At 46.4% G+C, this 64,337-nt stretch overlaps 1 protein-coding gene across 1 annotated transcript; it reads left to right on the forward strand.

Moving 5' to 3' along the window:
- Nucleotides 1–8,712: 8,712 nt before the first annotated feature.
- Nucleotides 8,713–54,829, forward strand: LDLR (low density lipoprotein receptor). The gene is given in 20 exon segments (XM_066273634.1): nucleotides 8,713–8,812; nucleotides 8,815–8,835; nucleotides 8,838–8,894; nucleotides 20,653–20,775; nucleotides 21,598–21,720; nucleotides 25,763–26,146; nucleotides 28,824–28,946; nucleotides 31,780–31,902; nucleotides 33,462–33,581; nucleotides 34,350–34,475; nucleotides 39,034–39,205; nucleotides 39,307–39,531; nucleotides 41,211–41,329; nucleotides 41,631–41,770; nucleotides 42,829–42,970; nucleotides 43,060–43,212; nucleotides 47,588–47,689; nucleotides 50,254–50,328; nucleotides 52,366–52,523; nucleotides 53,226–54,829. Coding segments are annotated over 20 exon segments (2,610 nt in total). The 5' UTR covers nucleotides 8,713–8,724; the 3' UTR covers nucleotides 53,262–54,829.
- The last annotated feature ends 9,508 nt before the right edge of the window (nucleotides 54,830–64,337 follow it).

Here is a 64,337-nt window from a genome sequence, read left to right on the forward strand (position 1 = left end):
TAACCATATATATAGGGTTTGGTACTATCTGTTGTTTCAGGTATCCACCAGGGGCACTGTCCACATCTCTAGCCAGAATGGGATATTAGTTACCATCAATAAACCTACATCGACATGTCATTATCACCAGAGTCCATTGTTTACATTAGGGTTCACTCTGTGCTGTACATTCTATAGGTTTGGGGCAAATGTATAATGACCCTAACCCACTGGGAGCTGATGTTCCTCCAGGGGAAACGACAGGAAGGAAACAAATTAGTAAGATGATTTTGGATAACCAAATTCATGATAACACGAAGAGGATCATGGATGTGAGAGGTGCCTATTTTTGTTACTTTTTAATTGAGATATAACTTAGCACAATAAAGTGTACAAGCTTCAGGTATTTCGCTCTAGAGATGTTTTATTTATTTAATTTTAGTGAGAGACAGACAGAAACAGACAGACAGGAAGGGAGAGAGATGATGAGAAACATCTACTCGTAGTTGCATCATTTTAGTTGTTCATTGATTGCTTCTCATATGTGCCTTGACTGGGGCTGCAGCCAGTGACCCTTTGCTCAAGCCAGCAACCTTTGGGCTCAAGCCAGCAACCATGAGGTCATACCTATGATCCTATGCTCAAGCCAGCAACCTCGCTCAAGCCAGTGACCTGTTTCGATCCTAGGTCCTCAGCATCCCAGGCGGATGCTCTGTCTGATTTTGATAACTGACCATTTGGGCAATTTATTGTCTTCTCTCCCAGCACTTTAAATTCCCAGTCTTATGTTTTAAATACACCAAAAAATAGTGAGCCCATAAATCCCAAGACCCTCAACCCACAATCTCAGTACAAGCAGAACCCCAGGCCTGTGCACTTTTTCTATCTGTAGCCTCGTTGTGTGGCCCCAGATGTGCTGTGTAATCTCCTAGTCCTGTAAGTAATAAACCTGTATTTGTTCAGTTTCCTAATGGTTATTTCTGAAGTGTTGTGGGCCGTTAATGGCAAAAAGCCATTATAGATTCCAGGTTTAGCAAAAGGCTAAGTTCTCCCCCCTCCATCTCCATATTTGGCTTTGATGCTGAGTATTTGCACCCACTTGCTTCCTTGGGTTGCTGGAAGCAATATACATGCCCTTCCTCTGACTCTTTGTTTGTTTCAGATGTTTGTAAATTTCACTAATGTATCCTGTTTTTGCCTTGGGAGAGTTCCTGTCTTAGCCTTTGATGTGCAACTTTGTATCAGGGTCCTTGATTTGCATAGGTCTATATAATAAAGCGAACTGGGGCTATATAGGCACTCAGATACTGCCAGGCAGTTTGAAGAGTCCTCCCAGTCCCCTCGTTTTTGTTTTGACAAAGTGTGGTTCCTTAATTCGGCACCGTTATTAGGAGCTGCCCTGGTCCGTGGCACTGAAGGGCATTTTGTAATCACAATAAACACAGGGGCTGGGCCAGCCAGAATATTAGATATTGATGGGTTGAGATCAGCACAAAATAAATGAGAATTCAAGTCCTTTGCTCATTGTTTAACTGAGCTGTTTTGTTGTTGAATTTTGCAGTTTTTTGAAAATATATTCTGAATATTAATCCCTATTATAAGAATATGGATATAGGATGTGCAAATATTTCCCTATTCCATGTGTTGCCTTTTCACTCTGTCAATAGTGTTCTTTGATATACAATTGTTTTTAATTTTTATGAAGTCAAACTTACCTATTTTTTTCTTTTATTGCCTATGCTTTTGGTGTCAGATCCTAGAAATCATTTCCAAAGCCAGTGTCATGAAGCTCTACTCCTATGTTTTCTTCTAAGAATTTTATAGTTTGAACTCTTACCTTTAGGTCTTTGATCCAGTTTCAGTTAATTTTTATGTATGGTGAAAGTAAGGGTCCAACTTCATTCCTTTGTATGTGGATATCTTTTTCTAACACCATTTGCTGAAAAGACTGTCCATTTTCCTTTCAATGACATTGGTACCCTTGTGAAAAATAACACTGCTCACTAAAATTAGGGGATATTTAAAAATGAATAAGAAGTGGTAAAAAAAAAAAGAAGCATTTGATTTTTTTTCTTATTAAACAAGAACATCAGGGCCCTGGCCGGTTGGCTCAGTGGTAGAGTGTCGGCCTGGCATGCAGGAGTCCTGGGTTCGATTCCCGGCCAGGGCACACAGGAGAAGTGCCCATCTGCTTCTCCACCCCTCCCCCTCTCCTTCCTCTCTGTCTCTCTCTTCCCCTCCTGCAGCCAAGCCTCCATTGGAGCAAAGTTGGCCCGGGTGCTGAGGATGGCTCTGTGGCCTCTGCCTCAGGCGCTAGAATGGCTCTGGTTGCAACATAGCGACACCCCAGATGGGCAGAGCATCGTCCCCTGGTGGGTATGCCAGGTGGATCCCGGTCGGGCACATGCGGGAGTCTGTCTGACTGCCTCCCCGTTTCCAACTTCAGAAAAATACACACACAAAAAAAAACCCCAAAAAACAAGAACATCAGAAAATCAAACAAGTCAAAGAAAGTTGTCCAATTATGCAAATGAGATGCAAACTCAATTATCATGATTGAGTAGCAAGTGACATATTGGTGGGGATGAACAGAAGCATGTCAAACTGGACAAGAGTGCCACACATTGACTGTTCAGTAGGGTGTATGGTCACCCAAGACTGCCAAAACATACTGACAGGAATGGGGCATGGACAGGATCAGATTGTCCAGCAGCTCTTGTGGGATCCTCTGCCACTCTTGCTCCAGGGCAACTTCCAGCTCAAGAAGTGTTGTGGGCCTGACCAGGCGGTGGTGCAGTGGATAGAGCATCGGACTGGGACATGGAGGACAGAGGTTCAAGACCCCAAGGTCGCCAGCTTGAGCACGGGCTCATCTGGTTTGAGAAAGGCTCACCAGCTTGAGCCCAAGGTTGCTGGCTCAAGCAAGGGGTCACTCGGTCTGCTGTAGCCCCCCGGTCAAGGCACATATGAGAAATCAATCAATTAACAACTAAGGAACCGCAACGAAAAATTGATGTTTCTCATCTCTCTCCCTTTCTGTCTGCCTGTCCCTCTCTGTCCCTCTCACTCTCTCTGTCTCTACCAAAAAAAAAAAAAAAAAAAAAGTGCTGTGGGAGGCATTGGATGGTTTGCCAGATGTCTTCCCAGTACATCCCAAGCATGTTCGATGGGATTAGGTCTGGAGAATGTGTAGGCCAGTCTATGTGTTCGATTCCTGCCTCCTGAAGCATGTTGTTGATGAGATGCGCACAGTGAGGCCTTATCGTCATGAAAAGAAAGTTGTTTCCAACTCTCCAGCATAGGGTGCAGGACTTCATCTCAATATCTGATAGCAGTCAGCAATCCGTTTCTGATGATGTGGAGGTCAGTACGATCACCAAATGCTGATGCCAGTCCACATCATGATTCCACCACCATGGAAGGAGTCCCTTTCTCGCATGAAGTGTGGCTTCTCCCATGTTCCTTGTTCACACCAGATCAGGACATGATGATTGTCAGGCTGCAGACTGAACCGTGACTCATCTGAGGACAGTTGACCACTCATCATGGGTCCAATGATGATGCTCATCAGCACACCTTCTATGGGTTCTATGGTGTTCAGCAGATAACAGAATGTATACCATTGGTCACTGGGCATGCAGTTCAACAAGATGGAACCGATTTTGTATGGTCTGGGTGCATATCCATGGTCTAGTGGCAGCAAGAAACTGTCCTCACAGCTCCATTGCATTGCTGTGCCTGTTCCTTCTTGCCAATAAGGTCAATTAGTGGTCATCTCTTGCTGTTGTGGCAGATGGGCAACCCTACCCTCTTCTTCATATTGTGCTAGTCTTTCTCTCTCTTTTTTGTGTGACAGAGGGAGACAGAGAGAAAGACAGACAGACAGGAAGGGAGAGAGATGAGAGGCATCAATTCTTCGTTGCAGCACCTTAGTTGTTCATTGATTGCTTTCTCATATGTGCCTTGATGGGGGAGGGGGGCTATAGCAGACCAAGTGACCCCTTGTTCAAGCCAGCAACCTTGGTCTCAAGCTGGTGAGCCTTGCTCAAACCAGATGAGCCCGCGCTCAAGCTGGCAACCTTCGGTTTTCGAACCTGGATCCTCTGCATCCCAGTCCGACACTCTATCTACTGCACCACTGCCTGGTCAGGCTGTGCCAGTCTCTTGAAAGTGATTCCACAGTCTGCTAGTCACGCTTTGGGATGTTCCAAGTGCTGTTGCCACTGTCGTCTATGTTTGACCAACTTCAAGATGTTCTATAGCTCTCTAAGCTTCGCATTCAGGCAAATAGTGTTGCAGGAGCATTGCAAGGGCTGGAAAATTGCAGGATGTGCACTTTCAAGATCAGGGAACGTGCAGATACTCCAGTACTTTCAGCCTTTTGTATAGTGCATTTTTACCAATGAAATAAGAGTTGGTTTTGTATCTCATTTGCATAATCAAACAACTTTCTTTGACTTGTCGTTTGCTTTTCTGATGTTCTCGTTTAAAAAAGAAAATCAAAATTTTTTTATCACTTTATAATTATTTTTAAATATCCCTTAATTTTTGTGAGCAGTATATTTGACCTCCCTGACCTGTGGTTGTGCAGTGGATAAAGTGTTGACCTGGACCACTGAGGTCACTAGTTTGAAACCCTGGGCTTGCCTGGTCAAGGCACATATGGGAGTTGATGCTTCCTGCCCTCCTTCTTCTCTCTCACTTTCTCTTATTTATATAAATGAATAAAATCATAAAAATATATACTTCAAAAAATATATATTTGACTAGCCTAAACTGTGGTGGTGCAGTGGGTAAAACATCAAACTGGAATGCTGAAGTCACTGGTTTAAAACCCTGGGCTTGCCTGGTCAAGGCACATATGAGAAGCAACTACTACTATGAGTTGATGCTTCCTGCTCCCAGCCCCTCTTCTCTCTCTCTCTCTCTCCTCTCTCTAAAATCAATAAATAAAATCCTTTTTAAAAATTCAAAGAAGCCTGACCTGTGGTGGCACAGTGGATAAAGCATCGACCTGGAAATGCTGAGGTTGCTGGTTTGAAACCCTGGGCTTGCCTGGTCAAGGCACATATGGGAGTTGATGCTTCCAGCTCCTCCCCCCTCCTCTCTTTCTCCCTCTCTATCTCTCTCTCTCCCTCTCTCTCTCCTCTCTAAAAATGAATAAATAAAATAAAATAAAAAAAAATTAAAAATTCAAAGAAAATTACTTGACCATATATACAAGAGTTTATTTCTGAGCACTCTATTGTATTCCATTGATTTATGCCTGTCTTTATGCCAGTACCACATTGTTTTGGTTACCCTAGCTCTGTTGCAAATTTTGAAATCAGAAAGTATGAGACCTCCAACTTTAAGATCATTTTGGCTTTTCAGGGTCTGTTCAGATTCCATATAAATTTTAGGCTGGATTTTTCTATTTCTGCAAATGACATCATTGGAATTTTGAGAGTGCGTGGAATCTGTAGATGGCTTCAGGTACTACTGACATCTTAATATTATGTCTCCCAATCCATGAACTCAGAATGTCTTTCCATTTATTTGTATCTTCTTTAATTTCTTTCAGCAATATATTTTAGATTTTAGGGTACAAGTCTTTCACTTTTTTTCTTTCTGATGCTATTGTAATTGAAACCTTTTTATATTTCTCTTTTCTAGATTGTTCCTTGCTAGTATATGAAATGCAGCCATTTTTGTATGTGTGCTGTTCATACTACAGTTTCACTCAATTCATAATTAGTTATAGCAGTTGTGTGTATGTGTATGTGTATACTTTTAGGGTATTCTACATATAAAAGTTTTACTTCTTTTCTACCTCTTCCTTTCCAATTTTGATGCCCTTTATTTCTTTTTCTTATCTAATTATGCTATCTAGAACTTCCAATACTTTGTTGTTGAATTGACGCAATAAAAGTGGACATCCTTGTCTTTCTCCTGATCTTAAAGAAAGGTGTTTTTACTTTTGAACCACGGGAATGTTTTCAACCTTTTGAACTAAATGCAAATATACTTTTCATACTAGAAGTGGCTTCTGCATTCTCAGGCACAGTGTCCCACATTTATGGACACTTTCTGCCCTATTCTCCTTTCTAAATTCCTTGAGGACACGTATCTTGATCAGTTTTGAATCTCCTCCAACCACTGAAACAGGGTTGTCCTGTGTTTACAATACAGGCTTGTTTTTGAGTCCGGTGTTCTATTTGAAAAGAAGGCAACACAGGACAAAATTTGAATTCTGAATTATCAAAATTCCAAGGAGAGTGGAATTCAGAAACTGTACATTTCTGATGTTGCAACCATGCGCCTGATACTTTCTCTTATTTTGATTTATTTAACCCTTACTATAGGCAGGTGCTGGAGTTATAAGCCATGGTCTCTGCCCTCATGTGGCTAATGGGTGTTAAATGGAGATAATTGATGGCAACCAAATTAAGGCAGGTCCCTAACTGCACCTACTGGAAAGGCACCTGTGGTTGGTTACTCATCCTTCCTCTGCTGACTACTGCACCAAAGGCCAGACAGCATCTGCCCTGGCTCACCTCTGCCAAAGGCCTGACTTCCTTGAGTGGAGACCTACTGTTGTCTGAGCCACCTGGTGAATCAGGGAAGTGAAAACCAGGACAAGGCAGGCTATCCATTAAAATGAGGAAACAGCCTGACCTGTGGTGGCGCAGTGGATAAATCATTGACCTAGAACGCTGAGGTCACCCTTTCGAAACCCTGCACTTGTCTGGTCAAGGCACATATGGGAGTTGATGTTTCCTGCTCCTCCCCCTTTTCTTTCTCTCTCTCTCTCTCTCTCTCTCTCTCTCTCTCTCTATCTCCTCTCTAAAATGAATAAATAAAAAAAAAATAAAAATGAGTAAACAGCCTCGCCTGGTTTGTCTTACATGACTTTGAAAGAACAAGAACTTTAAAATGAGGATTCCATGAGATTACTTTTCAGTGCCTAGGAGAAAGAAAATCTTCCCTGAAGAGAAGAAAAAGATGCAGTTGCAACACAAAGACAGCCAAAAAAAGAAAAAGCAAAAGCAAACCCATATATATTTATTATGCCAAGTGTGGCTCCAATCATTGTACACACACACACACACACACACACACACACACACACACTTACCTGATCCTCACAACAACCCTCTGGGCTAGTTGCAGAAGAACAAAGAAGACTCCAAGAGGTAGAAGTAGAGAAATTAATTCCCGTGACCCTGTCCTCAGGGCAATATATGTCCCTGTGTGGCATTAGAAACACAAGGGGCCTTGGGATTTCCGCAGGCAGGTCAAAGGGAGACTTGGGGAGAGCTGTCCTGGAAAGTTTGCTTAGGCCTTCGCACACCAGGAACATTCTTTTCAAAGCTTTTGTGGCTCTTTTCCTTACGTCTACATAGAACTAATTCTGGAGATTAAGTAAGATAAGTTCCTTTCCAGAAGAAAGCCTCTTCCTGGTCACTCTTCCCAGGCCTGTTGAGAAGAAAGGGCCTCCTGCCATTCGCTGGTTAAAAGAAAGCTGGGCTCACAATAGAAACACTGCATGTTATGTCTTGTACTTTTTCTGAAGGGAACTCAAACCTATGATTCTAACTGACTGAAAAAAAAGGTAGCATATGGTACAAGGAATGGAATTTAATGGTAGCATATTCATAAATGTTGCAACAACCTCTAGAAGTTGCCTATCTTTGTAAATTTGCCCAGGTAATTGCTAATTATCTCATTTGACTCTGACCCTGAACCTGCCAAGTAAGGGAAGAAGGGCATTATTTCCTTCCCTTCCCAGGTTGTGGAAGCTAATTTACTCACCCAAGGTCTGATTCCAGAGTTGGGGCACTAACTGCCACTCTGCTTAGAAATCTTTCTCTGTACTAATCACTGTTTTTCTTTCTGAGGGTTCAATTGTACCCTTTCTGCCTTCTCTCATGGGTTTCCCCATCAGCCCGAGAGCTTAGTGTGCCTGGCCAAGCTCAGTTTGTAAACCCCAAAGGACTCCGCGCATTCTTGGGGGAACCCTCCAAGACTGCCAGATTTGTGTGAGCCTGTTTGGGAAGGGACCCTGCCTTGTTTTGATTTTTCTTTGGGGAGAGGAAGCGGCCTGTTCCTTCATCTCCTTCTCCTAAAAGGATAAGTCAACATTTAAGTCCAGACTCCAGGTTTTGGGTCAATTGATTTAAGAGATGTTTTTGCTCATAATTCATCCAAGTGATGGATCTTATAAAACAAAATCAGTTTTTGGTTGTACTTCTGTAAGGATTTTATTTAAATGCCTCATTGATTACCGTTTATACTGCAATTTGGAAGGACCATCTAAAAACTAGAGGCCTAAACTCAGTTAAAATTTATATACAATTCCTAGAAAGGAGAAGACAAGTAGAGAAAGGAGGGGGGATATTTTCCAACATTTAGTTTTTCCTTTTGAGGCAGACAGGAGATTGTCATAGCCAATTAGACGTTTTGGAAGGACAAACAAAGAGAAACGTAGCAAAGAGAAATTGAAGGAAATTTAATGAAAATCTTTCAAGGAGACGCACTTCCAGTCTGGGGAGGCGCAGCTCGCTACAGGCTACCTAAATTCGACACAGCAAGGAGCCTGCCGGCAGCGGCATTGGAAAGCGCTAGAATCCCAGTCAGGGATTCACGGGTTAAGGGGCCCAAGTCACATCAGCCGTTTGAAACTCCTCCTCTCGTAGCGAGGTTAAGATGTTTGAAAATCACCCCACTGCAAACTCCTCCCCTTATGAGAAACCTCACATTGAAATGCTGCAAATGCCTGGGGCCCCGCGTGCAGTCGCCGTCCGGCTGCGCGAAGACCGGGATTCCAGCTGGGACACTGGGGACAGGAGACAGCAGCCTGGGCCGGGGCGTTGCTGAGAGTATGAGGCTGTGCTGGTCTATCGCCCTGCTCCTCGCCGCGGCCAGGGCTGCAGGTAAGGCTGGCTCCAGGCGCCCGTGCGGGGTGGGGGTGAGCCCCTTGGTTATTTGGGGGGGGGGGGGATGAAAAATCACTCCACCCTTGGGAGACGTGGGGAAATTGGCACAAAGTCCTTCCAAACAGCTGGAGAGAACGCTAAGGGACTCGAGGGTTTGGGGAAGTAAGAGGAAACGAGATGAGGCTTTCCCCACAGCTACCGTCGATGGGGGAGTCCCGTTGACTCCCTTAGACCCAGGCACGGAATCCCCAACACTGGGGAGCGGGGAACCCCCTACTGCAGTTATTCTAGGGGCAAGGGTGACCCAAACCTCGGCTGTTAACCCTAGAGGTCCCTGTGGGTGCTTCCCCGCGCCTGTCCACCGACAGGAGTTACGCAGGCGGCCCAGTCTGCTTTGGGTTGCCGAATGGCTCAGCTGGCTCTCGGAGCCGAGCCGAGTGCGTCCTTCGCGATCACAGATTACGCGCTTCTGCCCAAGGCCAACACCTCCCACCCCGCCCGCGGCCCGTCCCCGAGCTCCCATTGGGCGCTATTCGAACAGGCGAGCCTCGAGCCTCTCCCCTTGTCCAATGGGAAGCGGCGACGGCGGAGGCGCGCGGCGCGGGACGGGGCTGGCGCAGGATTCGCGCCGTACCTTGTTCTGTGAGGCGGCGGGAGGAGATCGCATCCCTGAAATAGGTCCTGTGCTCCTATCACAAAGGAAACCGCGCTCCCTGGACCCTTTCAGCCCCCTCCGCGACCATGGACAAGGCGCCTGCGCAGAGCTTGGTTTCCTCTGCAAAGGCCTCAGTGATCTCCGCAATCAGTGCCCAGGTGGTCCTCCCACTTTGTCTTCGAGGCCGCCTCACTTCGCTCGTCTCGGACGTGTCACAGACGCGACCCCGGGCCACCTTCAGGACCTCGGTTCCTTCTGAGTCTGAAATGTTGACTGAGAAACGGCTGTCACTCCGTGATCGGACGGGAAAGACGATTCCTGGCAGGGCAGGGGCTGGGAGCGTCCAACACCTGACGGACTCCTCCGAGCTGCCTTGTGTGTTTAGAGGCTCTGACTGGGTTTACTTGAACTGCCTATCTGAAGGTTTTTCACTTTAGAGGGTTTCAAATTTAGATTTGAGCAAGAGGCTAGTTGGTGTACGATCCTGAGTTGCTTTAAATGAGCCACCAAAGGCATATAGTTTTGCCCTGGATAATACATAAATATGGTCCTTTTCCTACCTAGAACCAGCTCAACCCATAAAAGGTTTGGGGTTGCCTGATTAACAGGATTGCAAGGAGCTTTTTTTAAAAATGAGGGAAGGGTTTGGCTTTGCTTGGAGATCTTTGAACTCGTGGAATCCCTACCTGTGACACGCATAGGTTTCCGCTGGGAGGGGAGGAAGGGTGGCAGGTTGCAGCCACATAGCAGAGGATTAGTGTAATAATAGTTCAGCCACCAGTTGTGAAGTGGGGGGAATGTCTCTTGGTCAAGAGACACTTGACTAACCTGTAGTTCACACACTGATCAACTCCTTTCCCAGGAGGAAATGATAGCAAAGTCTTGAGCAAGATATGTAGTTTACTTTAGTTTTCTCTCCCACTGAATGACTAGGGATCTGATGTGTCCCCTGTTCTCAAGGAAGCTCTGAGCCCTGATGTGTTCCCCAGACTTCTGAGAGCTGGTTGCTACTGGTTGCTCCAGCTTGCTCCTTGGCTATATTCAAAGCATTTCAGGAGGGATGGCAGAATTTCTTGTCCGTTATCTTTGGGAAATGAAATTAGTTGGAAACTGAACTGCAGGCCTTCTAGCCAGATCAAAATTCCTGAAGAGTTAGTTGCCTGACGATGGAGCAGATACCTTGTCCATGAGGACAGGATATCTAAGACTGACAAATGAAACAGGCAATTCTATAGAATATCACAGAATCTATTTACTTGTGGGAAGATTGGGTCAAAGTGGAAGAAACCACCCAGCAGTTTGGTGCCAATTAGTCTTCAATAAACACTCCTGTTACTGTACCTTTTAAAATATAATTCAGGGACTATACATCCTGGTGGTCCATAATATCCAGTTTGATATATATTTATCTAGGTGGTCATCCTGATCATTACTAATAGAAGTATTTATGGTTAGATTTTAAGGAACACAGGTACTCATTAACTAGGATTTGATGTGCTTACTGAGGACTGAGTTTGGTCAAAGGTCACAGCATGAAAGGACACAAAAATGGAGAAGATTTTTTTGTTCACATCTACATCTATATAACAGTTGTGTGTGGACTATCAAATATGCCTTGGGCATACCCAAACACAGAGAAAATAGAATATACTTTTAAGAGTTGTACCTGATTTAGCAACTTCTTCCAGGGCAACACTGTTAAAAGATAGGGAGAGCTTTTTGAGACAGCAAAACTTAAAGGGGAATTATATGCCTCATTCTTTCTTTCCAGAGTAGTCCTCTTATCTGTAGGGTTCCTCCCCTGTAAGATTCAATTCTAGATGCTTTTGTTGTTGGGTGCTTTGATGGTCCCTTCACATTCCGTGTTAAGTACATTAATAACATCCACACTTTGCCCAGCTGTCAAACAAGTGGCTGTTTGTTGTTAAGACATTGTGGAAGTAACCAGCAGTGAACATTGACAGAGACAGACTTCTCCCTAAAGTTGCTGGCAACAAAATCTACCATTGAGATCACTCCTGGGGAAAATACCTTAGCATCCAAGACTGGAAAAGAGCACTGGTAAATCAATTGTTCATCCATTTTCAGCTGAGTCTGTTAGCTCTAGCCATTTTTCTCCAGGAAACGATTCTATCTATAGTTTTGATTTCCTTTACCACAACTATATTCAGTATGTCAATGTAAGTAATGTCCAACCTGCAGAGAGTTTTTCTGAGTTTATTTGAGCCAAATTGACAATTGTTGAGAAACCAGATGACAGTGGACTGAGAAAAAGCTCTGGAAAATCCAGTTCTGCCGCTTATTTTATACATTAGAATCAAAGTAGGAGGCATAAGGCGGGTTACATGAAATCCACTGGTGGTAGATTAAGGGGATGGGAGAAAGTAAAACAGGGAAATCTCTGAGACTGGATAAAGAATAAACTAGAGAGACACTTTCTTTTACATTGGTGAGTACAGGATAGTTAACATTTACAAAGCATATAGAGCCTAGCCTGTGGATAGAGCACCGACCTGCAACACTGAGGTTACTGCTTTGAAATCCTGGGCTTGCCCGGCTAAAGCACATGATAAGCAACCGATGAGGAGCTACAGTGAAGCAACCACTTCTCATTCTCCCACCCTCCTCTCTCTGTAAAATCAATAAATAAAATCTTTAAAAAAAAAGAAGATAAAGAAAAAAAATTTTTTTAAGTATATAGAGCCTGACCAGGTGGGGGTATAGTGGCTAGAGCATCGGACTGGGATGCGGAGGACCCAGGTTCGAGACCCCGAGGTTGCCAGCTTGAGCGCAGGCTCATTTGGTTTGAGCAAAGCTCACCAGCTTGAACCCAAGGTCACTGGCTCAAGCAAGGGGTTACTCGGTCTGCTGAAGGCCTGCGGTCAAGGCACATATGAGAAAGTAATCAATGAATAACTAAGGTGTCGCAACGAAAAACTGATGATTGACACTTCTCATCTCTCTCCATTCCTGTCTGTCTGTCTCTATCTATCCCTCTCTCTGTCTCTGTAAAAAAAAAAAAAAAAAAGAGAGAGAGAAAAGCATATAGAGATTGTATTTAAGGAACAAGATAAAAATGGGTTCTGCCCTGGCCAGGTAGGGTAACTCAGTTGGTTAGGCATCATCCTGATATGCCAAGGTTGTGGGTTTTTTCCCAGTCAGGGCACATATAAAAATCAACCAATAAAGGCATAAGTAAGTGGAACAATAAATGGAGGTTTCTCTCTCCCTTCCTCTCTATAAAATCAATAAATAAAATTAAAAAAAATTTTTAATGAAGGGTTCTGTGGTCTCGGTGTTCTGATGTAGATGTTGTGCCCCGAGGGGTCTGGAAAGAACTTTACTCTGACTTTTCAAAAGTATGTTATCTTAGGAGCAAACAGACAATAGACAGGCTTACTTAAGGTAGAGATTGACCTTTGTCAAGGTAGCTATAGGCCTGGGACATTACTACCTGCCACAACTTGCGTTTAGTTAGGAATTTTTATGTTCAGACCATTCTATGTGGTTACTTTCAGCCTCTGAGTTTGTAAGGCCACCATGCTGGCCTTTCCTGAGCTTGTCAAGTTTAGTATGTGGCCCCTTTTTTATCCACAAGTATAGTAGCATGGGATAGCAAACATCGAAAGCATTTACTACCTCAGTCAAGTGCTGGAGAAAAAGCAGAAATGTGTATTCTCCTTTCCTGTTTTGATAACTTTGTTCCTGATTTGTCACTCATAACAGGAGAGATTTAAGAGCTAGAATTTAGAGATTTTGGGGGAGGGGGTGCAGTGCTTAGGCATCCAACAAGAGGAGATATGGAAGCTGTGCTCTCTTTTGCATTTGCTGAATTTACATGAAACTGACATGGGGAACCTAAACCTTGCTTCTACAATAGGGAGAAAACAAGAAAGATGTGTGATTTCTTTGGGCTGTGGTGTTTAAATAGAACTAGTTCTGTCTCCTTGATCTGGATGGTCCTGCCTGCTGAAGGGACACCATTCTGATGTGTTGCTACTTCCTGCTCCCTGTTTCTGATTGCCATCCCCAACAACAAGACCCTGGGCTTACCGTATTTCTCAGCCAACTGCTGTTTGGCTGAACCTATAACAATATGCCTGACCTGTGGTGGCGCAGTGGATAAAGCGTTGGCCTGGAATGCTTAGGTCTTCAGTTCAAAACCCTGGGCTTGCCTGGTCAAGGTACATATGGGAGGTGATGCTTCCTGCTCCCCTCCGCCTATCTAAAATAAATAAAGCTTTAAAAAATAAAACAACAACAAAAAAATAAAATCCATCCACTTTTCAAATGTCTGAAAGTGATGGCCAGGTGTTGGATGACCTGGTCTGATAGAAATAGGTAATGGTGGGGTCTTCCAGTCGGTGAGGTTTTCAGCCATCTCTGACTAGCAAATATTTGGAGAATTGTTGCCAGGTGAAGGCTTGATGTATAGGAAAGCATTTATTTTTTAACTATATCCCTCTTTAAAGGTCTTATGATATTATTATTTCCAGTGGAAACTTTTGTTTGTAAGATGGGTCCTGTGCAAAGGTTGGGCAGCAAGAGCATTAGTGGTGTGGACAAAAAAGTAGTTTTAGCCTGACCAGGCGGTGGCGCAGTGGATAGAGTGTCGGACTGGGATGCGGAGGACCCATGTTTGAGACTCCGAGGTCGCTGGCTTGAGCAAGGGGTTACTCTGTCTGCTGAAGGCCCGCAGTCAAGGCACATATGAGAAAGCAATCAATGAACAACTAAGGCAGGGGTCCCCAAACTTTTTACACAGGGGGCCAGTTCACTGTCCCTCAGACCGTTGGAGGGCCAGACTATAAAAAAAACTATGACCAAATCTCTATGCACACTGCACATATCTTATTTTAAAGTAAAAAAACAAAATGAGAACAAATACAACATTTAAAATAAAGAACAAGTAAATTTAAATCAACAAACTGACCAGTATTTCAATGGGAACTATGCTCCTCTCACCAACCACCAATGAAAGAGGTGCCCCTTCCGGAAGTGCGGTGGGGGCCGGATAAATGGCCTCAGGGGGCCGCATGCGGCCCGCGGGCCGTAGTTTGGGGACCCCTGAACTAAGGTGTTGCAATGCGCAACAAAAAACTAATGATTGATGCTTCTCATCTATCTGTTCCTGTCTATCTCTCTCTCTGACTCTGTCTCTGTAAAAAAAAAAAAAGGAAAAAAAAGTAGTTTTACAGAAAGTAACTTAACAGGATTTCTGATCATAAATTCCTAACTGGGTAGGTCATGATGGGTAGTCACATTTCAGGCATGTAACTTCCTTAGTAAAAGGTTTGTCTTTGCCTTCAGCAAGTCCTGTTCATTGTTTCTGTGGATCTAGATTAAGACACCTTTGAAATAATCATAACAACCCTCAAGAGAGTACATAATATTGTTAACTGGCCTATAATTCAATCCCCACCTTGCTTTCTCCCACCTTCATGTAATTTTTCTCAAATGCATATTGTAAGGTGACCAACTTTTTTACAATGAAAAGGAGGACAAAAAGAAACATTTTAGCCTGACCTGTGGTGGCGCAGTGGATAAAGCGTCGACCTGGAAATGCTGAGGTCGCTGGTTCAAAACCCTGGGCTTGCCTGGTCAAGGCACATATGGGAGTTGATGCTTCCAGCTCCTCCCCCCTTCTCTCTCTGTCTCTCCTCTCTCTCTCTCTCTCTCTCTCTCTCTCTCTGTCTCTCCCTCGCCTCTCTAAAATGAATTAAAAAATTATTTTAAAAAATTTTAAAAAAAGAAAAAAGAAAAAAAAAGAAACATTTTATTCATTGCAACAACTATAATATGATAAATGCATAATAAAAACATTTGCAATATTTTATATTATAATTATGCTTACACGCCTATTAATTTTTAATAATAATTGTAAGAAAAATACTCATTTAGTAAAACTAAATATCAAACAAAGCCACTAATTTGCCTGACCAGGTGGTAGCGCAGTGGATAGAGCGTTGGACTGGGATGCGGAGGACCCAGGTTCGAGACCCTGAGGTCGCCAGCTTGAGCGCAGGCTCATCTGATTTGAGCAAGGCTTACCAACTTGAGCCCTAGGTCGCTGGCTCGAGCAAGGGGTTACTCGGTCTGCTGTAGCCTCATGGTCAAGGCACACATGAGAAAGCAATCAATGAACAACTAAGGTGTTGCAATGAAAAAAACTAATGATTGATGCTTCTCATCTCTCTCCATTCCTGTCTGTCTGTCCCTATCTATCCCTCTCTCTGTCTCTGTAAAAAACAAACAAAAAACCCCCACTAATTTGGAGTGATATTCGTGTGTATATCATTTTCTAATTAAAAAACATCTGTTTTATGCAACTATTTAATCAAAATGCGTTATTAATAGATATAGTTTGAGGTTAGATTTCCACTTTAAAACTTGAATTTCGGGAAAATACTTGTAAATAAAATTATACGTATTTGGAAATTATTAAGTAGATAAAGAATTAATAAAACATGAATTGTGCTTACATGTCTATGATTGAATATTCACTGAGAAAGAAATAATCGTGGGTCTACAATGTTGTATGTGCCATGTCGTGTTTCAGTAAGAAGTACACAAAGCCATTTGTGCGCTTGGTATATCACGTGCTCTCTCAAGTCTCCAGTGCGGAGCGCATGTGTCTCATGATCGCATCTCCCTGCACTATACCAATCCTTGACGAATCGTCCTGTCAAATACAAATACATCACATCACACACAATTTATCGACTCTGCATCGATCGAATACGGACATTTACAGATTAGTCTTCCAATATCAAAAAGGAGGACATGTAGGAGGACACATTTCAAGGGAGGTCAGAACTTACAAAAGAAGGACTATCCTCCCTAAAGGAGGACAATTAATCACATTAATATAAGAAACTGCAAGACTGTCAATGCTGCAGAGCATTTGAGATCTTGCTTCATGGTAGTTGTCAGTTTGGCTCAAATAAACTCTTATAAAAATTCTCTACAGGTTTGGACGTTCTTGACGTCTACAGCGGTAACCAAAGCTTTGGCCATAATGGGAGGAGGGGGGTGATGGCAGAAGCTTCTCCAAGATCCTCATTACTATTGCCCTTTGCATGAACTTCCTTTTTAGTTTTTTTTTCTGAAAATCCTCAAATTCCAATTGCTTTTTGCCCACCCAGCGTACCAACAGCAGGGAGTAGTGTCATTTCCCCCTTTCAGCATGATTATGAATGCAATTCAGCTGTGAGTCACTGGGGTGTATTGTAGAGGCATCTCCAAAGTGGACATACTGTTCCAATCTGTGGTTAGGCCATACAATTATCAGAGCGTGAAGGCAGATTCCAAAGCTCAGTGTACTCCCTTCCTCTCACCTCTTCTCTTCTACTCTTGTCTTTGTCACTTGTGTCTTTAATTCACACTTACCAAGCTCTGTTGATTCTTCAAAACATTCCTTATTTTTCTCTCTCTCACTTTATCACCTCTATCTTCCTTTGGGGCTTCCTCTTATTTCTCCTAATATCTCACCTGACTGGTTTTCTAATCTTTGGCGGGAGCATTGGAATTGAACTTTGAAGACCCAGAGTTTTGTTTTTTACTTAAAGTATAATTGACATACTATTAAATGGACAGATATTAAGTGAACAACAGTTCAGTGAGTTTTTATCTCCCATCCAACAGTTCAGTGAGTTTTTGTAAACGTCTGTTTTCATGTACTGTAATCACTTCCCATTTGGACATAGACTAGTTCTAGCCTCCCAGAGTTTTGTGCTGCTTTCTCTGATTTAATTACCACCCCCACACACCAGAGGCAACCACTAATCTGAGTTCAATGATAGCAGGGGTCGGGAAACTTTTTGGCTGAGAGAGCTATGAACGCCACATATTTTAAAATGTAATTCCGTGAGAGCCATACAATAACCCATGTACATTATGCATTATCCAATAAAAATTTGTTGTTGTCCTGGAGGACAGCTGTGATTGGCTCCAGCCACCCGCAACCATGAACATGAGTGGTAGAAAATGAATGGATTGTAATACATGAGAATGTTTTATATTTTTAACGTTATTATTATTATTATTATTATTTGTGGCAGAGACAGAGAGAGTCAGAGAGAGGGACAGACAGATAGGAAGGGAGAGAAGTGAGAAATATCAATTCTTCGTTGCGGTTCCTTAATTGTCCATTGATTGATTTCTTATATGTGCCTTGACCGGGGGGCTATAGCAGACCGAGTGACCCCTTGATTGAGCCAGTGACCCTGGGCTCAAGCTGGTGAGCCTTGCTCAAACTGGATGAGCCCGCGCTCAAACTGGTGACCTTGGGGTCTCGAACCCAGGTCCTCTGCATCCCAGTCCAACACTCTATCCACTGCGCCACCACCTGGTCAGGCTATTTATTTATTTATTTATTTTTATTAAAGATTTGTCTGCAAGCCAGATGCTGCCATCATAAGAGCCACCACATCTGGCTCGCGAGCCATAGGTTCCCGACCCCTGTATTATAGATTAGTTATGCCTGAACTAGAACTTCATATAAATGTAATCAGAGTAATACCCTTGAATAAAATAAGTCAGACACATGTAATGTTCAGCAATTTATCTGTGTTTATATATATATATTTTTAATAATTTTTAAAAAAATTTATATTTTATTTATTCATTTTAGAGAGGAGAGAGAGAGAGAGAGAGAGACAGGGGGGAGGAGCTGGAAGCATCAACTCCCATATGTACCTTGACCAGGCAAGCCCAGGGTTTCGAACTGGCAACCTCAGCATTTCCAGGTTGATGCTTTATCCACTGCGCCACCACAGGTCAGGCCTGTGTTTATATATTTATCAGCTATTTGTCCCTTTTTATTGCAGAGTCTTGTCCCATTGGATGAACTCATTACCTACCTGTTTTTAATCTGAATTTCAAGTATTTACTCTTTTCAATTTTTTTTCTGTAAGTTCTCCCAGGGATGGAATTACTTTCCAGAGATGTGATTTCTGCTTCAAGAATGATGCATGCATAAATTACCTTTGTGCAAAATAACCTAATGGCAACATTTTGCACAAACCAGTAAATGATATTTTTGGTCATGGCTAATGCTCAAAATCAGCTGATAAAAGGAAAGGCCTTCTTAATCTTCTTATGCAGATAATAAATCATATAAGAAACATAGCCTTTGTATAGCCAGTAACCAAGGCCACCATCACAGCTTCCTGGCCAATGCAGGTTCGCATTTGATCCAGACAGATCATAGAGAAACAATTGAACCAAAAGCTGGTGGTCCATTGTCCTTTATTCTAGCTCACACCTGGCAAGCGAGTAAAAACATACTGGGCGCCAAAACCCACTCATTCAGGGCTCACAAAGCTACTGACTCATCCGAGTTTTCCTAGAATCAAAGGCTTCTACCTCACCAGTCTTACTGACCTTTGTTCCTCCTCTCCTTCTCCTCCACGAACTGGCTTCTCCTTCCCCATTCCCTCATTTTGACTGCCTCCTCCACGTGGCTTCCCTGTCCTGCTATACCATGGGCTCTTCCTTTTACAAGAAGGTGATCACTCTCCCTCATAACAACTGATCTCTCTTCAAATGGCCTCCTAGCTCCTCATTTTAGAACCTTTTGGTGAAAAAGCCCTCCCCTAACACACATTAGCATAACCACGCTCCTTTCCCAGCAAGAAGGCAATTAATATTATCACCTAGGCAGTGCCCATCCATGTGGGCTGCACCATCTTTAACAAAGTGAGCAAAATGTATCTTTTCTGCCTTCAATCAGCCTTCAATCAAAACTTATGTTTTACAGGCCCTGGCCAGTTGGCTCAGTGGTAGAGCGTTGGCCTGGCGTGCAGGAGTCCTGGGTTCGATTCTCTGCCAGGGCACACAGGAGAAGCGCCCATCTGCTTCTCCATCCCTCCCCCTCTCCTTCCTCTCTGTCTCTCTCTTCCCCTCCCGGAGCCAGGGCTCCATTGGAGCAGGGTTGGCCCGGGTGCTGGGGATGGCTCTATGGCCTCTGCCTCAGGCGCTAGAATGGCTCTGGTTGCAGCAGAGCAACACCCCGGATGGGCAGAGCATCGCCCCCTGGTGGGCATGCCGGGTGGATCCTGGTCGGGCGCATGCGGGAGTCTGTCTGCCTCCCCATTTCCAACTTCAGAAAAATACAAAAAAAAAAAACCCCAAAAAACTTATGTTTTACATACTATTTGCTTACAGAACATTGACTCATGAGGAAAATCTTGCTAGCCACTTTTATATTTTTGTCTTATTTCCTTATTTATTCAATATAAAGCATGCTGAGATAAGCCAGATCATAATTTTTATTAGCCTTATTGTTTTAGTTTACATGGGAAATGAAAGTTTAAACTTCAAGCTTAAAAGATTATTACCAGTTAATCACCAACCAATACAAATTGGTTTTGATTCCAGTTTACACACAGCAATGCATTCTAAATTAAAGCATAATATTCAAAATGAAATGCAGTCAATGTAATTTTGATCTCTTCCAAGGTGCAAAATCATGTACTTTAGTAAATTTCCCAAACACTTAGTTGTCATTTTTATCTAAAACTCTGACTTTTTGTAGGAAAAGTTTTCTCTTATTACATCTAAGGCTACTGTTTCTGTTCCATTTCTTTTGATTTGACATTCAGGTATTTTATTATCTTTGCTGCTGGGTCTCTGCTCTCTGGCCTCCACATTAATAATTAACCATAATTTTTCTATTTCCACTCTACCTACTAGAGAAAGCTCCTCCAGTTTTAATGTTTTGCAGTGTCAATTTTTCTCATTACTGTTTCCAACACAGGTTTATAATATGCTAAATAATTTTCTTCGTTACTGTGCATGAAAGTTCTAATATTTTATTCCCAGATTCCAATAGATTCATACTTTAGACTCAACAACGAATATGTCAAAGCCTTACACATTGTTGACAAGTCTCACTTCGGATGTGATTTTTGCATCCTTCGCTATACTTTTGGTTCATGAAAGTTAATTTGTTGTGCAGGTTTCATTTCTGGGGACCGGACTGCTATGATAGGGCTGCATTTCTGATCCAGTCTTCAGTTGGCAGGAAACAGACATAGGTACTGCGGTCAGTTTCTGATCCTGGCATTGAACCTTTCTTCCCCTTTCCTTCTCTCTCAGCGGAAGACAAATGTGAGAGAAACGAGTTCCAGTGCCAAGATGGGAAATGTATCTCCTACAAATGGGTTTGTGATGGGAGTGCCGAGTGCCAGGATGGCTCCGATGAGTCCCAGGAAACGTGCAGTGAGTCCACTTTGGGCATGCAGCATCCCAACCCTTTCTGATGATAGTGGGCGACAGATGAGGTGGATTTTGGCTATCAGATTGATATGTTCAAACACGAATTGGGAGATGGGGAGTGAAAATATTACTAGAACTTTCCTTGAACAGGTCTTTTTAAAAAAGGGAGGTGAGCCTGACCAGGAGGTGGCACAATGAAAAGAGCATCAGCCTGGGATGCTCGGGACTCAGGTTTGAAACCCCGAGGTCCGCCAGCTTGAGCGTGGGATCATAGTCATGACCCCATGGTCACTGGCTTGAGCCCAAAGGTCACTGACTTGATTCCAAGGTCACTAACTTGAACAAGGGGTCAATGGCTCAGCTGGAGCCACCTCCCCTGGTCAAGGCACATATGAGAAAGCAATCAATGAACAACTAAAGTGCCACAACTATGAAGGTGATGCTTCTGATCTCTCTCCCTTCCTGTCTGTCTGTCCCTCTCTCTCTCTCTCAAAATAAATAAATAAATAATAGAAAAGGGAAGTAAAATTCACACAACACAAGATTAACTATTTTATTTTTTCATTCATTTATTTATTGATTGATTTTAGAAAATTAATCATTTTAAAGTGACTAGTTCACTTTAATACATTCACAATGTTGTGCAATCAACCTCTATCTCGTTCCAAAAGCTAGCACCTGATTCTTAACAACCTCCATAAAATTTTGACCTTGAAGGTGGGATTGGCACTCTCTAAAATGTCTAGGATCTTCCTTGCACAGCTAGGACTGGGGGGGCAGATTGGCCTTCCCTTCAAGTAAGATTCAATCCTGTTTCTCCTACAGTGTCTGTCACTTGCAAGTTGGAGGACTTCAGCTGTGGGGGTCGTGTCAACCGTTGTATTCCTCAGTTCTGGAGATGTGATGGCCAGTTAGACTGTGAGAATGGCTCGGACGAACAGGGCTGTCGTAAGTGTGACCCCTCTCTGGCAACCCAAGTGGGTTCCCAGCTTTTATCAGAGTTTGTTCCCCAGGAAGCCCACACAAAGGGTGGATCAGCTGCTCTTCCTTCAGCTCTACCTCCTGGGAGGCTCATACAAAGCCCCCTCCTACCCATTGAAACCCATTTTGACTAAAAGGCATCATAGGAAGTAGTAACAGTGCCCCTCTTAGGGTTATCATCACACTCAGTGAAGCTGTCCTTGCTAAGTGTCCACCACATGCCACATGCTTCTGTCAGTGAGCCACTGTGACCACTGTCAGCCACCCCAGGAAGCTAAGCACACAACAGGTACTCAGCTCAAACAGTAGGTACAAGACTCACTCATCCAGCTCTGGCTGGTGGCTCAGTGGACAGAATGTTGGCCTGGCATGTGGATGTCCCAGGTTCAATTTCCGGTCAGGGCACACAGGAGAAGCAACCATCTGCTTCCCCCTCTTCTCTCTCCCCCTTCTTTTCCTTTCCCCTCCTGCAAGCCAGTGGCTTGATTCATTCGAGTGTGGCCCCAGGTGCTGAGGATAGCTTGGTTGGTGCAAACGCATCAACCTCAACACTAAAAATAGCTCAGCTGATCTGAGCATCAGTCCCAGACAGGGATTGCCAGGTGAATCCTGGTTGGGGTGCAGGAGACTGTTTCACTGTCTCCCTTCCTCTTACTTAAAAAAAAATAAAGAAGAAGAAGAAAGACAGCCTGACCAGATGGTGGCACAGTGGATAGAGCATTGGCCTGGGACACAGAGGACCCAGGTTTGAAATCCCAAGGTCGCTGTCTTGTGCCCAAAGGTCACTAGCTTGAAGCCCAAAGTCACTGGTTTGAGCAAGGGATCACTTGCTCTGCTATAGCCCCCCGGTCAAGGCACATATGAGAAAGCAATCAATGAACAACTAAGGTGCTGCAATGAAGAACTGATGCTTCTCATCGCTCTCCCTTCCTGGCTGTCTGTCCCTCTCTCTGTCTCTCTGTCTCTGTCACAAAAACAAACAAAACAAAAAAAACACATCTAACCTTCATTAGTAGTCATCTGATGAAATGATTTCTTGGGGACCATTTTAAAATGAAATGAATTGGTGTTCTTTTCCACGCACTCTTTTTCTTTTCCCTTCTAATTTCACTGAGATATAATTGACATATAGCGTTGTGTAAGTGTAGGCTGTGGGGGCGGTGGTGGCCGCAGCTGTGACTTGGAAGGCAGATGTGGCAAGGATGATGGATGCCCCTCCTGCTTTTAAGTCATTCTTGCTGAGCGAAAGTGAGAAGATCACCATTAACAAGGAACCATGGCACCCAATGCTTGTTTGTTCACCATCAACAAAGAAGATCACACACTGGTTTGATCCCCAGTCAGGGCACATACAAGAACAGATAGCTGTTTCTGTCTCTTTCTCTCTCCCTTCCTCTCTCTCTCAAATCAATAAAAAAAATTTAAATTAAAAAAAAGAACAACAAAGATAAGTCCTGGCTGGATACCTTGGTTTGTTGGAGCATCATCCCAAAGCACAAAGGTTGCCAGTTCGATCCCCAGTTAGGGCACATACAGAAACAGATCGCTGTTCTTTCTTTCTCTCTCTCCCTTGCTCTCCCCCTAAAATCAATACATTTAAAAAAAGAAGAAGAAGAAAATGATGATACGCTGGAAACATTATTTAATCATAGCTGTTGAAGGTCCCACAGGTGCTATTTGCTGGCTACAAACTCCTTACCACTTGGAGCATAAAATCATCATTGATGTGCAGACTACACCAATACAGCCCCCAAGAGGCCTCAGCTAGCCCTCCTGCTGGCTTCCAGATAGCCATCAAAGACAAGAAGGAGCTGAATAACAGTCTGCAAGGAGTCTTGCTTGGCCAGTTCCTGTGCTGTACCAGACTCTTTTTCAAGCACCAAGTGGAGTATAGCAGCTTCTCCCAGCCATGGGCCTCCTTGGAGATATCCTGGAGAGCCCCTCACCCCCAATATCGATGTGTCCTGTACATAGATTCTGTACCATCTTCCTCATACAGTGTGGCAGGAAAAGACCCGGATGTGGACTAAAGCAAAGGTGACTTCACCGCAAATAGATTGGCAGATTCAGTGGAGGTGGATTACCCATCTCGAGGCCACTCTTGGGGCCATATTTCAGAGTGCATTGGCCCAGAGACCCAAATTTTTATGTGAGAGGGTGGCAGGGACAAACTTCTTTTGGACCAACAACTGGGAACCTGGGGGGCCCTGAAGAGGCAGTCTTGAGCAGGAGGCTGCAAACCCGTGCACTTCCTGGAGTCTCTGCTGTGGAAGTGTTAGCTGCCAGGCCTTCCTGTCTTACTCTATGTAGCAACACCAGACGGGACCCCCAAACAGCTTTCTCTTATATAGTAGAGACTAATAAAAACATTCACCAATTAAAACAACATCAACAAACATTGTGAAAATTTAAAGAGTACAACGTGATAATTTGATACACATACATGTTCGGCCCTCGGTAAGAGCTGGCTTCACCTCCACAGACTCGACCAATCACACACAGACTGAAAATATTGGGGGGGAAGAAATTCCAAAATGTTCCAAAAAGCAGAACTTGAATTTGCTGTATGTTGAGAACTATCCTGAATTTAGGCAAATGTGTAGGCATAACCTGCTGTGGCTTATATATAAATACACTGCTCACAAAAATTTTAGGGGTATTTCAAAATGAATATGAACTGATAAAATATCCCCTAATTTTTGTAAGTAGAGTAGATACAGGACTTGGCTGAACATTCTTAGATTTTGGTAGCTGCAGGGTTTCTAGATCATGAAGTGATTAACACAGTAGGGTCACTTAACACTTCTATCAACTCACTGTAGTTACCACTGTGGGGGAGGTGCTGGTCTCTTTCAATAATAACAGAAATAACAGCAAATGAATTAGCGCTTCCTGTGTACCAGCCCAGCCTGAGGGCTTTACTCACAGGTCTCCATAATAACAACTTGATTCACAGGGGGGACCAGGATGCAGCTGGTGAGTAGGAAGTTCCCAGTCTAGGACCCCTAACCACTTTCTCCCACTTCTCCACGGTCCACTTAACTGGGGTCTGACCTCACTTCTCAGTGTTCCCATCTGTGGAATGGGCTAGCGTTGAGAGGCAGAGGCTCCCGGGGTAAGGCTAAGGGCTGCGATCACTGCCATACACATGCAGGTCCCCATTAGATTCAGAAGGCGGTAAAGAAACACTGGAGCCAGGCCCTGGCCTGTTGGCTCAGCGGTAGAGCGTCGGCCTGGCGTGCGGGGGACCCGGGTTCGATTCCCGGCCAGGGCACATAGGAGAAGCGCCCATTTGCTTCTCCACCCCCCCCCCTCCTCTCTGTCTCTCTCTTCCCCTCCCGCAGCCAAGGCTCCATTGGAGCAAAGATGGCCCGGGCGCTGGGGATGGCTCCTTGGCCTCTGCCCCAGGCACTAGAGTGGCTCTGGTCTCAGCAGAGCCACGCCCCTGGTGGGCATGCCGGGTGGATCCCGGTCGGGCGCGGTCAGGCGCATGCGGGAGTCTGTCTGACTGTCTCTCCCCATTTCCAGCTTCAGAAAAATACAAAAAAGAAACAGTGGAGCCAAAAAGTGGTGGGCCATTCCTTTATTCAAGTCTCGCACAGGCCTGTGAGCAAACACACAGGGAAAAAACACTTCCCTTTCACTCAGGGCTCCCAAAGCCACTGTCACATTCTCCAGTTTCTCCTAGAATCAAAGGCCCACAAGTCTCAGCAGAGCTCACAAAAGCCCCTCACCTCTGTTCCCCATCTCCTTCAAACTTTCTGCACAAACTGGCTTCTTCAGCACCTTGCATTCTCTCTGCTCTCACTCTGCAAACGTGGCTTCTCTCTCCCTCTCCTCCAGCAAACATTAGCAAGACAGTGGCCCTTCCCAAGCAGAAAGGTAATTTGCAATTTCACCAACCACATACCTGGCGCTGCCGAGCACAATTTTTTTAACACTAAAAGTAAGCAAACTCATTTGCCCAACACCTAGTAACTGAGTTTTCATCTCCCATCCGTTCCCGCAGCCCCCAAGACCTGTTCCCAGAACGAGTTCCGCTGCCAGGACGGGAAGTGCATCTCCTCAGAGTTCGTCTGTGATTTGGACCACGACTGCTTGGACGGCTCCGACGAGGCATCCTGTCCCACGCCCACGTGCGGCCCCCTCAACTTCCAGTGCAACAGCCTCACTTGCATCCCTGAGCTGTGGGCCTGCGACAGTGACCCTGACTGCGATGATGGCTCAGACGAGTGGCCGCAGAACTGCAGAGGCCGCAACACATCCGCCAAGCACGGGAACCACCCCTGCTCTGCCCTCGAGTTCCACTGCCCCAGCGGCGAATGTATCCACTCCAGCTGGCGCTGCGATGGCAGTCCTGACTGCAAGGACAAGTCTGACGAGGAGGACTGCAGTAAGGGCGCTACGGGCTGACCTCTCACCAGTCTCTGTGCTACCTCAGATGTGGGACTGGTGGTGGCGGTGTTTTTTTGTGTGTGTGGTTAAATGATTTCAAATCACTTGCCTGTTTAATTCGTATCTTTTTAAAGAGGGGAGTAAGCCACAGCTGCAGTATTATTTTGGTTCAGAAAGAATCCTGGTGTCCAGGCCTGGCTGGTGATGTGAAGCTGTGTGACCCTTGGTCAGGGACTCAACCTCCCTGCTGCATGGTGTTCTCCCCTGTAGAATGGGGCAATAAATAGCATTGGCATTAGAGTCCATTGCCACCCACTGGAACATTCTGCAATGGTGGAGCTGCCCAGCCTAGTAGCCACTAGCTAACGTGGGTAGTGTGACTGAAAAACAAAATTTTTGTTTCATTTTAATTAATCTAGAATTAACTAGCTACCCATAGTTAGTGGCTCCTGTGTTGGAGACTGCAGATAAAGCAGACGACCCTGGCTCTGATCCTGGGTCAGTGCTTCTAAAACCCACAAGCCATTATTTTGAGTCTGGCAATGGAAAACCACTGTGAATCCAGATGGCTTTTTCCTCTCTGTGTCAGTTTTCAGAGAGTTGTAATGGCTGTGTAAATGTAATTAGGCTTTTTGAAATGTCATGTTTTCAAAACAATGCATGGCTTTGTATGTGATCTGTTCTAAAACTTAACACAAACTCATTTAATTCCCATATTGTGAGCAGGCTCCCCCACTCTTTACCAATGGGGAAACTGAGTCACAGAAAGGCAGCATAATCTTCTGAAGACATAGACCTGAGAAAACCAAAAATCCCATCCTATTATTTTAACTCTCTTCAGAGTTCTGCTTTGCTAAAGTTATCTTTGGTTGTTGCTTTTGTTGTTCTTTAATGCAGAGATAAACATTTGGGTTAAAAATACGATCATTCCCCTTTTTACATAGGTCACAGCAGAGCAATTATCACTTGAACAATACAGCACTCCAAAATTTGGGGGATATATATATATATATATATATATAAATTTTTTCCCCCCCATGAAGTTGGAAACAGGAAGGCAGTCAGACAGACTCCCGCATGCGCCCTACTGGGATCCACCCAGCATGCCCACCAGGGGGCGATGCTCTGCCCATCTGGGGCGTCGCTCTGTTGCGACCAGAGCCATTCTAGCGCCTGAGGCAGAGGCCATGGAGCCATCCTCAGCACCCGGGCCAACTTTGCTCCAATGGAGCCTTGGCTGTGGGAGGGGAAGAGAGAGGCTGTGAGGAAGGAGAAGGGAAGGGGTGGAGAAGCAGATGGGCGCTTCTCCTGTGTGCCCTGGCTGGGAATTGAACCCAGGACTCCTGTTCGCCAGGCCGATGCTCTACCACTGAGCCAATCGGCCAGGGCCTGGATATATTTTTTTAATGGTGGAAAGGGGCCTGACCAGGAGGTGGCGCAGTGGATAGAGCATTGAACTGGGATGCAGAGGACCCAAGTTTGAGGTTGCCAGCTTGAGCACGGGCTCATCTGGTTTGAGCAAAAGCCCACCAGCTTGAACCCAAGGTCGCTGGCTCCAGCAAGGGTTTACTTGGTCTACTGGAGGCCCACGGTCAGGGCACATATTAAGAAAGCAATCAATGAACAACTAAGATGTTGCAACACGCAATGAAAAACTAATGATTGATGCTTCTCATCTCTCTCCATTCCTGTCTGTCTGTCCCTGTCTATCCCTCTCTCTGACTCACTCTCTGTCTCTGTAAAAAATAATAATAATAAAAAAAAAAAAAAAATTTTAAAAAAAGGTGGAAAAGGGATCATTTTGCTCACAGAATTCTGACTGCCATTCTGAAATCAAAATTTTAAATTGTGTACATTTTTATTGTGAAATACATCCCATAGAAAGGACAAAAAATGATATAGCTCAGTGACTTAACATAAAGCAAATCCTGGTGAGGTCAAGGTCTGACTATGGCCAGCAGTCTCTACTCCGGTCACCATGTGTGTCCTCTGAGTTTTAGTTGTACTGTCTTTTATCAAATGGCATCCTGTCATCAACATTTTTCATGTTTGTAGTCTTAGTCATTTGAACGACTGAATTATAATTGGTGGTTTTTTTACCTAATTATCATGATTCACTTGGCCTGCCTCTGTCTAGATTGGGACCATATCATTGCTTTTCTACTGAAGATAGCTCATTGAGTGTGTAGTTGTTTAATGAATTATGCGATCTAAAAAATGCATATGAGGCCCAACTGGAAAGAAGTCTAGGAAACCCTTAATAGTTGTGGTGGGATATTTGGATTCAGGGTTTCTTCCTCTTTTCAATTTCCCACACTTTGCTACTTTAGTAATAATTTTCCATGATTCTTCTTTATTAAGGAAAAAATTATTCTGCCATAAAAGAAAGAAAATCTTCTAAAATTTACATTTTCCCCATGATGGGAAGGAAGGCCACCTCTTTCCTCTTTTTCCTGCTTGAAGAAGCAGATAAAATGGATGAGCCACTGTCTCCTACTGGTGGAGGAAGCTGGGTGTGTTTCTTCATGTCTAAAACTCTTCCATCCACATGCTGTCCCCAAGGCCCAGGGCAGCCAGTTCCTGTTAGGCTGTCAGGAAATTGCTTCTTCAAAGGTGGGGATTCTGCCATCTTCACCTCTCCCTGAGAAAAATCAAACGCGTCCTGTCTTTTCTAGCTGTGGCCACATGCCAGCCTGATGAGTTCCAGTGCCGGGATGGTACCTGCATCCACGGCAGCCAGCAGTGTGACAGGGAGCACGACTGTAAGGATATGAGTGACGAGCTTGACTGCGTCAATGGTGAGCTCCGTGCTGAGAGCCCTAGACGGTGGTGGGGTGATGGGGTACAAGCAGGATGGATCCCATATGAGGACAGAATCTCCCAGGTTAGCCTCATACCAGCTATGTGTCCTTGGGCAAGTTACTTGGCTGCTCTGATCTGAAAAAAAAAGCATAATGAAAGCACCTACTTCAGGACTATGAGACTGAATGAAGTCAAAGTATACAGAGCCTATATCTTTGGGCTCAGAGTTACATGCACCATAAATTCCATGTAAAAGACTTTCCTGAATTTACAACACCGCAATTCCACTCCTGGGAATGACCCCAGGAGACATTTGTACCCATGCCCTAGGGAATGGGGCTCAGGAATATGCAGAGCAGTGCTGTGCTAATAAACTGCTGGAAACAGCCTGAGTGTGCATAAGCAATAGAACTACTATAATTCAAAATGTCTTATTGTGGTAAAATGCACATAAGGACACTACTTTTTACTTTTTTTTTTTACATTTTTATTAAGGTATTTAGAGACTGAAACCATCTAGTGAACAAAAAGTTAAATTCTTATATTGCACTATCTTTTTAAAATGGTAAAATATGTATAACATAAAATTTATCATCTTAACCATTTTTTTTTTTTAAAGCAACGTGTCTTCTTTTTTTTATTTTTTTTATTCATTTTAGAGAGGAGAGGGAGAGACAGAGGGAAAGAGAAAGAGGAGAGACAGAGAGAGAGAAGGGGGGGAGGAGCTGGAAGCATCAACTCCCATATGTGCCTTGACCAGGCAAGCCCAGGGTTTTGAACCAGTGACCTCAGCATTTCCAGGTCGATGCTTTATCCACTGCACCACCACAGGTCAGGCCATTAACCATTTTTTTAACAATAATTCTTTTTTTATTTTTACTTTTATTAATTTTTAGAGAGGAGAGAGAGTGAGAGAGAGAGAGAGACAGAGACAGAGAGACAGAGAAGGGGGAGGGAGGAGCGGAAAGCATCAACTCCCATATGTGCCTTGACCAGGCAAGCCCAGTGTTTTGAACTGGCGACCTCAGCATTCCAGGTCCACGCTTTATCCACTGCGCCACCACAGGTCAGGCCTCATCTTAACCATTTTTAAGTATCCAGTTCCACAGCATCAGCACACTCACATTGTTGTGCGGCCATCACGGGCATCCATCGCCGGAACTTTGTCTTCCCAAACTGAAACTCTGTCCCCATTAAGCACTCACTCCCCACCCACCCCCAGCCCCTGGCACCCGCCATTCTACTTTCTGTCTCTGAATGACCCCTCTGGGGCATAAGTGAAATCGTTTAGTGTTTGTCCTTTAGTGACTGGCTAATTTCATGTGTATAATGTTCTCCATACTCATCCACATTGTATGTAGCATGTGTCAGACTTCCTTCCATTTTAAAGCTGAATAATATTCCATCGTATGGATGGGCCACATTGGGTTTATTCAGCCATCTGTCAATGGATACTCGGATTGCTTTTATCTTTGGCTGTTGTAATTAATGCTGCTGTAAACACCGGAGTGAGAAAATAATAAAATGGTGATGAAGTCACACAGTGGAGTATCATACAGCTCAGAAAATGAGGCTGTAGCCCTCAGCAGCAGCACAGGTGAACCTCACAACTTCAAGGGTAAGAGCAAGAAGCAAGTTGCAGGAAATTAGCAGATATAGTTCTGTTACAAGACTCAATAATAAGCAAAATTCAATAATATATTATTAATTCATATATGTTTGATGGAACTAATAATGTTAAAAAATAAGAGAATGGTAAACCCAAAGTTCAGGATTATTGTTATCTCTGGGGGTGTAGCAGAGAGTAGCAGGATGGGACAGATAAGGGTGATTTGTAATCTAGGTCAGGGGCCTGGAAACCTTTAGCATAAAAGACCAGATAGTAAATACTTTTGGCTGTGTGGGCCATAGTCCCTGTTGTATCTATTCTACTCTGCTATTGTTGCAAAGAGAAAGCCACAGATAGGATATAAATAAATGGGCTGGGCCCAGTGCCAATAAAACTTTTAATATTTAAATATTTTAATATTTAAACAGACAGTGAACCAGCTTGGCCATGGTTCATAGTTTGCCCAATCTTGGTGACATTCTAATTTTTTTTTTAAGATTTTATTTATTGATTTTATTTTATTATTTTATTTTTTTTAATTTATTCATTTTTAGAGAGGAGAGGGAGAGACAGAGAGGAGAGACAGAGAGAGAGAAGGGGGGGAGGAGCTGGAAGCATCAACTCCCATATGTGCCTTGACCAGGCAAGCCCAGGGTTTCGAACCAGCGACCTCAGCATTTCCAGGTCGATGCTTTATCCACTGCGCCACAACAAGTCAGGCTTATTTATTGATTTTAGAGAGAAGAGAGAGAGAAAAGTAAGGGCAAGGAGCGGGGAGCATCTACTTGTAATAATTGCTTCTCGTATATGTCCTGACCGGGCACCCCCAGGTTTGTTCAGACTGGCGACCTCAGCATTCCAGGTGTACGCTTTATCCTCTGCACCACCACCGGTCAGGTGGCATTCTAATTCTTAAACTGGGTTCATAAGGAGTTCGATAATTATTATGTTTTATTAGTGAATACATTTGCATATTATCTTTTTTATTGATTGATTTTATAGAGACAGAGAGAAGCATTCATTTGTTGTTTCACTTAGTTATGCATTCATTGGTTACCTCTTGTATGTGCCCTGACCTGGTATTGAGCCCACAACCTTGGTGTTTTGGGATGACACTCTTAACCAACTCAGCTAATCGGCCAAAATTATATTATTAAAAAGTAGACTAAACAGGGTCCTGCAACTCAAAAGCACCTGACCCTCTTCTTTGTCGCTCATAGTGACTCTGTGCGCGGGGCCCAGCAAGTTCAAGTGCCACAGTGGCGAATGCATCACTTTGGACAAGGTGTGCAACTCAGTTCGGGACTGCCGGGACTGGTCGGATGAGCCCCTCAAGGAGTGCGGTGAGCTGAGGGCGCAGCGGCTCTTGGGACTCGTGGGGAGCTGGAACTGGGACCCAGATATGGGTGCTGTGGGGTACAAGGCTCCAGCCTACCCAGTCCCCTAAATGCTTTGGCTCTGGAACAAGACAGATGTGGGGATCTTGGGAATCAGTGGCTTTGCTTTCGCATTTCAGTTTTCACATCTGTAGGATGGGACTGAAGTTACACATCCTTGAGCTGCTGGAGATTGGCTGATGTGATGCTTGTAAAGTTTCAGCGATGTTCTGTGACCCATAGCTATGCAAACGTTTGGACTCTTCCATATGGTCTCTGTCGCAGTTAGACCAACTAGGCCATCATAGCAGGAGAGCAGCCATGTGAATGCGTATGTATGCACGTCAATGTGTGTGGATATGCTCCAGGAAAACTTTATTGCGCACGCTGAAATTTGCATTTCATGGACCTTTTATGTGGTGTGAAATAGTTTTATTTTGATTCTTATTTTTCTTCTTAACTACTTAAAACTTAAAAATCAGTCCTAACTATTGGGCTGCCTAAGAACAGGTGGTGGGCTGGCTTTAGCCCATGCTTGGCGTAGAGAGCTAGAGCATGGATTCTGGCCAAATATCATGGGTTCAAGTCCAGCAGTCATTTAACTTGTCCATGCCTCAGCTTCCCCAGCTATCTTTAGGGTTGTTGAGAGGATTAAATGAGTTAATGTATATATGTAACTGTGGTATGTGGTTTTTGGTTTTTATAACTCAAAAAAGTTTTGTTTTGTTTTTCTGAGAGAAACAGAGTCAGAGAGAGGGACAGAGGGACAGACAGACAGGAATGGAGAGAGATGAGAAGCATCAATTCTTTGTTGCAGTCCCTTAGTTGTTCATTGATTACTTTCTCACATGTACCTTGACTGGGGGGGGCTACAGCAGATCGAGTAACCCCTGCTCGAGCCAGCAATCTTGGGCTCAAACTGTTGATCCTTGCTCAAACCAGATGAGCTTGCGTTCAAGCTGGCGACCTCGGGGTCTCGAACCTGGCTCCTCCACATCCCAGTCCGACGCTCTATCTACTGTGCCACCGCCTGGTCAGGCTCAAAAAAGTTTTTAATTGTGGTTGAAAGTAACAAGATTTATCATAACCATTTTTAAGTGTACAGCTCACTAGTCTTAAGTACACTCACATTGCTGTGCGGCCATCCCCACCGTCCACCTCCAGGACTTTCTCATCTTCCCAAACTGAACCTCTGCCCTATTAAACACTCACTGCCCCTCCTGCTCCCTGGGCACCCACCAGTGTACTCTTTGTCTCTATGAACTTGACTCCTCTAGGACTTCATCTAGGTGGGATCATACAGTGTTTGTCCTTTTGTGTTGCCTTATTTCACTCAGCATAATGTCCTCCAAGTTCGTCTATGGCATTGCACGTGACAATGGTTATTTTAAGTCTTCTGGGGGTCATGGATACTTCACTGGCCTCACATTCATTGTGGTGGTTATAAGATAGTGAAATAGAGAGGGTGGCTGGAAGGAGCAGCTGGAGGCCTGAATGTGACCAGTCTGTGCCCCCACCTGGCACAGGGACCAACGAGTGCCTGGACAACAAGGGTGGCTGCTCTCATGTCTGCAACGACCTCAAGATTGGCTACGAGTGCTTGTGTCCTGAAGGCTTCCGGCTGGTGGACCAGCTAAGATGCGAAGGTGATTCCCAAGCAGAATGGGCTCCCGGCCTCCTCAGCCCTTTCCTTTGATGTGGTGGCCAAACCCCTTTGTGCCTTGGTTTCCCCATCTGTTACATGGGCAGCCCCCCCCCCCACAGGCTGTTAGAAGGATGTAATAAGATGCCATAGGCACACAGAGGCGGATTAAGGTCGGTTGAGGCCCCAGGCACAGATGAAAATATTGGGCCCCTTTAAAAAAGAGAGACAGGGAAAATAAAAATGCATGTTAACCATATTTTAAAATAAATAAAAAATATTATGTACTATTAATGTTAAAATTGCACATATGAAACCAAACTTGGTGTCATTAGAAAAAAGTGTAAAGTTGGGGTTTTGCAGGGCCCTGCAGAAGTTGGGGCCCAGGGTGAGCGCTCGGAGCGCCCGCCTTTAAATCCGCCTCTGCAGGCACAGGGAGTCGAGCACAGGCTTAGCCCACGAGGAGCACTTGGTATTTGCTTTTTGGGATTAATAATTAAAAAATCTCAACTGATGCAACTTTGTCCTGTTAATCTTACTCCAGGCGTGAATGCTGAGGTCAGGGTCATTGCTGGAGACGATTCTTAGCAGTTTTCATGATTTTATTTCTGAACTTCATAGTCACTGAGACACCAGCCCTGGAGATATTCCACAGAGGAGATGGCTATCCCCCTTTGCAATTATGGGGCTTAGCTTTGGATCAGAGCCCATCACTCTACCTGTGGCCTGTGGGGAAGATGCCCCAACCTTCTTTCTCTGTCCTGACTTGTAGATATCGACGAGTGTCAGGACCCCGACACCTGCAGCCAGCTCTGTGTGAACCTTGCGGGCAGCTACAAGTGCGAGTGTGAAGAGGGCTACCAGCTGGACCCCCTCACCAAGGCCTGCAAGGCTGTGGGTGAGTGCGCGGAGGCGGGGAGGGAGGGCACTGGCTTAGCCATTTCGAAAGCAAACCAGTGAGTTTCATCATCTGAACTTTTCAGTCTAAAATGACCTATAGACAGGGGTTTTGCTCCCGAAAAACCCTGGCAGGTTAAGGAGCAATGCAGTTAGGAATTAGGCTTGCTAGAAGGCTGCCCTCATGAATCCGGCTTCTCAGCAAACACAGGTCAACTCCACAGAGGATGGTTTGCAGCCCCTAGACCCTGCTGTGGACTTCAGGGGACAAGAGATAGAAAGCCATGGACCCAGACAGCCCACACCTCCAGCTCTTCTTAATAGCTAAATGTGCTTGCACCCTATAAAAAGCAAGTGCAGCCTGACCAGGCGGTGGCGCAGTGGATAGAGCGTCGGACTGGGATGCCAAGGGATGCCAAGGACGCAGGTTCGAGACCCCGAGGTCGCCAGCTTGAGTGTGGGCTCATTTGGTTTGAGCAAAAGCTCACCAGCATGGACCCAAGGTCGCTGGCTCAAGCAAGGGGTTACTCAGTCTGCTGAAGGCCCGTGGTCAAGGCACATATGATAAAGCAATCAATGAACAACTAAGGTGTGGCAATGTGCAATGAAAAACTAACGTTTGATACTTCTCATTTCTCTGTCCCTGTCTAACCCTCTCTCTGACTCTTTCTGTTTAAAAAAAAAAAAAAAAAAAGCAAGTGCAGGCCCTGGCCAGTTGGCTCAGTGGTAGAGCGTCGGCCTGGCGTGCAGAAGTCCCGGGTTCGATTCCCGGCCAGGGCACACAGGAGAAGCGCCCATCTGCTTCTCCACCCCTCCCACTCTCCTTCCTCTCTGACTCTCTCTTCCCCTCCTGCAGCCAAGGCTCCACTGGAGCAAAGATGGCCCGGGCACTGGGGATGGCTCCTCGGCCTCTGCCCCAGGCGCTAGAGTGGCTCTGATCGTGGCAGAGCATCGCCCCCTGGTGGGCAGAGCTTCGCCCCCTGGTGGGCATGCCGGGTGGATCCCTGTCGGGCGCATGCGGGAGTCTGTCTGACTGTCTCTCCCCGTTTCTAGCTTTGGAAGAATACAAAAAAAAAAAAAAAAAAAAAAAGAAGAAGCAAGTGCATTTAAAAGAGATCAAAGTGGCCTTGGCCAAGTAGCTCAGTTGATTAGAATGTTGTCCTGACATGATGAGTTTACAGGTTTGATCCCTGGTCAGGGCACATACAAGAATCAACCAATGACAGCATGAATGAGTCGAACAATAAAAATCGATGTTTCTCTCTCTCTCTCTCTCTCCCACCCTTCTTTTCTCTCTATTAATTTTTATCTCTAAAAATAAATAATTAATTAAAAATCAAATTAAAAAGTAAATTATAGAGACCAAAATGTAATAGCTCATAATGAAACAAAATAGTCAATATAGTCAAGTATTTTTTTCTAACTGATATTTAGGTCAGAACTGCAAGCATGCACTGATTTTTAGAGTCCCTAAATCAAGGGATCCCATGTTTTAGAGGCATAATTGCTCTGGCAGATGTCACCTGGATGGTCGCCCAAACAGTCTTTGTTTTGCATAATGTTCTGCTCTTACAGTGTGATTCCTGCGAAGGTCAATTTTGCGCATATATATATATATATATATACACACACACACACACACACACACACTAGAAAGCCCGGCGGTCATACAAAATGACCGCTGTTCTAGATATTATAATTTGTAATTAAAATGATTTGTGCAAAGGTGTCTGCTAATTCAAACTGAATTACCCAGGGTAGGTGGTGAGGACGCCCCTTTGCTTAATTGCTTAAAGTAGAGTGCAATGAAGGAAACCACTGTACATTTCTTAAGAGCCACCGCTAGCTCAATAAATAAAGATGATTTAAATAATAAAATGTTAATTCACATGTCAAAGATCTCTTTGTACACAACATTTCTTGTGTAGATTTTTCCATCATTTTTAAGCTCGCCTTGCAGAGGACCATCAATTTTTTTAAATTTTACGTCCGTTCTTTCACAAACTCTTGAACAGGCAACATAAAGTTGACCGTGTCCAAATGCAGGCTCAGGTAAGAAAATGCCAACACGCTTAAGCGTTTGGCCCTGAGACTTATTGATGGTCATAGCAAAGGCAAGTTTTACAGGAAATTGTCTACGTCTCATTTGAAACGGCAACCCTGTTTGAGATGGAGCCAAATCAATTCTTGGAATGACATGTATTTCACCTTTAGAGGAGCCAAAGACTTAGCTATTATGACATTATTTTTCAATTGGAGAACATCTAGTCTTGTACCATTGCAAAGACCGCTTCTGGTGTTAAGATTTCTTAACAGCATAATAATTGCCCCAGTCTTTTTTTTTTTTTTTTTTTTTTTTTTTAAAGGTTTTATTTATCCATTTTTATTAGAGAGAGAGAGATTGGAAAGAGACAGAGAGAACAGGGGGAGGAGCAGGAAGCATCAACTCCCATATGTGCCTTGACCAGGCAAGCCCAGGGTTTTGAACCAGCAACCTCAGCATTCCAGGTTGAGGCTTTATCCACTGCGCCACCACAGGTCAGGCAATTGCCCCAGTCTTTAACCTCAATTTGTGAGGTGGCATGCCAGAAAGGCGGGACTATTTGAATGCCGTGGCAACTTCACCCCATTGGCTAGTACAGTTACGCAAGCAACCAATAAGCTATCGGTGACAAACAGACACTTAAGCTGCATATAATAAAGATATATATATATATACATATACATATATATATATATATATATATACACACACACACACACACACACACACTTTTTTTAAAAAAATTTTTTTCCAAAGCTGGAAACGGGGAGGCAGTCAGACAGACTCCCGCATGAGCCCGACCGGGATCCACTCGGCACGCCCACCAGGGGGCGATGCTCTGCCCATCTGGGGCGTTGCTCTGTTGTGACCAGAGCCATTCAGCACCTGAGGCAGAGGCCACAGAGCCATCCTCAGTGCCCAGGCTAACTTTGCTCCAATGGAGCCTCGGCTGTGGGAGGGGAAGAGAGAGACAGAGAGGAAGGGGGGGAGGGGTGGAGAAGCAGATGGGTGCTTCTCCTGTGTGCCCTGGCCGGGAGTCGAACCTGGGACTCCTGCACGCCAGGTTGATGCTCTACCACTGAGCTAACCGGCCAGGGCTGCAGAAATATTTTATAGCTTCTGTTTCCCCAAGAGTCTCTTAAGCTTTAATTCCTTCTTCTCTGTCGTCATCCCTTTAGACACCCTCTTCTCCTCCCTCTGACATATCCCCATGCCATGTCCTGTTTCTGGAGAGAATTGGGGGCCCATTTTCTGAAATCTTCCAGGATTTGATATTTTCCTTTCTTCCAATCTGTAGGGGTCAGTATCTGTACAGATGCCATCCTATTGGTGGGGATGGTGTCATGGGAAGGGATAGTATGAGTGAGGTCAGTCGTAGAAGTGGTCAGTTTGTTGATGCATATTGATGTCATGGTTACAACACAGAGTCAGAGACCCAGGTTCAAATCCTGGCTCTGTCACTCACTAGCTGTGTGATCTTGGGCAAGTTGCTTTCCCTCTCTGAGCCTCAATCTGTTTATCTGTAAAAAGGGTTGACAACAGCTTTGTAGAAGTATAAGGATCAATGAGGGAAAACTTAGTAGGCAAAACACTAAAAGAATCCCCCCCCAAAAAAGAGAGAATTCCCCACTCTAAGGAATCACTCTGGCCTGACCTGTGGTGGCGCAGTGGATAAAGCGTCGACCTGGAAATTATGAGGTCGCCGGTTCGAAACCCTGGGCTTGCCTGGCCGAGGCACATATGGGAGTTGATGCTTCCAGCTCCTCCCCCCTTCTCTCTCTCTATCTCTCTCTCCTCTCTAAAATGAATAAAATAAAATAAAAAATTAAAAAAAAAAAAGAAAAAGAAAATATGTCTTTAAAAAAAAAAAAAAAAAAAAAAAAAAAAGGAATCACTCTGTACACATGAACCATTATCTTTTCTTCATCTTTCTGTTCTAAAATGTAGAATGCTGGAGCCTAGGAGTTTTCTAATGTAGCTTTTATTATTATGCACCTATGGTGAGGTCACAGATCCCATATACACCTGGGAGGCCACATTGCACCTCCCAGGGCTCACGGGGAAGCACAAGGGTAGGTCAGGAAGCAGAGGGAATGTTTGTTGTGGTTTCCTTGGGAAGGAACAGGTGAGGCAGGGAAGCAGGCTTAGGATCAGCTAGTTTGAATAATTTCGATGGGCTCTGAGGTGTAGGGACTGTCCCTGGTTTTCTGGTTCCTGGCCCTGGGGTAGCCTGGATGCAGCGAGGAGGTGAAGGAGGCAGTGGGTGTGGGCTGGTTAGTTGGCATTTGAGGCGAATGGGTAACTGCCTGGAACCAGCCCGGCCTGGGAGGGGCCGTCTGTCCGAGACCTGCAAGGCCCAGAGTCAGAGCATCAGAAGCATGTGGTTAACACACTAGGGAGGCACGCGCCACCCCACATCTTGGGTGTCTCCTCAGGTTCAGCTAGACCCCGCAGGGTGACAAACGGGTCAGGGGGATCCCTTCTGCGGCTCTGAGCACTCTTCGTGGCTCCACAGGCACCGTTGCCTACCTCTTCTTCACCAACCGCCACGAGGTAAGGAAGATGACGCTGGACCGCAGCGAATACACCAGCCTCATCCCGAATCTGAAGAACGTGGTCGCCCTGGACATGGACGTGGCCAGCAACAGAGTCTATTGGTCCGACTTGTCCCTAAGGAAGATCTACAGGTGGGCTTCAGTGCGCGCCCAGCCCGGCCCTGAGTGAAACAGGGCCCTCTGGCACTGACTCCCTCCTCCTCCTTCCCCCTCTTTCCTTCCTCCCTCCTCAGCACCCAGATGGACAGATTGCCCATTTTCTCCTACGACACCATCATTGGCGAGGACCTCCAGGCCCCAGATGGGCTGGCCGTGGACTGGATTCACAGCAACATATACTGGACGGACTCCATCTTGGGCACCATCTCTGTGGCCGATACCAAGGGTGTGAAGAGAAAGACCCTCTTCAAGGAGAAAGGCTCCAAGCCAAGGGCCATTGTGGTGGACCCCGTTCATGGGTGGGTATTCCAAAAGCAGAGGGGTACAGGGAGAGCGAGGAATCGTTTCGGACTTGCTGGGGGAAAGGCTTGTGCCTGAAAGAGACTAGACTGAGTGGGGTGGGGCCCAGAGTGGGGGTACTTTCCCTGGATGCCCTTTGGGGCTATGAGGCTCCATCCCTCTGACCGCTGCTGCGTCACCTGAGATGGACACAGATCCCAAAAAGTTCTGCCCTATGGGACAGAATCCAAAATCAGAAATTAAAATACTGATTTAAATTGGTATTAGAAATTGATACTTATTAGAAAGTAGAAAATAAAATTCAGATTAGTCTTTTGTGCCAGGATAGGATTGGAGAAAAATAAAAATACACAGGTCGAACGTTAATTACAGACAGGTTTTTTAAGGACGTAAAAGGAGTAAAGGTCACAGTTCCGTGGAGGCCCCAGGCAGGTGTCCACGGGAACCGTGGCTGACTTGGCCACTGCAGGGCCCAGAGTAAAATAGGAAAGCATGGCCCCTGTCTGTACTTGTCAGACCACATCTGCCACCACAGCATGTCACGTGTGGAATTTCACAATTCCAGAAGGACGTTGACAACCCTGGATGGGCAGCTATAGTCAAAGGAAAAGGGAGCATTGGGCTGTGAACGTGACTCAGATGGGACAGACCATGTGGTGAAGGTGGGCCGGGCAGGCTGGGATCCCCCAGATGTGTCACAATTTATTTAAATGCCATTCAGCACATGAAAATTTAGAATTTTATTGCCCCTTTTCCTCCTACTGCTCACAAAGTAGCACTGCTTTATTGCAGTAATCTGGAACCAAACTTTCAATAGCTTTAGGGTATGCCTATATATATATTTGTAGCCTGACCAGGCGGTGGCGCAGTGGATAGAGCATTGGACTGGGATGCAGAGGACCCAGATTCAAGACCCTGAGGTCGCCAGCTTGAGCGTGGGCTCATCTGGTTTGAGCAAAAAGTTCACTAGCTTGGACCCAAGGTCGCTGGCTTGAGCAAGGGCTTACTTGGTCTGCTGAAGGCCCACGGTCAAGGCACATATGAGAAAGCAATCAATGAACAACTAAGGTGTCGCAACGCGCAATGAAAAACTAATGATTGATTCTTCTCATCTCTCTCCGTTCCTGTCTGTCTGTCCCTGTCTATCCCTCTCTCTGACTCTCTCTCTGTCTCTGTTAAAAATAAATAAATAAATAAATAAATCTAATATATTTGTAAAGCTGCCCTGAGCAGATAACTTGGTTAGAACATAGTCCCGAAACACAGATGTTGCCGGTTCAATCCCCAGTCAGGGCACATTCAGGAACAGATCAATGTTCCTGTCTCCTGTCTTTCCCTTCCTCTCTCTAAAATAAAAATTTTTAAAAAGTAAAAAATTTCAAAAAAATTTTTTTAATTTATAAAGCCCCTCAGAAAGTAGTGTTTAGATGCAAATTGATGGGTTCTAGTCTCAATATTGGAATCAAAACCTCCCTTTGTTCTTGAAGGTTCTAAAATCCTGCCAAGTCTGGCCCGGTGCCAGCGCTGGGTTGGGTAGGCAAGGTTGGAGAGTAGAAGGACCCAAGCTGAGGTCTCACTGGGACTGGCCTGGCTGCCTCGGGGGAAAGTGTTCTCCAGCGTCGTCTGAGAGCCGCCCTTGCCGACGTCTGAATATCTGTTCTCACCACTCTCTCTGCAGCTTCATGTACTGGACGGACTGGGGAACTCCCGCCAAGATCAAGAAGGGGGGTCTGAACGGCATGGACGTTCACTCACTGGTGACAGAGGACATCCAGTGGCCCAATGGCATCACCCTGGGTATGCTCCAGGGGCTGTGGTGCCTGGGGGTCAAGCACAGTCTAAAAGTGAGAGGAGCCTGGCCAGGCCAGCCCTGAACACAGCCGTGCGGCAACCTGAAGCTTCTATGTCCTGTTAAACCCGCCCCTCCCCACCCCCAGCGGCGGGTTCAGGCTCACACGTGGGGAGAGGGTCAGAGCTGCTTTTCTGGGCACAGCTTTGCTGGGTCCTTTGGGGGCTCCTTCCTGCAGCAGAGTGCTCAGGCCCAAAGGCCCCTCTGGCATCGACATGTGACCTTTCCTTGTCTACTTTTGGGTTCTAGATCTTTCCAGTGGCCGCCTCTACTGGGTTGACTCCAAGCTCCACTCCATCTCCAGCATCGATATCAACGGGGAGAACCGGAAGACAATTTTGGAGGATAAAAAGAAACTGGCACACCCCTTCTCCTTGACCATCTTTGAGGTGGGGCTTCCTTGGTGCTTGAGGAGGTTCACAGCCAAGTGCTGATCACTGAACTCCACTTGGGTATGAGGTGTGAGCGGTCATGTAAACAGGTCCACAAACATGGTCTCATTAATTGAAGCCGAGACTAACTCAGAAAACTGCCTATGACTATGAGGCTGTCTTAAACCTAGTTATGTCTGTTTTATTCTCGCCAAAAGAGTCTTGAAAGGTCTAAAGCAGCAGATCTCAAGCGGAGGCCATCTTGCCAACCAGGGACATCTGGAAATGTGTGGAGACTTTTTAGTTGTCCCAACTTGTAGGGGGTTACTCGTAAGTAGCATGTAGTGGGTGAAGGTCAGGGGTGCTGCTAACTAGCTACCCTGAAGCATTAGCCAGCCCCAAAGAGCCCCAGTGGGGGAATTCTGCTCTAAAGAAATGCTTTTATATTGGTATACCCATGATCAAGCAGCCTGACTCATAATAACCAAGAGGTGAAAGCAACTTGGTGTCTGTCAAGGACAGGCACCATTCATAATGTGTGGTCCATCCATACAATGGAATATTATTCAGCCTTAACAAAGAAAGAAATTCTGACACCTGCTACAACATGAGTGGAGGACATTATGCTTTGTAGGACATTATGCTGAGTGAAATAAGCCAAACACAAAAAAGACAAACACTGTAGGATTCTGCTTATATGGAGTCCTGAGAGGAGTCAGATTCATAGAAACAGATTCGTGGGAGCCAGGGGCTGGGGGAGGGGTGGGTGGTTAGCATTTAATAGGGACAGAACTTCTGTTTGGGAATATGAGAATGGAACATTCTGGAGATGGGTGATGGTGGTTGCACAACAATGTGAATGTAGTTAATGTCATGGAACTAGAGACAAAAATGATTAAGATGGTACATTTTATGTTTTGTGTATTTCACCGCAATTAAAAGTCATTTTAGGAAAGAAGAAATGATGCTACCACCTAGAACAGCTTCTTCTGAGAACTCCATCGATTCAGGTGTTGGGAATCATTAAGCATCTCAGTGCTTAATGGGACCTGTCCTCTTCCTTAATGCCCACATAGGACAAAATGTTTTGGACAGACATCATCAACGAAGCCGTTTTCAGTGCCAACCGCCTCACAGGGTCCAACATCACTTTGATGGCTGAAAACCTGTTGTCCCCAGAGGACATTGTCCTTTTCCATAACCTCACACAGCCAAGAGGTAAAGAAGGTGGTTGCCCCCTGTCCCACTTCCCTAACAGAAGAATTTTTTTAACTTCTCACCCTGACTGCCTGCTTTTTCTGCCTCAGGGGTGAACTGGTGTGAGAAGACCAGCCTCCCCAACGGCGGCTGCCAGTACCTGTGCCTCCCGGCCCCGCAGATCAGCCCTCACTCAGCCAAGTTCACCTGTGCCTGCCCCGACAGCATGCAGCTGGCCAAGGACAGGAGGAGCTGCCTCGCAGGTGGGCGCCTCCCTGGGGGCTCAGCCCTGTGGCCTTTCTCCCTGGGGGCTCAGCCCTGTGGCCTTTCCAGAGTCTCTTTGCTTCTCTGTCACATGGCGAGCAAGCCCCAGGAGGCCGCTGTAAGGACACCTCGGCTGGGATAACCGTAGTCTGCCTTTCTTCGGTGTGGGGCATGTGAGTGCTGTGCTGGGCACATAGATACACTCAGTTTACCTCTGGCATCTAACCCACCCTTTCCAGGCTCCCTTGGGAGGTGACTGATTCAGACACAGACATCGAGTGTGGAATGGCCCTTTTCAGTTCTTTTTTTTTTTTTTTTTTTTTTTTATCTTCTTTTTTTTTATTTATTTTTTATTCATTTTAAAGAGTGGGGAGAGAGAGAGAGAGAGAGAGAGAGAGAGAGAGAGAGAGAAGGGGGAGGAGCAGGAAGCATCAACTCCCATATGTGCCTTGACCAGGCAAGCCAGGGTTTTGAACCGGCAACCTCAGTGTTTCCAGGTCGACGCTTTATCCACTGCGCCACCACAGGTCAGGCCCTTTTCAGTTCTTTTATTTTATATTTTTATGTTGCTAAAACAATTGATGATTTTATTTCAAATATTAGTGTTTTTCTTGTGGTATGTCCATTCTTTTTTTTTTTTAAGTTTAAAAAAATTTTTTTTCCCTTAAGTGAGAAGCGGGGAGTCAGAGAGACAGACTCCCGCATGTTCCCCAACTGGGATCCACCTGGCAAGCCCCCTATGGGGCAATGCTTTATCCATCTGGAGCTGTTGCTCTGTTGCTTGGCAGCCGAGCTATTTTAGCACCTGATGCTAGGCCATGGAGCCACCTTCAACACCTGGGGCCAACTTGCTCCAACCAAGCCGTGGCTGCAGGAGAAGAGAGAGAGAAAAGGGGGGGGAGTAGGGGTAGAGAAGCAGGTGCTTGCTTCTCTTGTGTGCCCTGACCAGGAATCGAACCCAGGACATCCACTGAGCCAACCGGCCAGGACCAGTTTTATTTTTTATTAATTTATTTATTGATTGACTTTTAGAGAGAGAAAGAGAAGGGGGGGTGGAGAGAAGTGGAAAGCATCAACGTAGTTGCTTCTCGTATGCACCTGACCTGGCAAGCCCAAGGTTTTGAACCAGTGCCCTCAGCAGGTTATCTACTGTGCCACCACAGGTCAGGCTTTTTTTTGCCTTTGTGTGTGTGTGTGTGTGTGTGTGTGTGACAGGGACAGAGAGGGACAGATAGGGGCAGAAGGGAGAGAGATGAGAAGCATCAATTCTTTGTTGCTGCACCTTAATACATTGATTGCTTTCTCATATGTGCCTTGACTGGGAGGCTACAGCAGACCAAGTAACCCCTTGCTCAAGCCAGCGACCTTGGGTCCAAGCTGGTGAGCCTTTCTCAAACCAGATGAGCCCATGCTCAAGCTGGTGACCTCAGGGTCTTGAACCTGGGTCCTCCATGTCCCAGTCCGATGCTCTAGCCACAGCATACTGCCTGGTCAGGCCACTCTTGCATCTTTTTTTTTTTTTAATGTTCTCTGTTGCCTTTTTTTTTGTCTTTAATTTTTTATTTTTATTGAATCCAGAGAGAGGAAGGAGGATAAGGGGGAGACAGAAGCATCGATCTGTTTCTGTATGTGCCCCAGCCAAGGACTGAACCAGCCACCTCTGCATTGCAAGACAATGCTCCAGCCAAGCGAGCCATCCAGCCAGGACCACTCTTGCATCTTTTAACAGTTCAGTGTTAGCCAGGAAGTTTACCCATCGGCTTAATTTTCCCCCAAAGATCATAGGTTGGGTTATTTTGAGGAGGAAGGTAATCTTTTATATTTAGGAATTCTAAAAAATAAACACTGTGAACTTTACTATGATTCTCAGCCTTCTTTCCCAAAAAAGCCACTGTTGTCCTTTTTTCTGCTGCTATAAACTTTGTACCTTCATTTCAGTTCAGAAGCCTGTTTCTTACAACATTTAGGCTTATCCTTTTAACTCCTGTGAAAATATTTTGCTATTGTATGGTTGGTCATTTCATTTAATTTCTCTTTTTCTGCATATCTTGATTCTTTTTTATTACCTTACATTCTGTTTGTTTTAAGGATATTATTTATTGATCTTAGAGAGGGAGAGAAAGGCAGGGCGGAGCAGGAAGCATCAACTGTGGCAGTTGCTTCTTGTATGCACCTTGACCAGGCAAGCCCAGGGTTTCAAGCTGGCGACCTCAGCATTTCAGGTCAACACTACATTCAGTTTATTTTAAAATTATAAAACTTCCACCGAGTCTGACCTGTGGTGGTGCAGTGGATAAAGAATCAACCTTCAATGCTGAGGTCACCAGTTCAAAACCCTGGGTTTGCCTGTATGAGAAACAACTCCTATGCATTGTTGCTTCCTACCCTTCCCCACCTTCTCTCTGTCCTCTCTCTAAAAACCAAAAAATAAAATCTTAAAAATTTTTTTTCACCAAAAATTAGGGTGCATTTGCTCCAAGTTGTTTCTCTAGCCCCTGGCTGGGTCTGTCAGGTACAGGTGTGGGAAGGAGGCACACACGTGCGCCGGGCAGCATCACCAGCTCTCCCTCCAGTGCAAGCTGTGCTGCAGTGTTAGGGGCCTCTGGACAGCCCCCCTGTGACACAAGGATCCTCTGAGAATGACAGACAGGGCTCTGCTCTTAAGAAGCTATTCGTGCCTGACCAAGTGGTAGCGCAGTGGATACAGCGTCAGACTAGGACACAGAGGACCCAGGTTTGAAACCCTAAGGTCACCAGCTTGAGCACGAGCTCATTTGTTTTGAGCAAGGCTCACCAGCTTGATCCCAAGGTCGCTGGCTTGAGCAAGGGGTTACTCGGTCGGCTGTAGCTCCCCGGTCAAGTTACGTATGAGAAAGCAATCAATGAACAACTAAGGTGCCTCAAGGAAGAATTGATGCTTTTCATCTCTCTCCCTTCCTGTCTGTCTGTCCCTGTCTATCTGTCTCTCAGTGTTTGTCACAAAAAAATAAAACTAGTGACTTGAAACTGATGATGTGGCCTGACCAGGCGGTGGCACAGTGGATAGAGTGTTGCCCTAGGATAATAAAGATCCAGGTTCAAAACACCAAGGTCCCTGGCTTGAGCGTGGGCTCTCTTACTTGAGTGTGGGATCATAGACATGACCCCATGGTCACTGGCTTAAGCCCAAGGTCACTGGCTTAAGCAAGGGGTCACTGGTTCAGCTGGAGCCCCCTGGTCAAGGCACATGTGAGAAAACAATGAACAACTAAAGTGACGCAACTAGGGGTTGATGCTTTTCATCTCTCTCCCTTCCTGTTTGTGTCTTTGTCTCTAAATAAATAAATAAATAAATAAACTGATGATGTAATAATACCTTAGATATCAAAACAGTAAGGTTCGTTCCTTCCTGTGTGCTCTCTCAGCACTTAGCAGCCCGGGGGCAGTGTGAGCGGCTCTTCTTTCTTGCCCATCACAGCAGTGGGAAGTCTGCCGTCTTCCTCTGCATCTCCTTTTTTCTTCTTTCTGCAGTCAGGGTCATGCATCTTGTTTTCATGGTACTGTCCTTCTTCATTACATTCGTTGTTTTGTCCTTATATCCAGAAACGGTAAAAGAGGAAGACCTTCAGAGTAGCCTCAGGCAGGGTGTACACCTCCAGGTCACTCCTGAGGCTGAGACCGGGCTGCAGCCCGGCTGCCTTCATGTGAAGGTGTGACTGGGGTGGGCGGCTGCTTCTCAGGTTGCTTATTCAGGGCGCCCTTGGGAGCAGGACTCTGGCTGGTTGTTGGCCGGAGGTGTGGTGTCCCACTGCCTGGGCCTGTGCACAGGGCGGCGTGAGTGGATTCATGAGGTGACTCCTCATGACATGGTGTTATGTTCTGAGTGCTCTGACTCCCTCCTCCTCCTCAGTTTGTATGTTGAAAGCACATTGTTAAAATATAATCTGCCCTTTTCAATTCTTTTCATCTTCAGAGAAAGTCTTGATTTGGAAGTGGTGTGCCCATAACACTGCAAATCTTCCCTTTATTTTTTAATCAAAAAATTTTAATTGTATTTATTTACTGATTTTAGAGAAAGGGGAAAGGAGAGAAAAAATCGATTTGTTGTTCCACTTATTCATGCATTCATTGTTTGATTCCTATATGTGCCCTGACCAGGGATTGAACCTGCAACCTTAGTATATAGGGACGACATTCTAACCAACTGAGCTATCTGGCCAGGGCACAAACCTTTCTTTTTGAAAGTAGATATTACTGGGTTTGTATTTTTACTGCTTTTGTTTTTAATTATTTCTGTCTGGCTGATGGCACTCACTAGTACGTGTGGTCGAAGAGCCCAGAGCTGTCAGAGCACTCCTCCGGCCACAGGGCACTCAAGATCGTTTCTTCTTTCAGACACTGAACCTGCAGTGACCACCCAGGGACCCACCATTGTTCACTCAACTGTGGCCAGTGCTGAGCTCAACACCACCGAGATCGGGACCCAGTCCCAGCCAGGTAAAGGCAGGGACCGCCCTGGCCCCCAGCTCATCCCGATGAGCATCTCGATGGGCTCCTTCGCCGATTCTCTCTGAAATGGCCTGTGCATCTCTGGAGCCTGTTTCCGTTCCTATAAAATGAGGCTACGAACAGCGCCCACCCACCTCCCAGTAATAGTGAGAATCGCCTGGGCTAACTTGTGTGGAGGAGAGTCTGAGTGCACGTGGCTGTGGGGCCCGGAGCCCTCCCACGCAGGGGCCGGGGTGTGGCACCTCCTCAAGGCCCTGTCACTGCGCTGTCAGTGCGCCCTGCAGGGCCAGGACTTGGGCGAGACTGGGAGGCGCTCCTCAGGGCAGCCTCTGATGGGGCACCAAGAAACCCGGGACTCAAATAATATTTTAATCTTTTTATAAAAAAAAGATCAAATCTCCAAACTATAGCCTGTGGAGCCAACCACCTGGTCTGGTAAATATATATATATATATATATTTTTTTTTTTTAAATTTTATTTTATTTATTCATTTTAGAAAGGAGAGAGAGAGGGAGAGAGAGGAGAGAGAGAGAGAAAGGGAGGAGGAGCTGGAAGCATCAACTCCCATATATGCCTTGACCAGGCAAGCCCAGGGTTTCAGACCTGCGACCTCAGCATTTCCAGGTCGAGGCTTTATCCACTGCACCACCACAGGTCAGGCCTATATTTTTTAATTTATTGATTTCTAGAGAGAGGAGAGAGAGAAAGAAAGGGGGAAGAAGGAGCAGGAAGCATAGTTGCTTCTTGTATGTGTCTTGACCAGTCAAGCCAAGGGTTGCAAACTGGCAACCTCAGCGCGCCAGGTTGATGCTTCTTCCTTTGTGCCACCACCTTTCAGGCGTAAATAAAGTTGGATCAGAGCCAGGCACCTAGTAAGACAGGATCATGCAAGTGCAGCGTCAGATCCAATCTTCTTAAAAATCTGGTTATTTTGTTTATGATGGGGTGTTGGAATTAATTTTGACTTTTTAAAATAATGCATTAAAATACTATTGAATTACTGAATTTTGGGAGCGGCCCTTTAAGTTTTGTGCCTTAGGCTAGTGACTTATTCTCTTCACCTTAGCCTGGCCTCCAGGTCATGACCTCCATGGAGGTCAGAGCTGGGCTCTCAGTGAATTGACCAACAAAACCCCCCACCATTCAGATCTTTGTCCACCAGAGGGCACCCCACCTGGTTTCTGAGCAGCCGGAAATGGAGCTCAAGGACTTTTCTGGCCAGAAAAAAAAAAGTCACATCAGCAAATTTCAGACATTTTCCCCCCCTCAGAGTAGCTGAAGACTTTGTTCAACCATAAACGAGATAGAACAGGAACTGCTGTGGTTATAGGATGCCTGGAAACCTCGCTTGGCGTTGGGGGGATGGGGCACTGCTTGAAAAACCATTTCACAGACAGGCTTATTCAGGGCTCTGGAATTTGGCAAAGGAGCCCTTTTAAGGGAAAAACGCCTTGAAAACCTTGCTGCTGCTGCCCTAAATTATTGTTACAAGTTTTCTTAAATATGCGCAAATGTATAAACTTTCTACACACACGTTAATAGCTGGTAGAATTAAAATATAGGTGGATTTGAGTACGGCTCACTATCGTAATCACAGTTCAGCAGCATTCGGCATTTGTGTGGCCTGGATGTGGCTTATTCAGTCTCCTCAGCCCATTTATCTCTTTAGAGATCTTGAAATTTTCATCTTCATGGAGCCCCTGTGTTGTCTGGCCCAGGCATATGCATAGCTAGTGGTTATATAATGAAGAATCTTCACCAAATATTTTTTATTAGCTGGGGACAGTTGACACACGGCTGTGGGGTTTGGTATGATTCAACCCAGGCTCAGGAACTGCTGAAATCCCATCCAGAAAAGGCTCATTACCATCCAATGCAGAACCAGGTTGAAAAGTTCCCCAGTGACTGCTGCAGGCTTTTGCCTCGCAGACCAATGATCCCTTCCCCAGTGCCTCTCAATGCTGAGATAAAGAATCCTTTTTTTTTTTTTTTTACAGGGACAGAGAAAGAGTCAGAGAGAGGGATAGATAGGGACAAGCAGACAGGAACGGAGAGAAATGAGAAGCATCAATCATCAGTTTTTTGTTGCGACACCTTAGTTGTTCATTGATTGCTTTCTCATATGTGCCTTGACCGCGGGCCTTCAGCAGACCAAGTAACCCCTTGCTCAAGCCAGCGACCTTGGGTCCAAGCTGGTGAGCTTTTTGCTCAAGCCAGATGAACTCGTGATCAAGCTGGCAACCTCGGGGTCTCAAACTTGGGTCCTCTGCATCCCAGTCCAACACTTTATCCACTGCGCCACCGCCTGGTCAGGCCAAGAATCCTTTTAATATGACACTGAGGCCCATAACTCTGAGAGCTAACAAGTATGGCCCTGAGCAAGCCAGTGTGGTGCTTCTCAAACCTGGAAGATGCTCCCAGTGCCTCTGAAATTTTAAGGGCAAGGAGAAGTGTCAGGTGTTTTCCTTTGGGTTTCATCACCGTACACCTGCTTTGTTTCCATGGCCCTAATTGCAGACCTAAACCTCACTGTCTTCCTTCTCCCATGCAGCCCCAGGCGACATTCCTAGCAACAGAGACGAGAGGCACAGGAGCGTGGGGGCGCTCTACATTGTCCTCCCCATCGGTAAGCCTATCTGCGGCCCTCCCCCAGGCCCCCGCCTCCCTGCGTAGCCATCTTTTCTTCCAGGAATGGGGTGTTCCCGTCGTGTGTCTTATCACTGCATTCCCCTTTCTAGCTTTATTCATGTAACAAATCTAGTTAAGAGTTTACTGTGTACCAAACCCACTTCTGGGCACCAGGGACATGGCTGTGAGAGTAATAAACACCCTGACCTCTGGAGCTGACAGTGAGCAAAATGAGACAGCTTGATGTATCAGGGAGAGGTGGATCCAGGGTCCCTGATGTGCAGGGACAGGAGCTGCTGTGAAGGCCTCCCTGAAACCTGGGGGAGGTGAGGCAAGTGGTTCTCTTGCAGGGGCAAGTTTGGAGAGCTCCATTTTCCCTTCCTCAACCTGTCAATCATAGCTCGGTTAGCATTATAGCCATTTTCCCTTTTCTGAGGAAATCCTTTTTTTTTTCTTTTTTTAATTTTTTTTTGTTTGTATTTTTCTGAAGTTGGAAACGAGGAGGCAGACAGACTCCTGCATGCGCCCGAATAGGATCCACCTGGCATGCCCACCAGGGGGCAATGCTCTGCCCATCTGGGGCGTTGCTCTGTTGCAACCAGAGCCATTCTAGCGCCTGAGGCAGAGGCCACAGAGCCATCCTTGGTGCCCGGGCCAACTTTGCTCCAATGGAGCCTTGGCTGCGGGAGGGGAAGAGAGAGACAGAGAGGAAGGAGAGGGGGAGGGGTGGAGAAGCAGATGGGCGCTTCTCCTGTGTGCCCTGGCCGGGAATCGAACCCGGGACTCCTGCACACTAGGCCAACGCTCTACCACTGAGCCAACTGGCCAGGGCAAAATCCTTTTTTTTTTTTCTAAAATGAGAAGTGGGAAGGCAGAGAGACAGACTCCCGCATGTGCCCCACTGGGATCCACCCGGCATGCCCACCAGGGGGTGATGCTCTGCTCATCTGGGGCATTGCTCTGTTGCAACCTGGGCCATTCTAGCGCCTGACGCAGAGGCCACAGAGCCATCCTCAGCACCCGGGCAAACTTTGCTCCAGTGGAGCCTTGGCTGTGGGAGGGGAGAGAGAGATACAGAGAGGAAGGAGAGGGGGAGGGGTGGAGAAGCAGATGGGCCCTTCTCCTGTGTGCCCTGGCCGGGAAGGAAATTCTTTTGAGGTATCCCTTCAACACCTACCCAGCCCACAGATACCTGCATTTTCATGCCCCATAGTCATCAGATTATGGGTTGACTGACATGGCAAATGTGCCCCTCACCTCCCTGGTGGCCACCCAGGGTGGTATCTGCCCTTTATCTTCCCAGCAGAACTTAAGTCTGTCTCACCATCTGGGCACTGGCCAGACTGCTTTACAAACCCAGGCTGGGTAAGCCCCTGGCTGTGCCCTGTGTGTGGGTAATCCCAGAAGAAACTGAGGAGAGTCCACAGCAGCTGAGCATTTCAGGGAGAGGCAGTCGCAGTGGTCTTCAAGTGAGAAATTGGTAGTGCTTATGGATAGATTTGTTTACAATGGACAGGTTTTTATTTTTATTTTTATTTTTTTTTTGTATTTTTCAAAAGTGAGAAGCCAGGGGTAGGGGGTGGCAGACAGATAGACTTCCACAAGCACCCAACCGGGATCCACCTGGCATGCCCACCAGGGGGCGATGCTCTGCCCATCTGGGGCATTGCTCTGCTGCGACCAGAGCCATTCTAGCACCTGAGGCGGAAGCCATGGAGCCATCCTCAATGCCTGGGCCAACTTTGCTCCAGTGGAGCCTTGACTGCGGGAGGGGAAGAGAGAGACAGAGAGGAAGGAGAGGAGGAGGGGTGGAGAAGTAGATGGGCACTTCTCCTGGCCAGGAATCAAACCCAGGACTTACACATGCTAGGCTGACGGTCTACCGCTGAGCCAACCAGCCAGGGCCGACAGGTATTTCTTTAAATCAGAACAAAGCCATGAAGAAATAAAAAGGTTGGGAGCTTGAAAGCGGCACCACTCGCCACTTGGGGCCCCAGGCAGGGTGCAGCGAGTGATGCTGGGCTGCCATTCACAGTGCTGCTTACCCTGCTGTGTTTCGGGGCGTTCCTCCTCTGGAAGAACTGGCGACTGAAGAGCATCAACAGCATCAACTTTGACAACCCCGTGTACCAGAAGACCACGGAAGATGAGGTCCACATCTGCCACAGCCAGGATGGCTACACCTACCCCTCTGTGAGTGCCTCACCCAGCTGGGCGGGCCCCAGCTTCCCTGTGAGGGCCTCAGATCCTCCAAAACCATCCTCATGGTTGGTGAACGGGCAGGGGGATATGGAGAGACCATAAGTCATGGCAACAGAACAGAGGAAAGTCACTGGGGGCTGGGAGAGAGGGGAGGCAATTTTAGATGTTGAGGTTTGGGCTGCCAACAGAAAGCGTGTGGTGTGTAGAGGGCACAGCCTGTACAAAGGCCTTGAGGCTGGATTGTGCATGGTATGTTGAGCACGGTGTCTACATGGACACTGTGGCCAGAGCAGAGAGGGGGCAAGAGGGAGGAGACGATGGCAGAGGGGGCCTTGTCAGATGGTGCAGGACCTTGTGGGCCATGGGGAGATCTTGGGCTTTGCTCAGCATGAGGTGGGACCAGTGGAGGGCTCTGGAAAGAGGAGGATGTTCCCTGAATCAGGTGCCCACAAGCACCCCCTGGTGGCTGCTGTGAGAATACAGACTGGGGAAGGGCCAGGGCAAAATCTGACCAGGAGCTCAAATGCTTCCCCTGGAGGCTGTGGGGAAAACAGCCGGGCGGAGGTCAGTAGCCAGGAGACCCGGAGGAAGTGATGGTGCTGGTCCAGGCCAGTAATGAGAAGCAGGTGGCCTTGGGCCATGTTTACTGGATGTCGGACTGATTATTTCCGTCGTTTATCATTTCGTTGACAGAGACAAATGGTCAGGATGGAGGATGACATGGCATGAGCCGCTGCCTCGAGTCCTGTTCCCTGCCAGAACCTGCTGCTGGTCAAGGGCAGGAAGAACACTTTCTCCCCAAACCCTTGAACTTCCCCAAACCCTTCTTCTGACCTTGACACCCTCCTGTTCCGTTCAGAGGAAGAAGCGGCCAAAAGCACCGCTGGCAGCTGTGCCTGGACGCTGACAGCGGGCCTGTCTGCCAGAGCTCTGTTTTATATATTTATTCGTCTGGGAGGCAGGTGACAGTCCACATGGAATCTTTTTCTTCACCTCTCCTCCTCGACTGGCTCCTCCCCCGAGGAACTGATGGGCAGAGGGACACCAAGCACAAGAAAGCGAGTGGCTTTGAACACCGGAGAGCGGTGCTGCCCACAGGGTCCAGGCAGCCGCTGGCCCCTCGTCTCAGGAGTAGACGTGTTTACCTCTGTCTTGCAACCTTGATGGACGTCAGAGGAAGCTCTTGCTCTGCTTCCCCCAAGTCAGGATAAAATTAGTGTTTTCTAAGCCAGCTCTCTGCCCTTCCCCTAAGCCAGGAAAGGGACTCTGGCATTGGTGTTGACATGGCTGAATCCAGCACACGGGGGGTCGCCAGCTGAACCCATTAATCCACCAAAACCTCAACAGTTCCCCAGGGGAAGCCTGAGCCACCCATTGTCCTTAATATTTATTAAGTGCCTGAGATACCCAGGTACCTTGTGTGTGAAGACAAGTAGCCTCTGACTAGTGGGTCCTCCAGCCCCGGGTGGCTGTCTGGACCCAGCCTTGCGCCCCAACCCCACCCCCTCCCAGGTGCCCTTGCACTTTCCCCGGTCAGGCTTGTACAGCCTGTAAAGTCTATATTTGTTACTATTTTGCACTGTTTTCTATTCTGGCCAGAGAGGGCCCGGGGTTGGGGAGGGGGTGACATTCTGTCTCTGGCCCTTTCCCCAGCACTTCAAAGACACAATCCTGATTATGCGGCTAGTTTTCCCACTTCTATGCACTTGCCCCTGAGCCTCCCCGACAGGACAGTTGTCACTGTGGGTGTCCATCTGAAATGTGCATGGTGTTTCAGCCCTAACACGTCCCCTGGGTGCGGTCACTGTATGGGACTTATGAGACAAGCACGCTTTCTGACATTGTCACACATGTATTTACAACTGAAGAGACAGTCAGAGGAGCCTCTGTGGTTCCCCTGTCAACTGTGTACTACGCACCACAAAACACTGTGCCCCACCGTGTAGGAAACTGTGAAAGGTGTTTCTCTGAGGCCTGTAAATAACCCCTGTATGTATGAGTGGGGCATTTTATGTTTGCACTTTGTGTATTTGTTGAAACATTTATCACTCATATAATATGAAAAATAGATCTATTTATTTTTGCAAACCCTGGGTGCTGCATTTGTTTGGCGACCCCTGTGGGGATGAGTGTCTACCATGCCTAGTCTTCTGCACGAGTGACTCTCGCAGCCTGTGCTATTCAGGAGGACCATGTCCATGTTGTCTGTATGGGCTGCTTTTGGGGGGATGGGTTTTGACCTTAAACCACTGTATAGAATGTTTTTATAGTATGAATGATTAAATTTCTTAAATGAACTATCTGCCTAAACGTGATGAACTTTTGTCTTCTTGCCTCACTTCCTCCCTCTGTGGATGGGCTGGCCGCAGTGGGGGAGGGGGGAGCGGGGGCAGTGGAGAGGGAGCCTTTCCCTGGGGCTTGGGCTGCAGGCTCTGGGCAGCGATGTGCTCAGCTGGGAGCAACGCCCGCTGGGTGCTGCCTTGAGTTGGGGTTTTGCTAAATCTCCAATAAACATTTTTATTGGGCACCTATTATGTGCCAGGTCCTGTTCTAGGTGTGTGGGGCACTGCAGTGAATAAAAGACAATAAAAGTCTGGGCCCTCAAGGACATGACATTTTAGAAGGGGAAACATAATATTACTATATTTTAGAAGAATGTTAAAGACGGTAACAGGACAGACATATAGCTGTCAGGAAGGATTCTCTAAGGTGACATTTGAGCTGAGTCCAAAAGAGTAAGCACTGGCCATGTGAGGCTCTGTGGGGAGCAGTGAGTGGAGCTGAGACATACATGAACATGACATTTCTGAAGGGTATGTTCCTTTAAAGTTTCGGGGCCTCAGAGTGGTTGGCATGAGGTCATTTTAAAGGATAAGACAAAGACTAAAAAGGTGACTACATTCATTGCTGAGATAAAAAATCAAGATTTTGCCTGACCAGGTGGTGGCGCAGTAGATAGAGCGTCGGACTGGGACACAGAGGACACAGGTTCGAGACCCCAAGGTCGCCAGCTTGAGCACGGGCTCATCTGGTTTGAGCAAAGCTCATCAGCTTGGACCCAAGGTTGCTCTGGCTTGAGCAAGGGGTTACTTGGTCTGCTGAAGGGGTTACTTGGTTTGCTGAAGACCCACGGTCAAGGCACATATGAGAAAGCAATCAATGAACTAAGGTGTCACAATGAAAAACTGATGATTGATACTTCTCATCTCTCTCTGTTCCTGTCTGTCTGTCTATTTCTCTCTCTGACTCTGTCTCTGTAAAAAAAAATAAATAAAAAAAAATCAAGATTTCACATCTCCAAATAATCCTGGGTTTGGAGAACCTGACTTCAGACTATATATGAAAATATTTGTCTAGAGCTTTGAGGGTCCATTATGCATGGTATGGTTCATCTCAGTACACTACACCCCACTCTCTTGTGCACCCCAGCTTTACCTGAGCCTGGGCCTATGGGCATTTCATATCTCTGTTGTAAGGCTGGTAGTTGTAGCCATGCAGATTCGCATTGAATTTGGAAAGATGGTAAAGAAACCGCGCAGGCAGAAAACGGTGAGCCATACCAATTTATTGGAGGCTCACAAAGACAAGGCAAGCCAAAAGAAGAAAGAAGAGAAAAAATAAAGGAAAACCTGCTTTTCGCAGTGGAGGACAAGGTATCAAGAAACAAACAGCACCTATCAGTGGCAGGGTGCAATCTGATCTCATCACCCCCGAGGGGAAGCACTTTTATTCTTACAATAATGCTGTCACATGTTCCTGCACTAATTGCACAAAGTGCTTGCAGCAGGTAAACCAGCAAGCAAGCCAAACACAGTTCTTTTCCTCACACCTGTCCTTGGGCATGGGAGTTAAACCACAAATAGTCCTGGTGTGTCAATTAGGCACGGTCAGAGCCCACAGCAGGTCTTTGGGCAAAAATAATTTATCAATAATACAGTGACCTAAGGCCTGACCTGTGGTGGTGCAGTGGATAAAGCGTCGATATGGAAATGCTGAGGTCGCCGGTTCGAAACCCTGGGCTTGCCTGGTCAAGGCACATATGGGAGTTGATGCTTCCAGCTCCTCCCCCCCTTCTCTCTCTGTCTCTCTCTCCTTTCTCTCTCCCTCTCTGTCTCTCTCCTCTCTAAAATGAATTTAAAAAAAATAAAAATACAGTGACCTAAGTATAAAAGACAAATGAGGCAGACCATGAGAAGCCACCTCACACCCATTAGGATGACTGTAATAATAATAAATAAAAAAGTGGCCCTAGCCAGGTAGCTCTGTTGGTTAGAGCATTGTCCAGATGTGCAGAGGTTGTAGGTTCGATCCCAGGTCAGGGCACATACAGGAACAGATCATTGTTCCTCTGTCTCTCTCCCACCCCTCCCTTCCTCTCTCGCTAAATCAATCAATAAAAAAATTTTTTTTAAAGTGTTGGCGAGGATGTGGAGATATCAGAGCCCTTGTGTACTGTACATGGGAATGTCAAATGGTGCAAGCAGTATGAAAAATAGTATGATGGTTCCTTGGAAAATTAAAAATTAGAATTACCGCCTGACTAGGTGGTGGCGCAGTGGATAGAGCATCGGCCTGGGACACTGAGGACCCAGGTTTGAAACTCTCAGGTCGCTAGCTTGAGTGCAGGCTCACCAGCTGAGCAAAGGCTTGCTGGCTTGAATGGGAGATCATAGACATGAGGCCAAGGTCACCGGCACAGCAAGGGGTCAGTGGCTCAGCTTGAGGCCCCCCCCTCAAGGCACATATGAGAAAGCAATCAATGAACAACTAAGGTGTCTGATGCTTCTCATCTCTTTGTCCCTGTCTGTCTCTGGCTAAAAATTAATAATAATAATAATAATAATAATAATAATAGAATTACCATGTGATTCAGCGATTCTACTTCTAGATATATACACCCCAAAGACTTGAAAGCAGGGACTTAAACAGTTACTTGTACACCAATATTCACAGCAGCATCACACAGTATTCACAACAGCCAAGAGGTGGAAACAAGCCAAGTGTCCATCAATGAATTAACGGATAATGAAAATGTGGTGCATTTGTACAATGGAATAATATTCCATCTTAAAAATAACATTCGGACACACATTACATGAACCTTGTCCAATGAAATGTCAGTCACAAAATAACAAATACTGTCTGATTGTAGTTATAGAGATCCCAAAGGAGTCAGTCAGAGACAGGAAGTTGAGGGTGGGTGCCTGCAGCTGTGGGAGGAGATGGGGAGTTAAGTGTTTAATGGGGCAGAGTTCCATTTGGGAAGATAAGCAAGCTCTGGAGATGGTGGTGGTGGCTGTACTACAACGTGAATTGTACTTACTGCCACTGAACTAAACACTTAAAAATGGTTATGATGATAAATTTTGTTATGTGTATTAAACCACAATTAAAAATAGTGATAATTAGCCTAACCTGTGGTGGCGAAGGGGATAAAGCTTCTACCTGGAACACTGAGGTTGCCAGTTTGAAACCCTGAGCTTTTCCGGTCAAGGCACATATGGGAGTTGGTGATTCCTGCTCCTCCCCCCTTCTCTCTCTGTCCCAGTAGAGCCCAACCTCTAAGTCTGGATCAGGCATCCCCAATTCGACTTCCCCGTGCAGTTAGGACACTCCTGCTTATCAGCAGGGCTGGTGGCCTCTTCGAGACTACTTTTGAGGCAGCTATGAGGAATTCTACTTATTGGTACCGAGACCAGTTGCCACCAGAGGAAAGACACGACCGACATACAAGTTAGTTGCAAGAATCACACGGCCAGATTATTACTCACAAATCCTATGGCGTGCCTGGGTACAGCTTAATGTGGCCCTGTCAGCATGCTCCTCTCAGCTGTCCTTGGTCTGAGCGTCGTCAGTCCACGCTCAATGTTGGAGTCTGGACGACTACCTGCAGCGGGGGACCCTCGGTGTTAGTACCTTCTTCTGGCATAAGCCTTCTAACAGGCGTCAATCTTCTATGGGATTATCACATCAAACCTTTTTTTTGGAGGGGAAGTTCCTAGCAGAAAGCCCTTTTTTATGTTAATCTACAGAATTGTCACATCAAGCCTCTTACTATCTACCGTATTTTTCCATGCATAAGACTCACCCTTACCTGGAATGCTGAGGTCACTGGTTCAAAACCCTGGGCTTGCCTGGTCAAGGCATATATGGGAGTTGATGCTTCCTGCTCCTCCCCCTTTTCTCTCTCTCTCTCTCACTCTAACTCTCTCTCCTCTCTAAAATGAATAAATAAAATTTAAAAAAATACAGTACTATAGTAAAAGAAACAAAAAACAAAAAACAAAAACCTCACCCTTTCCTGAAAAATTTGGGGTCTAAAAATTGGGTGTGTCTTATATAGTGGTTGTAGATTTTATTACTTGCATTTCCCGCTTTTTCGTGTGGATGTGATATATAAGTTTTATGATGAATAAAACTTTAGTTTAATAACTTTATGTAATACTATTTTTCCCTTCAAACTTTAGGCCTCAAAATTAAGGTGCATCTTATACATGGGAGCATCTTATACATGGGGAAACATGGTATATATAACTTCACACACACTAACTGGGCCCAGCCCAAAAGGCATTATCCGCCTGTCATATCTGTACACACTAGATTAGTTCCCACCCAGAGGGTGTAGCCTTATTCACTTGCCTTAAAAACTTATTTATTTATTTTTAGAGAGAAAGTGAAAGAGAGGGAAAGAGCAGGAAGCATCAACTCCCATATATGTTCCGACCAGGCAAACCCAGGGCCTCGAACCGGTGACCTCAGCACTCGAGGTAAACGCTCTATCCACTGTGCTACTACAGGCCAGAATAACTTAATAACTTTTAATATTATATCCTAACTGCCTGACCAGGTGGTGATGCAGTGGATAGAGTGTTGGACGGGACATGGAGGACCCAGGTTTGAAACCCAGAGGTCGCAGGCTTGGGCTTGGGCTCATTTGGCTTGAGTGTGGGGTCACCAGCTTGAAACCCAAGGACGCTGACTTGAGCAAGGGTCACTCGCTATGTTGTAGCCCCCTGGTCAAGGCACATATGAGAAAGCAATCAATGAACAACTAAGATGCTTCAATGAAGAATTGATGCTTCTCATCTCTCTCCCTTCCTGTCTGTCCCTATCTGTCCCTCTGTCTCTGTCAAAAAAAAACTATACCCTAACTTATTTATATATATCTTCTATATTTTTCTATATTTCTCTATATTTAATTACTGTAACATTATATTACTGTAATACTCTATTTCCTCTCTAAAAATGAGTAAAATCTAAAAAATAAAAAAGTGGTAATTATTTTTTTATTTATTAATTTTAAAGAAAGAGAGGAAGAAACACTGATTTATTGTGCCATTTATTTATGCATTTATTGGTTGATTCTTGTATGTGCCATGACCTGGGACCAAACCTGCAGCTTTGGGTGATTGGACAATGCTCTAATCAACTGAGCTATCTGGCCAGGACTGCTGATTGTTTTTAAAAGATCAAACAGGGAACAAAGAGGCAACTAGAAATACACTACAGCTGAGAAAAGGCTTGGCAGGACTCTGGAGCCAGTGACTTGGAGTGTTGGGGCCTTGGGGTGAGAAATCGCAGGCTGGGACAGGCTGCCTGGGTTGAAGTAGATGACCATGGGCCCATCAGAGCTAGTTTCCCCAACTGAAAACCAAGCCTCATTCATGCCTCTTCCCCTGGTTCTCCGGTTGGAGATGGCCAGGAGCCCAGGAACTGTTATCACTTCAGTGTCCACAGGGTGGCACTCCCTTCCTTCCGCCTTTTGTCTTGGGAAGGTCCCAGAATGCCTCTGGGGGTGAAAGCTGAACAGGCTGCACAGGAAGCATCAGGGGCCTGCACACAGGCGGTCAATAATTGGTTGATTGACTGATTCCATGCTCAACCATGTGGCAAACCGGACAAATGAACTTGAATGGTCTGCACATGGCAGGGGCTGAGGGATAGCTGGAGGGAGCTGTGAAGGGGCAGGACTGAGCACATGGGAGAGGCGAGAGGTAATGGGAGTTTCTGGTATCTGGCATTGGTGGTTTTGTTAAAGGACCAGTCACTATGGCCCTTTATCAGGTACCCCAATGGCACTGACTATGGCATTGACTGGAGTTAGAGCTTTGTGACAAGTAATGACAATCATGTCTCTGGGATTAACTCATCTGTTCCCCATAATGGTGGCCTGAGGACGCGGTGACTGGTGCCCACTCCCTGGACCCAGACTCCCTTTGCCTTCTTCCACCAACAGCCTAGGAAGGTCACCAAGGGGGCGATTCCCTTTCTGGCTGCAGTTCTCTGGGCTCAGAACAGGGTCCTTTAGTAAAAGGCGTGCATCTCACCCAAGTAAAATTCAGCCCTTGGATGTATGGCCAGCTCCCTGTTGGGCTTGGCATGCATGCCAAGATGCTGGTCCTGGAGAGGTGGGAGTCGCAGTCTGGAGCTTGGGGGCTGCCACCCCAAGTATGACAGTTCTGGCACATCGGGGTGAGTGGCAGAGGAAACTGCTCTCCCCAGCCTGATGCTCCCTCTCGCGTCCTGATACTGCCTGCCACCCGCCCTGGCATCCCAAACCACAGCTGCTTGTGGTGAGCCAGGCCGGAGCATGCAGGCCTGGGTCCAGGTCCTCTGGAGGGAAGGAGGAGGGGGACAGGGGAGAGTCCTCCCCTAAAAAGTGAATCTCTGAGGTGATGAACTAGGCTGAGGTTGTGTGAGCGAGCACAGGTCATACCACCCACCCAACCGATCCAGGCAGCAGGCCGGGGAAATGGACTGGGAACAGCCCTCAGGATCCTGGATCTGGCCCAGTCTTCCTTCAGGCAGTTCAGCTTGAATTCAGGGCAGCTTCCTGCCCTCAGTGGAGGGGTTCCCTCCATTCTGAGCCCCATCCTCCCCAGCACAGCTGCTCCCACTCACCCTGGCCTCCTCTCCCAGGCTGCCTGGAATGAATGAAGGTAGCTTGGGGGCTTATAGTGAGACCAGCCCCCTCCCATCTGAAAATCCTCCCCATGTCTCACTGGACTGGTCAAACATGTTCAAGCCCTGTGACCTCAGGGTTCCCTCCACACAGGCCTCTGTGGTCCCGGAACACCAGCCTTCCCCCTGCTGTTCCCTCTGCTTGGATCATTGTCTCCACACTTTTGTCTCCAGGGGGGTCAGGTCTGGGCTCACATGATACCTAATTCTTGAGCCTCCCACAAAGCCCTCCCCGCAAACAGCATCAATATTTATCAATAACTGAAATGACCGCATTCATAGGTTACGGTTAAGTTCAAATCCTGGATCCAGTTCAAACCACAGCTCTGCCAACCATCAGCAGCAACCCCTTACACAAATAACTTGATCTTTCTGTGCCCCTATTTCCTTACCTGTCAGGAAACACGGAGCCCGGCACACAGCCCCTGCTCAGCCTTGGCTTGTCATGGCCCCCACTGGGGTATGGCTTCCTGAAGGGAGGTTGGCAGGTGACAGATGTACAAGTCACCTTTCTCAGTCAGGGGGGCCAACTCGGAGGTCCTGGGGCCACTGTTCAGGTGGACCAATGTGGGCCACACAAGGAGTCCCAAAAAGTCCAAACACCATTGTGTTGATGCCCAGAGACCTGTCCGCCTGGCCTCTTCCCGTCTCAGCTCTCCAAGCTTGTCAGAGATCCAGGGTGAGGGGTTAGGCCTCTGAAATGTATAAGACCTCTGGCTATTTTCCCCAACACCACCAACTATCAGCCAGGTTGGCCTGATATCTGACCAGCAGTCACAGACCAGTAATGACTTTACATGTCTAGAACCTCAACCTGCTTCTGTCACCCTTTAAGGCTTGACCAAGTGCAAGTGTTAGTGCTAGTTCTCACGTGGTCATTTCCTACTTGTATGACCTTGGACAAGGGCCGGACATCTCAGAGGCTACTTCTCATCTGAAAAAACAAGGGATCCTGGGCCCCACAGCTGAGGCAGCACTGTCCTGTGACTGTTTATAAAATAGACACACCTCATTGCTTGGGATGGTGCTGGGCCCATGCTGGCCCCGGTGGTGCAGAACTAGGAAAGGGGGCAGTGGTGTGGGATGGACCCTCAGTTCTGCAGGCCAGTGATTTGGTTCCCCACTTCCTAGCCCTGGGGACATGAATCCTACTCCTTCCTCAGCAGGGCTGGGCCTAGTGCTCAGCGTGCCTCTGGCCAGCCTCCAGAATTCAGAAAAGAGCTGGTAGCTGCCAACAGAGTGGCTCTCATGGGCGGGGGCACAGGCTGGAGGCTGTGGGCCTGAGCCTATCCTGCTAGCTGTCCCAGGCATCCGGCCAGAACTGGGCAGTGAGTCAGGACCCAAGCATGTTAGGAGGACCAGGGCCTCTCCCAGCCTATGAGCTCAGCCACCTCCCTGAACCCACCCACCCGAAGGGACCTGGCCAGGCCCTATCGCAAACTTGCTCACTCCTATGGCTCAGTCCCTGAGGCTTCCTGGAGAGGCTGGGGTGTGGGAGAGGACAGACATGGCCCCTCTGAACCTGGGTTCCCACAGCCTTCCTAGAGACCTTCTTCCTCTTAGGAAACAGCTCCAGGCAGACAAAGGCCTTCATGGTCCCTCCTAGAACAAAGCCAGACTCTTGCTTGGGGAGGGAGAGCAGGCCCTCAGGCCCTGGGCCAGGGAGGGTAAGCCTCTTCTGCAATGGAAGCCAACGCCATGCTTCCTCTCTCTCCCAGGCACTCTGGGTCCCAGGGGGAAATACACTCTTCTCGTGCCCCAGCCTTTCAACTGGGCTGCATCTATTCTAAAAAGTCTTCCCCCGACCCCGACCCCCTCCTTCCTGGAACCTATACCTCCTTCCCATGGTTTGCCCTTGGAAGCATGCTGGCTGCATCGCCCGAGCCTGATGCTGGCATTGGTGCTGGAATCAGCATGTGGCAAGCTCACCGTGCCTGCAGTCCGGGCACACGCTCTCTCCGCTCTCCCCGATAAACATAACTACCCCCCACCCCACCCCACCCCGCCTAGAATATACATATACACACCCTCCGGTGCATGCAGAACCTTCCACCATGTTTCTTTGTGATGATGTAGCCAAAATAAAGTAGGAGTATCCAGGAATAAAAAAGTCTTCAGGGCCCACCAGAGCTGGGGCTCACTCCTGGCATCTTCACCCACAGGCGGAGACCAGCTGTGTTAGTAGGAATGGCCACCAGGGTGACAGCTGTTACTCAGCTGACCATGGGCCAAAACCTGGCTTGTTCCTGGCTGAGGCCACAAGGCTGGTGGGCAGCCTGTGTGCAAGCCGCCCCAGAAATGCCAGCAATAGTCAGGAACATCTGTGGATGCCCTGAGGGAGGTGCTCCTGGCATCTAGAGGATGGAGGTCAGAGATGTTGCTAAATGTCCTGCAATGTCCAGTACTGCCACCACCACACAGAATGACCAGCTTAAATTGTCACCAGGCCTAAGGTGGGAAAACCCTGATCTAGATCAAGTCTGTCACCCTGGAGGGTGATGTTACAGTTGGAGGCTCTGCTCCCATTTACACCATAGGAATCTACTGAACTGCAAAACAGAAGCAGCCCAGCCGGGTCCCGTAAACATTTACTTGAACACATAAAGCTAGGCACTGTCATCAAAGCGGGGCCTCTCAGGCCTGACCAGGCGATGGCGCAGTGGATAGAGCATCGGACTGGGATGCGGAAGACCCAGGTTTGAGACCCCGAGGTTGCCAGCTTGAGCGAGGGCTCATCTGGTTTGAGCAAAAAAAAGCCCACCAGCTTGAACCCAAGGTCGCTGGCTCCAGCAAGGGGTTACTCAGTCTGCTGAAGGCCCGCGGTCAAGGCACATATGAGAAAGC

The sequence above is a fragment of the Saccopteryx bilineata genome, chromosome 1, assembly GCF_036850765.1.
Source record: "Saccopteryx bilineata isolate mSacBil1 chromosome 1, mSacBil1_pri_phased_curated, whole genome shotgun sequence".
Taxonomy (NCBI): Eukaryota; Metazoa; Chordata; class Mammalia; order Chiroptera; family Emballonuridae; genus Saccopteryx; species Saccopteryx bilineata.